The sequence below is a fragment of the Apium graveolens genome, chromosome 8 (assembly GCF_009905375.1).
Source record: "Apium graveolens cultivar Ventura chromosome 8, ASM990537v1, whole genome shotgun sequence".
NCBI classification, from domain to species: domain Eukaryota; kingdom Viridiplantae; phylum Streptophyta; class Magnoliopsida; order Apiales; family Apiaceae; genus Apium; species Apium graveolens.
The window spans coordinates 140,053,729-140,125,817 of NC_133654.1; the positions used below are offsets into that span (position 1 = coordinate 140,053,729).

A 72,089-nucleotide genomic window follows, 5' to 3' on the forward strand; every position below is an offset into this window, starting at 1 on the left:
TAAGCCTTGCCTCTTCTGCTCACATATTATAAGCATCTATCAATACTCAACTCATACGATTCTATTTGATATACACTTCTATCTACCCTTCGTTTTACCCAAATTTGATTAACGGATTGAAAGTTATGCCATAAACAAGTAAACACCGAACATATAGACCGACAGTTAAACAATAAGTCACAAATAATACGTAACATGTCAAACAATCAATGATATATCATTTATAAAGGAGTCTCGTGTCATAAACAGGCTTTCGGGTTTTTAATATGATTTTTAAAACATTTTTCGGAATTAAAACGGGTCGTTGGATTAATTTTAAAGCAATAACAACGATTCGGTTGGCCAAATCTGGCTTCAAAACAATTTTCTAATAATTATCGAGCCTTGAAAACAATTTAAAATAATATTTTAAAGCTCGAAACTATTTTCAAAATTTTTAAATCATTTTTAAATAATTAAATCTAATTAAATAATTAATTAAAATCAATTAATAATTAATTAAATCAATTAATCAATTAATTTTTGAATTAATTGACCAATTAATCAATTAATTATTAACTAAAATTAATTAACTAATTAATTAAGATTTATTTTTGAATTGATAATAATTTTGAAATTTAAAATAACAATTTTTGGAATTTTCAGAAATTAAAAATGAATTTTCATAATTAAAATAAATAGGAAATATGATTTTTAAACATTTTTAAAACAGGAATCCTATTTCTGCAATTTCCAGAAACTTCAGGGACTAAACTTCACCATCTTCAAAAGTATAGGGACTAAACTGCAATTTTGCAGTTCAGTCGCCGGAAAATTACGGGGATGGCCGGATAACACGTTCCCGGCATCCTCACACCACCATCTCCTCCAGATTACATCTTCTAAACACCAGGAATCTATTCATGCAATCAAAATACATCAACAACCTCTGAGTTGGCCGGAATTTGGCCGAGAAGTTCGCCGGTTTTCGGCGAGCCGACGTAAACTTCAAAACACAACTCCCTTCGATTCAGGGATCCTCCTTTAACGAGCTATATACCAATCGATTACAAATTTCATAAGGAACACAACCCACTATATTTCAACATCCAATAACCCCTGGAACAAAAAGCCCTAATTTTCAATTAAGAACATTCATACGGGTTATAAACCCTAATTTTAAAATTCGAAAATAAACTCAATTTTGAACATGTTATTGAACTACAAATCAGTCATATGACATATGAAAATCATCAGGAGAACAAGCTCTACAACATGCAAGCATCAAATCATTCAAACGATCATCCGAACAAAAATTCATATTTTTAATCAAAATAATTCGAAAATAAATAAAATTACAGAAAATAAACCTTTGATTCTGCAGTGATATGAAGCACAGATTCTGATAGTATATTTCAAGAGCTTTGATTTGAGTACTCGAGCTTCACCAACGGATTCCGGTAACACCTTGAAATTGAGGTTTGATTCTCGGTAGGTTTTATGAAATTAAGGTTTTTCTCTGGAAAATTCTATAATTACTGTTTGCAAATGATTTTCGGTACGAAATAATATACGGTAAGGGCTATTTATAATTACGGAAAATTAGTATCCCTTTGGATCATTCCGGATACAAAATGGTACGTTTATTTATAAAAACAGATCCAAATGGTACCGGTTTTCGGGATAATTATCCAAATCAGTACAATTTGTACTGCGGTCTTGGTCTCAGTGCCTGGTTACACGTATTACGAGGTGATAATTATAATAGTTTAATAAAAAGATCATGTTTATCAAAAATACGAGTTTTATTGATTTACCGAAATGAATAATGTATCGAAAATATTGTGCCGGGACCCGCACAGGACAAACCGTAAGCCGGATCGAAAAAGTCGAAACATGGAAAATGCACGGAATATTGTAATTAGGTTATGAATGAGTTCTCGGAAGAGTTTTGGGTTATAAAAACGTAAAAACGGGTGACGTCGTTTGGTTCCCTATTATATAAAATAGTTTATAAATACTCAGAAAATGATTTTATAAAATTCATATATTTCCTATAAAATCATAAATCAACATAAAATAAATAAGAAGATATGACAATTATCTATATTTTATTTTGGACATATAAAATTTAAAATACTCAATTGATATTATTTTTAAACATCCAAATACATATACCACTTAACACAGAATAAATATTGAACATGCATAATATTTATTTAATAGCAAAAATAATTACACGATATATCCCAGATATTACATCCTTCCCCCCTTAAAAGGATTCTGTTCTCAGAATCTCCTAAGAAAATAAATGAGGGTACTTTTCTCTCATGTCGCTTTCTAACTCCCAGATTGACTCTTCAACCTTTGGGTTTCTCCACAATACTCTTACTAACTTTAGCACTTTATTTCTTAACACTTTCTCTCTTTCTTGTAGAATCTCTATCGGACTCTTTATATATGATAAATCTGCTTGAAGTTCTACTGGCTCATATTCGATTACATGCCTGGAGTCTGGATTATACTTCTTAAGCATCGATACGTGAAAAACATTGTGAATGTGCTCCATGTGCGGAGGTAACGCCAACTCGTAAGCTACTTTGCCAACGCGCTTTAAAATCTCAAAAGGTCCGACATATCTTGGGCTCAGTTTTCCTTTCTTTCCAAATCATGTCAATCCTTTCCACGGCGATACTTTTAGTAATACCAGATTTCCTTCTTCGAATTCCATATCTTTCATTGATTGATCTGCATACTTCCTTTGACGGTCTTGTGCTGCTATCAATCTCTTCTGGATAACTTCAACAACTTCCTTCGTCTGTTACACCAATTCAGGTCTAAGTATTTTGCGTTCTCCTACTTCGTCCCAATATACAGGAGATCGACATTTGCGTCCATAAAGAGCTTCATAGGATGGCATCCCAATACTGGCATGATAACTGTTATTGTAAGCAAATTCTACCAAGGGTAAATGTTCATCCCAACTTCCTTTGAAATCAATGGCACAAACACGTAACATGTCTTCGATCGTCTGGATTGTCCTTTCGCTTTGGCCGTCCGTCTGTGGATGGTAAGTCGTACTCATATTCAGTCTCGTTCCCAAACATTCTTGAAAACTTTTCCAAAACCTCGAATTAAATCTTGGATCTCGATCGGATACGATAGACACAAGGACTCCATGACGAACTACGATTTCTTTCAGGTACATATGGACTAACTTGTCTAGTAAAAATCTTTCATTTACAGGCAGAAAATGAGCTGACTTGGTAAGTCTGTCCACTATAACCCAAATGGCATCATGATTGGCTTTCGTCCTTGGTAATCCGACTATGGAATCCATGGAAATATGCTCCCACTTCCACTCTGGAATCTCCAATGGTTGCAATAATCCACTTGGTCTCTGATGCTCTGCTTTAACTCTTTGACATGCATAACATCTACCAATCCATTCTGCAATTTCCCTCTTCATATCTGGCCACCAATAATTTTCCTTGAAATCTCTGTACATCTTGGTACTTCCTGGTTGGATTGAATACCTTGAATTATGAGCTTCCTATAAAATTTCATTCTTCAACTCTGTTACTGGTGGAATCCAAATTCTAGAAGAAAACCTAAGAATACATTGATCGTCCTTTTGCGTGCATAATTCCTCTCCTACCAAATGATTAATGTCCTGATCAATTATCTCTGCTTGACACTTTCTTATCTTTTCTAACAACTCCGGCTGGAAAGTCATACTATACACTTTTGTTTTATCAGGCTTGCAAACTCTAATCTCCAATTTTAATTTCTGAAATTCCTTGTATATCTCTTCGGGTACTGATAATATATTCAACTTTTCTTTCCGACTTAACGCGTCCGCCACAATGTTTGCTTTACCGGGATGATAGTTAATCGTGCAGTCATAATCCTTGATCAACTCTAACTATCTTCTTTGTCTCATGTTAAGCTCCTTCTGTGTGAATATGTACTTCAAGCTTTTATGATCCGTATAAATCTCGCACTTTTCTCCATATAGATAATATCTCCAAATCTTCAAAGCAAATATTATAGCTGCTAGTTCCAAATCATGAGTAGGATACTTTTGTTCGTGGGGTTTCAATTGCCTTGACGCATACACAATAACCTTATCGTGCTACATCAGAACACATTCGAGTCCTTTATGAGAAGCATCGCTATAGATTACAAAATTCCCTTGATCATCTGGAAGTGACAAAACAGGTGCCGTAATTAATCTTCGCTTCAATTCCTGAAAACATTCTTCACATTTATCGTTCCATATGAACTTTTCATTCTTCCGTGTAAGCTTCGTCAATGGTGTTGCAATCCTTGAGAAATTTTGAATAAATCGACGATAATATCTCGCTAATCCCAAGAAACTTCTTACCTCTGTTGGTGTTCTCGGTCTTTCCCAATATGTAATTGCTTCAATCTTCGCTGGGTCCACTTTGATCCCTTCATTACTGACTATGTGTCCTAAGAACTGAACTTCCTGTAACCAAAACTCACACTTTGAAAATTTAGCGTATAAATTTTTCTTTCTCAAAACCGACAAAGTTATCCTCAAATGTTCTGCATGATCCTCTTCTGTCTTTGAATAAATCACAATATCATCTATAAACACAATAACAAACTTGTCCAAGTATTTCTTGAAAATTCTGTTCATCCGGTCCATGAATGCTGCCGGGGCATTGGTCAATCCAAATGACATCACTAAGAATTCATAATGTCCATACCTTGTCCTAAAAGCTGTCTTTGGTATATCCTCTGGCTTAATCTTTAGTTGATGATATCCCGATCTCAAATCGATCTTAGAGAAGTACTTGGCTCCTTTCAATTGGTCAAACAAATCATCAATTATGGGTAACGGATACTTGTTCTTGATTGTAAGCTTGTTGAGCTCCCGATAGTCGATGCACAATCTCATGCTTCCATCCTTCTTCTTGACAAATAGTACCGGTGCACCCCACGGGGATACACTGAGTCTAATTACTCCTTTCTCTAACAATTCTTGCAATTGCTTTGCTAGTTCCTTCATCTTAACGGGCGTCATTCTATACAGAGCCTTGGATACTAGTTCCGTTCCAGGTGCTAAGTCGATTGCAAACTCAATTTCTCTGTCTGGAGGAAGTCCTGGTAACTCATCAGGAAACACGTCTGGAAATTTATTGACTACTGGAATATCTTCAAGTTTTGCTGGCTCCTGACTTCTATCAATCACATAAGCAACGAAATGCTCGCATCTTTGCCGTAGTAACTTTTTAGCTTGAATCATTGTTAAGAACTTCTTTGCTTTCTTTTGATCCTTAAACGTTACTATCCTCTCGTATGGCGTCTTTACTATTACCTTCTTATTTCGACAATCTATTTGGGCATCGTGCTTAGATAACCAATCAATTCCTAAACTCTCCTAGCTTAAATGGTATCAAATCTACACAAAACTTGTTACCAGAAATCTCAATCTCACAATTCCCACAAACTTGATTAACAGCTATACGTTCTTGATTTGCTAATTTCACAGTCATTATTTCATTTAAATACTCAACCGGACAATTTAATTTACTAACAAAATCTTGAGAAATAAATGATCGAGTTGCTCCCGAATCTATTAACACTTTGGCACATAAAGAATTCACATTAAGCGTACCTGCCACGACATCAGTATCCTGGATAGCATCTTTTACAGACATATCAAAAACTCTAGCCCTTGGAGTTTCATTCACTGGTGGGGTAGATCCCATAATTCTCAATGCATTACTGACTGGGGCTGGTGTCTTGCAATCCCTGATTATATGTCCTGGCTTCCAATACTTAAAGCATGTAAATCCAATAGCTGAAACCTTAACCATTGGATTCTAGATAGGTTGATCCTTGTTTGCTGGCTCTCTCGCTGGCTGATTGCGGCACTCCCTCGAATAGTGCCTTTTCTGATTACACTTGAAACAAACCACATTCAACTTATTACAGACTCCTCCATGTTTCTTCCCACATACCTGACAATTTGGAAAAGTTAACCTCAACTGATTCGGCTGATTCATATTGACCGGACGGTTGATTTGACCTCCGTCGCCTGTATTTTGCTTTTTGAAATTAAAATTCTCCCTGGATGAAACTTGCCCTTCTTAAAATTTGGAAACTTCCCTGGTAGTGACTGTCCTTCATTCCCTTCAAACTTCCTTTTCTTACTCTCCTTTTCCTTCTGTGATATCTTGCTCTCTGTTTCTACAATCATGGCTTTCTGTACAACTCCTGCATAGGTATCCAATTCGAAGATGGATACCTTCCCTCTGATCCATGGCTTCAGACCTTGTTAGAATCTCTTAGCCTTCTTCCTGCCAGTATCTATATACGACGGCACATACCTTGACAACTCTTCAAACTTACTTTCATAATCAGCTACCGACATATTTCCTTGCTTTAACTCTAAAAACTTCAGCTCCATCTGATCCTGAACAAACTGGTGAAAATATTTTTCTAAAAACAATTCCTTAAACCTTTCCCAAGTAATAACATCTGTACCTTCCAATATCTTCACAGTCTCCCACCAATAGGTGGCCTCAGTCTTCAAATAAAAACTTGCAAACTCCACCTTCTGTTCTTCCTTTACTTTAACTAAAGCAAACGACTTTTCTATTTCCTTTAACCAAACATCCACTTCAATCGGATCTAAGGAACCCTTGAATTCCGGTGGGTTTACCGCCTGAAAAGTTTTGAAAGTTACCTAGGGATTGGTCTGTCTTTGTTGTTGTTGAGTCAAGTGAACTATTTGTTGGGCCAAGATTTGGAGAATCTGGGCTATTGATGGGTCTATGGGTCCTGGGTTTGCATTCTGGTTAGTATCATCTTGCTTGTCATTGTTGTTGTTGGTTTTTTCATTCTGGATGTTGGTGCGGGTATTTCTTCTGGGAGGCATTTTCTGTAAAGAATTAAACAACTTATTTAGCTTTTAAATCAAATCCTTTACATAAAAGAAAAGTTTTGTAAAACAGAAATATCTCTTTTTAAAAATAGTTGTAATAGTTGAACTAAGTAAATTGCATGCTTCTTTACAGAATATAAACAGTTAAAGGAACAGGGTACATGGTATCACAGGCGTATAATTGGTGCAATAGATAAAGTAAAGTAAAACAGGTGCAGTAAAGTAAATGACAATGCTGAAAAGGAAAAGGTATTGATATATATATAGATCAAAAGTTTTAGGTAGTATAAGCGTAAAGACGCTTCGGAAGAAAAAGCAAAAGGGTACAACAAACCTACTCACTAGTCAGCAGATCTAGTCTATGAATACAACCTAAAAGTCTACTGATACATACTACACACTACTGTACATACTAAACAACCACAACAGCACTGATTAGCATCTCCATCTCTGTGCCTCTGGCTCATGGCAAGTCTGGACCTCCAATCTCCTCAAGCTCCTCCAGAACCCACTTAGCCCACTCCACAAGAAAATCAGGGATGATATCCTCATGAGTAGCCTCAGCAATCCTCACCGCAGCTGCTCTCCGAAACACCTGGAGTCTCTCTCTAAGTCACCTCTCACCACTCCCAACCTCTCTGGTACGCATGATATGTAATAACTCATGAATCTGACCCTGTAGGAATCGTTGCTCCATATGGAAAGCCTCAAACTGATGATATGGGACAGGATATGAAGAGAACTGGAAAGGTACACCTGTAACTGAGTGACCAGTAAGACCTGAATCAGCAGGTGGGGGTCCTCTGATAGGTGGTCTTATATCTGGGGGTGGAATAGCCTGCAGTGGTACGGGCTGCAACACAGGTGGAGGTAAAATAGCCAACACTGGTGGAACAACAGGACGTGGATCTGAAGATGGTCTTCCAACTGAGGGCTCTGAGTGATCAGCTGGTACGGAGATGAAAGAGTCGACCATCGCTGCTATTTGAAATCAGATCACAATATAAGAATCTCGAACCACAACGCGAATTATACTAATATCTATTATACCGTCTCACTCATCCTCTCGACGTTCTATCTTTCTATTTCCTTACTTTTAATCCTAACCCTCTACCCATTCCCGTCAACCTAGGCTTGTGTCAGTGACTTATAACCTGTAGCTCTGATACCAAACACGTGGCGCCCTCCAAACCCAGGTCAGAAGTTTGGGGTCCACACACACACACACACATCTTATTTATAACATGCTTATAACAATAATAAAGATAGTAATAATATGCAGTGCCCAACTTACCAACTACCATGGATCGCAACAGGTTAGAGTATGTACACAAGCCACACATACTTTATATTACAGATGTCCAAATCCCAACTATTCAAACTCAGAACTGAATATTAAACATTAATACAAACTTTTACAAACTTAAACTATCTCAAAAGCCATCAACTAGTTTAACTCGATCAACCGGGACCCCTAGCTCTCGCACTGGATTGGGGATCCTCGCTACCAACTGGTTCCTTCTTAACTGGAAAAGAACATAAACAATATCGCATAAATGAGCTAACTAGCTCAGCAAGTCACAATGACAAGACTGAGAATAATGATCATCAAGTGAAAAGGATTAAGGTATCAAGTGAACAATGATTAATGATTTAGAATTGGATATTATATTTTTATTTTAAAAACCAAGGTTAGGCTGATGATCAGTCACACACTAACCCCGAACAAAGCACACAGCTCTGCTCTAATTACTGGATCCAAGGCACACATTGGCCTAACTTGACCACCAATCTGGTCTGACCACGAATCTGGTCCATAATTTTATAAAACAATCAAATTCTAACATAATAACAGAATAATTAATGTAAAGCAATAAGCAAAATCATAAGCAACATTGGATGTTCAATAATGAGATGGTTTCAATCTTCACAAAGGAACAGTATGGCAATTTCAAAGAATGGCTGTTAGGTAATGAAAGAATTGGATAACAAAGGAATCAACGTTTCAAGGTTACAAGGATTTGGTCTTTTAAAGCATAAGGTACAATGGTTTGAGTATGTAAGCAATTTGATTCAGTGTTGGGCATTTAGTTTGTATGTATTTGTGGAGTAGTATTGTATATATGTGATTCATATTCGGGTATACAACAATCAATGGTTCAGAAAGAATAAGGTTTAGGGTTCAGTGTTTCAAAGCACATGCAATATGAAACAAGACCATAAATCAACTATAATATATCTCGAGAAAGTTCAGAACACTTGCTTGGCACTAGCTTGCTAAACTGCACTAATTTCCAATCACAACCATCTTACTCTTCGACTATCTGATTCCCTTTCCTAAGCCTTACCTCTTCTGCTCACATATTATAAGCATCTATCAATACTCAACTCATGCGATTCTATTTGATATACACTTCTATCTACCCTTCGGTTTACCCAAATCCGATTAACGGATTGAAAGTTATGTCATAAACAAGTAAACACCGAACATATAGACCGGCAGTTAAACAACAAGTCACATATAACACGTAACATGTCAAACAATCAATGATATATTATTTATAAAGGAGTCTCGGGTCATAAAAAGGCTTTCGGGCATTTAATATGATTTTAAAACATTTTTCGGAATTAAAACGGGTCGTTGGATTAATTTTAAAGCAATAACCAGGATTCAGTTGGCCAAATCTGGCTTCAAAACAATTTTCTAATAATTATCGAGCCTTGAAAAAAATAAAAATAATATTTTAGAGTTCGAAACTATTTTTCGGAATTTTTAAATCATTTTTAATAATTAAATCTAATTAAATAATTAATTAAAATCAATTAATAATTAATTAAATCAATTAATCAATTAATTTTTGAATTAATTGACCAATTAATCAATTAATTATTAACTAAAATTAATTAACTAATTAATTCAGATTTATTTTTGAATTAAAAATATTTTTTGGAATTTAAAATAATAATTTTTGGAATTTTCAGAAATTAAAAACGAATTTTTATAATTAAAATAAATAGGAAATATGATTTTTAAACATTTTTAAAACAGGAATCCTATTTCTGCAATTTCCAGAAACTTCAGGGACTAAACTTCACCATCTTTAAAAGTATAGGGACTAAACTGCAATTTTGTAGTTGTCGCCGGAAAATTACGGGGATTGCCGGAGAACATGTTCCCGGCATCCTCACACCACCATCTCCTCCAGATTACATCTTCTAAACACCAGGAATCTATTCATGCAATCAAAACACATCAACAACCCCTGAGTTGGCCGGAATTTGGCCGAGAAGTTCGCCGGTTTCCAGCGAGCCGACGTAAACTTCAAAACACAACTCCCTTCGATTCAGGGATCCTCTGTTAACGAGCTATATACCAATCGATTGCAAATTTCATAAGGAACACAACCCACTATATTTCAACAGCTAATAACCCTTGGAACAAAAAGCCCTAATTTTCAATTAAGAACATTCATACGGGTTATAAACCCTAATTTTAAAATTCAAAAATTAAACTCAATTTTGAACATGTTATTGAACTCCAAATCAGTCATATGACATATGAAAATCATCAGGAGAACAAGCTCTACAACATGCAAACATCAAATCATTCAAATACTCATTCGTACAAAAATTTATATTTTTTATCAAAATAATTCGAAAATAAACCTTTGATTCTGCAGTGATATGAAGCACAGATTCTGATAGTATATTTCAAGAGCTTTGATTTGAGTACTCGAGCTTCACCAACGGATTCCGGTAACAGCTTGAAATTGAGGTTTGATTCTCGGTTTTATGAAATTATGGTTTTTCTCTGGAAAATTCTATAATTACTGTTTGTAAATGATTTTCGGTACGAAATAAAATTTGGTAAAGGCTATTTATAATTGCGGAAAATTAGTATCCCTTTGGATCATTCCGGATACAAAATGGTACGTTTATTTATAAAAACATATCCAAACGGTACCGGTTTTCTGGATAATTATCCAAATCAATACAATTTGTATTGCGGTCTTGGTCTCAGCGCCTGGTTACACGTATTACGAGGTGATAATTATAATAGTTTAATAAAAAGATCCCGTTTATCAAAAATATGAGTTTTATTGATTTACCGAAACGAATAATGTATCAAAAATATTGCGCTGGAACCTGCACAGGACAAACCGTACGACGGATCGAAAAAGTCAAAACATGGAAAATGCTCGGAATATTGCAATTAGGTTATGAAGGAGTTCTCGGAAGAGTTTCGGGTTATAAAAACGTAAAATTGGGTGACGTCGGTTGGTTCCCTATTATATAAAATAGTTTATAAATACTCAGAAAAAGATTTTATAAAATCCATATATTTCCTATAAAATCATAAATCAACATAAAATAAATAAGAAGATATGACAATTATCTATATTTTATTTTGGACATATAAAAATTAAAATACTCAATTGATATTATTTTTAAACATCCAAATACATATACCACTTAACACAGAATAAATACTGAACATGCATAATATTTATTTATTAGCAAAAATAATTACACGATATATCCCAGATATTACCAGAACTTCCTTCGGAGTAGGCCAGACAGCCAGATCATCTCCCAGCTTCTTGTTCTCCGCCCTCATTTCCCGGACAGATGCCTCGGCACGATCCTGCTTCTCCCTTATTTCATCCAGGATCTTGTGGGCATCGGCCTCCTTTGCACTGGACTCCTTCAACTCCTTCAGCTCCTGGGAGAGGTTCTCCGCCTCAGTCTTGGCAACATCCCCGAAGTCAGCTTTCGCCTTCAGGTTCCGGACAATGCAAACCAAACCAGCAACCCGAGAGTTAGCCTGCAAAAAATTACATGTCAAAACTAGAAGTCACAGAGAAGAAAAATACAACTACAAACAACAATAAGGCAAACACTTACAGCAGTCATATCCTCCTGCAGCGAAACCAAAAAATCCTCGAGAGGCTCCTTCCGGTACTTCTTCCTCTTAGCAGTGGTGGTATAGTTCTCAAAGAGCTCTTTCCGACGAGTCTCCGGAGTGAAGCTGGCCAACAGTGCTTTGAGGGTTTTCGGGGTGTCCGGAGCCAGCTCGGTAGCAACTTTCTTAGAGGCCCGGTTGTCCGAACCCTCACCTTCCTGCTCCCCGGACCCCACAGGAGCATTCTTCCTCTTCCGGGGCACCTGGACCTTCTCCTTCTCCTTTTCCTTCACAACCTCATCCCGGGGCTCATTGATCACAATCTTAGTCCTCCCCGGACGAGTCGGCACAGTCTTTTTGGCCCCGGCACCACCTTCCTCTCCCTCACCAACCTTTTTCTTCCTGGTGTCCACGCTGGTCAAACCACCAATCCTCCTGCACTTGGAAGCTAAATCCTTCAGCTGAGCAGACATGTTGCTTGGATATGGGATTAACTTCGGAATACCTGAAATTACAACAGTACAAACATCAACCCCGGATAAAGATAAATAATAAATAGTAAATAGCAGAAAAAAGCTAAGGCCAAAGACTTACATCCGGCAGTATGCATATTTTCGTTGTTATTAAAAGAGTCTCGGGTCCACTATGCTCCGAGTGCCCCACAGAAGGCATACACCATCGTGAGAGCTGCTTTCCCGGGCCGCTGGACCGGAAATTTATCTGTTTTTAATTCAAACTTATGGAGCGGCATGAACTCCAAATCCCCACCCCGGATGAATATAAACTCCCGGTGCCAACCCTTGAGGGAAGTTAACATGCTAACCGGGAGGACCATTTTGTCTGAGGGATGGCCACAGTCCTCAATCCTAAACAAAAACTCAAATATTGGCCGACTGGTGGATCTCTTAATCTTGAAGAGATGGTGGAAAAGTCTGAAAATGAGGAGATAAACTTTAGCATGGCAGCAATCCAAAAACCAGCTAATCCACTTCATAAAATTCAGGGCTAATTGTGTGAAGGGAATCTCATACACATCCCAGCAGAGGGATTTTGTGAATTGATGTAGCCTTAGACGCATACCCCGGAGATGCTCTAAAGGTATCCCGACATAGTCCCCCGCCAGTCTGCGGTAAACCCTCTCATTCTCCTCGGGCCATCTCCACTCGTATTCATCCCCGAGATTAAATGCAAGCCTAAGGGCGCTATCCACCTTGGCGTCAGTATATTTCTCCCCAACCTCCTTATGTACAGGCCCGCATTTATACCGGGTCCCCGGGGCGTTAAAAAATAGCCTGTTCATGGCCGCCTCATCGTAGGGTTCCCTCTCATCTAATCCCTCCGGGCCCCGTATACCTCGAATAATTCTCTATAATAAAAACCCAAAGGTCTAGGGTCCCTCTTACATTGGACGAAATATTGATCTACATCCTCACAGGACCCATAATCATTAGCCAATGTGTCCCCGGAACCTAAAACTAAAGTCTGGGCCAATACTTGGACGTGTTGTTCAACTCGGGGGGGACATCTCAGAAGAACTACTGCTAGATGAAGAAGAGGAAGAAAGGTTTGACAACAATTCTCCTAAACCACCTGGTCTCTCCGGGTAACGAATCCTAAGGTTAGCGGTGTTCTTAAAATTCATATCTTGCATATACTATATACGCATATATACGTACCCCTCGGAGTCAATGCCGCACCTGAACCCAAACACAAAAATAAAACAAAAAATGAGACAAATTTAGAAACATTTTACGAATCAATCTAAGACCAAAAACAAGATCTACGCAAATATACATACAACTATTGCCAAAAACATGAGCCAAGAACAGACCCCGGGCTCAGCTAAATTTTACACTATGAGAAACCCATTTTAACACATAAAGATCTAGCAGAAACGACACTATCTACACAAAATGAACACCAAACGCAACTCAAAGCAATACAAAGACTCTCAATAATCCAAAACCAACACAAAAATTCCAAACCCAGTATAAATCGTTAATACAAACTAGTGACTTTCGAAACAACATCGCATAAAAATAATGGAATGCATGTCACGAAATGAGTAAGAATGAGAAAGGAGTACGAGGGAACGAAGAACTTACAAATGAGCAGGAGAAAGATAAAGGCTTCAACTCACAGAAAAGTTCTTAAAAAGCTTCAAATCCTCAGTTTCTCTCTCGACTTCGTTATTGCGTAAAAGAGAAAAGAAAGGAAGAAGAGGTGTATTTATAGGGGAGCAAAAGAAATAAGAGAGAGATGAACTATTTTTTGGTTGAAAAATTACATCCCCGCCATGTGGCACCCTCCAATTCGCTCCCAGAAAATAACTGCTCAGCAGTTATTACCACGCATGTCAAGTTGATTATGGCATGGGCGCGTCTTTATAGGAAAAAGGGGGAGATGAACATTTGTACACTCAAAAATATATACATATATACACGTATATTATCTGTGAGTTCGGCTGGAATCCCAACAGACTTCTGACAACCGGGATTTTCAGTATCCACTTTCCAGAGTCCGGTCAAATCAAATGTCAGCACATCCTTATCTACCAAACCTTACCCAAAATTCAAGTTTCAAACCAGAGGATTAACCAAGTCAACCCCGAAGTCTCATACACATATGACCCCGGGGTTAGGGGCAACAAATTAAAGAAAAACCCCAAAATTTTTCTTCTAAGTAGTTCAAGGAACTCCACCTTGGAATCAAATCAAAGGACTAACCAAGTCAACCCCGGAGTCTCATACATATATGACCCCGGGGTTAGGGGCAACAAATCAAAGAAAAACCCCAAAAAATTTCTTTTAAGTAATTCAAGGAACCCCACCTTGGAATCTTATCAAAGGACTAATCAAGTCAACCCCGGAGTGTCATACATATATGACCCCGGGGTTAGGGGGCAACACAAAGAAAACCCCCAAAAATTTTCCTTCTAAGTAGTTCAAGGAACCTCACCTTGGAATCAATCAAAGGACTAACCAAGTCAAACCCCGGAGTCTCATACATATATGACTCCGGGGTTAGGGGCAACAAATCAAAGAAAAACCCCAAAAAAAATTCTCCTAAGTAGTTCAAGGAACCCCACCTTGGAATCTTATCAGAGGACTAACCAAGTCAACCCCGGAGTCTCATACATATATGACCCCGGGGTTAGGGGGCAATAAATCAAAGAAAAATCCCAAAAAATTTCCTTCTAAGTAGTTCAAGGAACCCCACCTTGGAATCAAATCAAAGGACTAACCAAGTCAACCCCGAGTCTCATACATATATGACCCTGGGGTTACCCACTAACCCCAGGGTCATCAAAGAAAAATCACAAACTTTTTTCTAAAGCAGGTGAAGAATAACTAATCTACTCCCCCATCCGGGTAAACCCGCATAAGGGAGTGGGAGACAAATGATAACCCATAATAATATAGGCCCATTAATAAGACCCTAGGGCCCAATAAGAAGAGCTCAGGGCCCAATAAACAGGGCTCAAGGTCCGTTAAACAATAACCTTGGAAGACCCCAGAATACGTGGAAATATCTACACCACTCAGGTAGCCCGGATCCAGAATCTTCTAACGGTCCAGATCCAGTTGTACACCAATTCATCACAGACGTCCACGCGTCCAACAGTCCAGAACATTCCTACGGTCCAGATCAAAGGTATAAACCCCTAAATTATAATGGGAAGCCTATAAAAGACTGAACAAAAGATGTATAAGGGGTTACTTATCTCTGATATACAGACATATACACACACATCTATATACGCCACCCCCTCCGGTTCTGTGTTTTGCAGGTGTCCACCTTACATCAATACCGCAAACAGCCATTATTTCTGTTCAAATGGATCTTGAATCCGGGTAGAAGACAGAGGACCCCGGGTGATATCGGATTAATCGACCATCTTCACCATCAATTTTACACCCTTAACGTCCGGGGTACTATTCCCAATACGCAACAAATTGATGGTCTACATGACATGTACCCTGTTTCGCTACATTGGGGTTCAATGAAAAAGATGTTTTTATCTTTTTTGTGGTAAATTTGTGATTAAGAAAATTAGATTTTTGTAAATATGAAGTATAAAATTTTACCCACTGAGGAACACCAGAACTAACATAAATGTCACTGGTGTGGTGTAAAAAATACAAAATATTTATATGATTTAAGAATACAAAATTTTATCAGGGGTTTCTTTGAAAAAGGATCACCAATGACCCTGTAAGAGACCTCGCATAGTTAAGAGAGATTTATCAGTAAAATTTAAGGGAGGAAGAGAATTATGTGATGATTCGTGGTGTTCAGATTTAAATATAAGGGATGCAAAATGTTTTCTTGAAATCATGTATATCAAAACTCATTTGTTGTGAAGGTAGGAGTTGCAAACTATATTTAACTCATCATTCGCCTGTCTTGAAGTTTATGAGCCCGAGTTGATATCAAATTTTAGGCCCCCGCATTCATATATGTTGTACATCTAGCAAATTTATAAACAATTAACAAAGGCATTTCAGAAATCCAAACGCCTAGCCCCGGGTCTTGTCTGCCTATAAGTTACCCCCTTCCATCTGCGGTGTTGCACATTTCTAGTAGCCATTTGGATTTCAGTACCAATTGTTCTTCTGTCACTTAAATTCTTCCAAACATACAAGTGATTATACATGACTCAGTGTGGTGATTTGATGCTCATAGATGAAGATGAGCCTCTCACATACCAAGATGCTATGAACAGTCCAGACTCTAAGAGATGGCTTGAAGCCATGAAATCCAAGATAGATTCCATGTACGAAACCAAGTATGGACTTTGGTTGATCCACCTGAAGGGGTAAAACCCTTAGGGTGCAAATGGGTTTTTAAGAAGAAAAAGGGCATGGATGGAAATGTTCAGACCTATAAAGCTAGGCTGGTTGCAAAAGGTTTCAAACAAATTCATGGTATTGACTATGATGAAACTTTCTGACCAGTGGCTATGGTCAAGTCTATAAGGATTTTACTTGCCATTGCAGCATTCCATGATTATGAAATCTGGCAAATGGATGTCAAAACAGCCTTCCTTAATGGAAGCCTTGAAGAGGATATGTACATGACACAACCTGAGGGTTTTGTCGATCCAAGGAATGCTGGAAAGGTATGTAAATTGCGTCGATCCATTTATGGATTGAAGCAATCCTCTAGGAGGTGGAATATCCATTTTGATGAAATAGTCACAGAGTATGGCTTTGTTCAAAACAAAGATGAACCGTGTGTTTACAAGAAGGTTAGTGGGAGCTATGTGGCATTCATAGTACTATATGTTGATGATATACTACTAATGGGGAATGACATACCTTCTCTAAAGGCTGTTAAGACTTGGTTATGGAGCAATTTCTCCATTAAAGACTTAGGAGAGGCATCCTACATTTTAGGAATGAGGATCTATAGAGAAAGATCTAGAAGGATGATCGGTCTAAGTCAGAGCACATACATTGATAAGGTTTTGCATCGTTTTAGAATGCAAAATGCAAAAAGGGGATATGTCCCCGTGTCTCAAGGGATAACGATCTCTAAGGACCAGTGTCCGAAATCATTGGATGAGAAGGACCACATGAATAAAGTTCCATATGCTTCAGCAATTGGATCTATCATGTATGCAATGGTATGTACTCGCCCAGATATCTCGTATGCTTTGAGCATGACGAGCAGATACCAGTCTAATCCGGGTGAAGGTCACTGGACGGCAGTTAAGAATATTCTTAAGTACCTGAAAAGAACTAAAGATTCATTCTTGGTGTATGGAGGAGAAGAGAAACTCGTTGTAAAAGGTTACACCGATGCAAGTTTCCAAACAGACAGAGATGATACTGTATCACAGTCTGGTTTTGTGTTTTGTCTAAACGGAGGTGCTGTAAGCTGGAAGAGTTCAAAGCAAGAAACAGTAGCTGATTCTATAATGGAGGCTGAGTACATTGCAGCTTGTGAAGCAGCTAAGGAGGCCGTTTGGATTCGAAAGTTCATTTCTGATTTGGGAGTGGTTCCATCGATCGCAGATCTCATTGATCTATACTGCGATAATAATGGAGCCATTGCACAGGCTAAAGAACCTAGATCACACTCCCGGGCTAAACATATACTCAGGAGATTTCACCTTATTCGAGAGATTAATGAAAGGGGTGATATACACATATGTAAAGTGCACACAAATGATAACATTGCAGACCCACTGACCAAAGGCTTGTCGCAGCAGAAGCACGATGGTCACACTAGTTCCATGGGTATTAGATATATGGGTGATTGGCTCTAGTGCAAGTGGGAGATTGTTAGTGTAGGTGCCCTAGAGGCAATACATTATTCTTTTATCTTTATGTCAGTTGATCATTCAATAAATGTATTTATTATGACCTTAATTACTGCGATATTTTGTTAGCATAATAAATGTCCTTATAATCATGATACAAATTGTATAGTTTAAGTACATGACTTGAACTTGAGATTATATAATATATCATATTCTTAAAGGTCCCTAGTCGAGTATTATTATATAGGATAATAATAATACATAGATAGACTAGTATGTTGTTTGACAAGATAACCACATCTCATTGGTTATAAGTATGGGGATACTAAAGTCAATACATAGGTACATGTGAGAGTACATGGTACTGGACAGACCCACAGTGAGATTCTTCATGTTTAATAAAGTCATAAGAAAGACTCACAGTGATAATGGTGTAACGATCCTTTGACTTGAAATCATTATATTTCTATAAGAGGATTAATATACTTTGACTACATTAAAAGTTACTTTTGATCGGGTGATGATAAAAGTGGACATCGGGTATATCATGAGTCGTATGAGAAATATGAATGATAGATAAAGGATTTAACCCTCCTATAATTAGGAGAGATATTATTGGCCTCTTGATTGAGTGAGATTATAAAAGCATGGCCATGCTCAAATAATGATTTGTCTCGATAATCTACTCATGGATCAAGTAAACCCGGATTAAATGTTGAAGAGGATGACTAAATACATGCCTCGAGTTTAATCTATAATATGTATGGTTAAAGGGATTATATTACACGAAAAACATTAATCACGAAAGGTTTTATCTAATCACGATTTAATTATTGTTTAATTGGGTAACAAGGATGTATTACTAGATACCGCTCATTGTTTATAATTTTATTAGAGAATAAAATTATTGCCAATTAAATAATAGCCTATAGGGTCGCACAAATAGAGCACTTAATGGAATAGTTAATTTAAATTATGGATTTAAATTAATTGATGATTATTTGAATTTTATTATAATTAAGTAAGACTTAATTGAGATAATATGAATTCGAATTAAAAGGAATGTTTTTGCCCATAATAATTAAGTATGACTTAGTTATTAATTAAATAATAGAAATTCGTTTTTATTATTTAATCCAATACCTACTAGGGTTGGGCTTTGCTATTATGGGTCTTTTTAATCAGTAATTATAAATAGATAATGAGAGGTTAAAGAGGCTTGTATGTTTTTTAAGAAAACCCTAGCAGCAAAGAGAGGCAGAGGCAATTCAGATCGTCAAGAAGGAGGCTAGTACATCCATTCCGTAGTCAAGTTCGTGAGACGTTCTTGAAGGTGCTTGTGTACCATAGAGGTGTTTCTCCGAGAGGTAGACACAAAGCGTGATAGCTAGGATCTCCGTTGAGTTCATGAAAGTTAATCTCTTGAAAGGTATGATTCGTTATCTCCATAATCTGCCCATAATTATACATGGATCCTGTTTTTGGGTTTCGAAATTTTTGTTTTATTTACGTTTATCCGCTGCGTTTTATGCCTTCGGAACCCAACAAATCAAAGAAAAATCCCAAAAAATTTCCTTCTAAGTAGTTCAAGGAACCCCACCTTGGAATCAAATCAAAGGACTAACCAAGTCAACCCCGAGTCTCATACATATATGACCCTGGGATTAGTGGGCAACAAATCAAAGAAAAATCACAAACTTTTTTCTAAAACAGGTGAAGAATAACTAATCTACTCCCCCATCCGGGTAAACCCGCATAAGGGAGTAGGAGACAAATGATAACCCATAATAATATAGGCCCATTAATAAGACCCTAGGGCCCAATAAGAAGAGCTCAGGGCCCAATAAACAGGGCTCAAGGTCCGTCAAACAATAACCTTGGAAGACCCCAGAATACGTGGAAACATCTACACCACTCAGGTAGCCCGAATCCAGAATCTTCTAACGGTCCAGATCAAGTTGTACACCAATTCATCACAGATGTCCACGCGTCCTACAGTCCAGAACATTCCTACGATCCAGATCAAAGGTATAAACCCCTAAATTCTAATGGGAAACCTATAAAAGACTGAACAAAAGATGTATAAGGGGTTACTTATCTCTGATATACAGACATATACACACACATCTATATACGCCACCCCCTCCGGTTCTGTGTTTTGCAGGTACCCACCTTACATCTATACAGCAAACAGCCATTATTTCTATTCAAATGGAGCTTGAATCCGGGTAGAAGACAGAGGATCCCGGGTGATATCGGATTAATCGACCATCTTCACCATCAATTTTACACCCTTAACGTCCGGGGTACTATTCCCAATACGCAACAAATGGATGGTCTACATGACATGTACCCTGTTTCGCTACATTGGGGTTCAATGAAAAAGATGTTTTTATCTTTTTTGTGGTAAATTTGTGATTAAGAAAATTAGATTTTTGTAAATATGAAGTATAAAATTTTACCCACTGAGGAACACCAGAACTAACATAAATGTCACTGGTGTGGTGTACAAAATACAAAATATTTATATGATTTAAGAATACAAAATTTTATCAGGGGTTTCTTTGAAAAAGGATCACCAATGACCTCGCATAGTTAAGAGAGATTTATCAGTAAAATTCAAGGGAGGAAGAGAATTATGTGATGATTCGTGGTGTTCAGATTTAAATATAAGGGATGCAAAATGTTTTCTTGAAATCATGTCTATCAAAACTCATTTGTTGTGAAGGTAGGAGTTGCAAACTATATTTAACTCATCATCCGCCTGTCTTGAAGTTTATGAGCCCGAGTTGATATCAAATTTTAGGCCCCCGCATTCATATATGCTGTACATCTAGCAAATTTATAAACAATTAACAAAGGCATTTCAGAAATCCAAACGCCTAGCCCCGTGTCTTGTCCGCCTAAGTTACCCCCTTCCATCTGCGGTGTTGCACATTTCTGGCAGCCATTTGGATTTCAGTACCAATTGTTCTTCTGTCACTTAAATTCTTCCAAACATACATGTGATTATAGGACAATAGTAAAACCTAATTAACTTGAGCAGAAGGAATATAGTTGTTAGATACTGATATTCGACATAGTAGATTAGGATGTCACGTTCTATGTTTGGATTAACAGGTTAATCCTGTCCAAATTACAGTGGTAGAATTTTCTAGTAGAGCGCAAATCTCGCCAAAGAGAAATCTATATAACTACTCGTTTGGGCGTAGGAAACTCCTTAGTTTTTCAATCATTTGCATAGCAGCAGAGTCTTTTGCTTCTTTTGGACATGAATACACCCTATCATTGACCAACCACTCAAAGTCATCCCCTTTTACTGTCACATTAGCGATATAGCCACCTGAAAGAAAAGTTAAACAATAGGCGATGATAATTTATATTTGCTTAAGTTAAACAATAGGTGATGATACTTCATATTTGCTTTACACATTTTACCCACATCATATGCTGTCAATCAAATAATAAAATAAAAACTATAATTATCCAAATGGACAAAATCCACCAACAGTGTATGTCCAGGGAACTCTATTCAAGCGATAATAGGAATGTAGGAAAAGTAGGCAAGTGAATAAATAGTTTCCAAGTTAGTTCTTGTTCTATTATCATCTTTGTGATTGCAGAAAAGGGGTTATGTTGTAGTTTGTCAACCTATTGATAATTATTTTGAGTTCGTATATATATAAATATATATATATATATGTAATATTAGGGTGAGATGGCCAAGTCATTTAGTTGGGGAAAACTAAATACTCAGTTCGTATATATATGTAATATATGTTATCAGTCAAAAATTTCAAGTGAATCCTCATTGTCCAGACAGGAATACACTTTGGACTATGGAATAAAAGAGTACATTGATTTGCTAAGGAGCAGGAAGAATTATATTCAGGCCCTGGATAGTACGAGGGATGCCAATACTGTTTACATCAAGAATGGATTTAGTGAGATGGACCAAAGGGGTAAAGTTGCAGATACAGTTTCAGTAAAACATATAAATTAAATCCATGATGGGGGAATCTTAATTGCAGTCTACAATGAATTATGCAACAAATGATGTGTGGTTATCGCAGACACCAGTTTGTTGGCTTAAGACTGCTAGAGAGGCTGTTTATCAGAGAGAAAATGCCAATGGTTGCCACATCCGAAGAAAGAAAAATTCTAGAAGTCCAAGGCATTATCATATGTCAGTCTTCAAGTAACTACAGGATTCTCACAGCTTACTCAAAGTAATTAGAGGTCTAAGGTTCAAGCTTCACAGGAGGCATTTGTGTGAGTTTTTAAATTTCTCCAACAGAAAAAATTAGTTGAAAGAGTGGTCGACAGGTTCCAATTAGGCAATGAAGACAACTATCAAAATTTATTACCACTCTTTAAATATGGGGCCGATGATAATTGCTGATGGATGCGAGTGCCGACAAGTTTCTTCATTAGTTTGAGTTTAGACTTCAGAAAATCTGTTTTTTAATCCAGGAATGTATTAAATTAGCTATAGCTTGGCCAGTGCCAGTTCATTTAACCAGCTGCAGCTAGCACGTGAAGATGGAATGATCATTTTGTACCAGGTATCTGGCATACAGTGCAAATTACTACTTTCAGAAGTTAAAGCTTGTAATCTAGAAGGTTGTGCATTTCAGCTATCCAAGTTCATAAACCCATGTCACTGTACTAGTCAGGATTAAGGCTATTATAGAGGGCCAAATAGGGCAGTAACTACAAGATTGATGGTCAATCTGTAGGTTGAAGACTTCAAGTTATTCAATACATATAGAAAGTTATTCAAGTTAGTTTTACATATTGAATACATGTAGTCCACACTTGGACGTATATTAGTGAACATATAGTTCCCTACCTAAGCAAAATTTGCCCTTGGGAGACCCTGACAAATAATGTTTGGATAAGGTTTCCCTTTTTGAAGCATAAGATTAATAAATCAGTTTGCAAACTAGTACTAAGCTATTGCACGTAGAAATTATAGCTACCAGTACTAAGAAATTTCAGAGAAGTGCGTTAGGTACACATGCACTAGATATGTATAGAAATCTCACCATCACATGAAGATACTGAATATGTTGGTGAAGTCCATTTGTTGTCATGGCAAATGCGATCCAGGACCTGTAGAGATAGTATTAAGCAACCAAATGTGTAGGAAAGGTCATTGTTAGATGTAGAGTTAAGTGCTTCCTTAAGCAGAGAGGGAGAGAGAGTGAGAGATTAACATCCTTTACGATAAAAACAAAGATATAGAAAGACACTAGAAAGAGAAGAAACTGATACGACAAACCTTTTCATCATTTCATTCAAAGTTCCCGAGACTGACAAAACTAAAAAAAATCACCACAATATATCACTCCTGCTCTTCAGAAAATAATTTAAATCTTCGGTAAAAGAAACTCCAGACAACCAGAAATCCCTTGTTTTCAGACGTGTAAAGATGGTAATATATAATTATCCCAAAACGATGGTAATATATACTATCACATGTGCAGACAATTTCCAGAGGACTTCCCATTAACATGAAGGAAAAAGATAAACATATCAAATGCAAGGACTTGCCTGACAAAATATTTGATCAGGAATCAGAGCCTCAATTTTGCTCTTCCCTTTCACTTGTTCAGAGGAAACTTGATCTTTAGCATGCTGAAAAGTGCCATCTTGAACTGCTTTTCGTTTTACACATACATCAGGGCAACAATCTACAAAAATGTCTATCTTCAGGGGCAAGTAATCTTTTCCGTATATCACAAGTTCAAGGATATAATAGAAGAAAAAGATGCACTATCGGAAACCTACTATGTAGATTCACACACTGAAAAGGGTAAATTTATTAGCTGAAAAACAAAAAGCTCTACCGTACTAGGTATGTTAATTCTTAATCAGCATGCTGATAGAAAAGTCATTTGTTCTTATATTCTAAGTCTTTGCCTGGTGGTTCTTTTTGGAAGAGTATATTTGATTTTGCATCCCCTAACTTATTACAATTTGCATCAAGGTAAAACTACTTTTGACTATTTTCACAATGCATCCTGTAGCTTTACAAATCAGGTCCGATTGTGACTGATAGATTTTCTGTCCAACCGTCACCAATTAACAGCGAAAACAGTGGCCAATCTAGGAAGCACTGTTGCTTTTTGTTACCAATTAGGCACACCTCTACGTCTGAGAATCATGTAACACAATAGTCAAGATCTGCTGTCGGCAGTTTTAATTCATTTAGAAGAGGGAAACCATAATTATCTTAAAATTATAAAGCCAACGCCTCTTTACTCCAACAGCAACATACTGTCCGAGTACAGTAGCCTAATATGAAGAAGAAGCAGCTTAAGAGCTAACTAAAAACCCATGTAAGAGCCAAGGAGAGTGCTCCCACGAATCTAGTTTTATATTAGGAAACATACAGTTGACACGCAGAATATATTAGGGTTACGATGATGTTGACCCTGATCAAAATTTAACATGGACAAGTATATGCAGTTGTCTAAATAACAAGGAACCAAAATCTGATTACCAATACCAGATGAATCTGTAACTGGACAGCTTACGCAATATTTTATGGAACCCTACTTCTCCACTTCTAATATATAGAAAGTGTCCTTCTAAATTGTAGTTCAGAGCATAAATCAAAAAAATAGAATAAGTCAAGATATCGTACTGTCTGATATTGTCTGGATGTTTTTATCACATATAGCAATCTCATCTCCTAAATTCCGCAATTGATGAGTCTGCAAGAACAAATACACTACACGAATAAAAATCAATTGACATTTAAAGCCACCAAGGATATAAAAAATGTTTTTATCGAGTAAGATATATCTGCAAATGAACAGATAACAAATTATTATACATCGAACCATGTGGAGACACATGACAACTGAAAGACTATAAAAACAGCGGCACTACATCCCGATACAAATTAAGAACATCAATAGACTTTACATGGCACTCTCTTGGCACCCAAAAAAAACTAACCGAACTCTGGATATAATAGAACATAAGATTTTGATCCATACTTATTTAAGTGTATGCATATACCATATAATTTTGTGTAGCATACAAAAAAAAATAAAACAGAAAATACTTATTTTTAGTTGTAAAGATTGATATTTGATAAAAAAGAAAATAAATATATGAGAATCTTACCAAAAGTAGTAGTTATATATATTTACAGGAGATAAGGAATAACATATGTGGTTCAAGCATCACCAGAGCTTCTGGAGTTCATTATATCAACATAGTACAACAGTTTCTGTTGCCATATTTGATAGCGTCAAGATATCTATCTCAGTCGCAGAGCAGTAAACTTTAAAAATTTATCCCCATCCATTATTGTGACCAATTTTTTGGCTAAGAGGAAAGTTTGGGTTAACTTGCATGAGACCAGGCAGCAGCTGGCAGTTGATGTATTGAAGTCAAAAAGTGCCATTAGTTTACTCAAAATGTGGTAAGTCACCATATCATTACTTCTCTGTATAGATGAGCATCAGTGTTAAACCAATCTATCATGGTCAAACTGTGTCAAGGTCGAAAATAAGGGCACCAACAATTCTCATCAAGAGAAAGGCAAAAGAAAAAACACCTAATAAAAAAATAGACTGACAATCTAGGGAGGCAAAATAAGCAAAGCTTCTATCTTGTATTTCATTAAACCGTATCACAAGTCTGCCCTAAAAACATTCATGTTCTCCTACTTATAGAGCTGATTAAAGTAAATGATTAGATATAAATTAATTATAGGTACATGACTGGATATAAATATAACTAATAGATGCATAAGCTTCCAGCAAGAAGCCAAAATGAATCTATTGAATCTAGAATTCAGATGATGCATAAGAAAATTCTAGAAAAGTTAACTTTAAATCTTTAATTCAGATCATTCTGAAATATTGTTGTTCTGAACTTCATCAGATTCAAAGCTCAACAACATTTGGAACCTTAAAATTGGAAGTGTGCAGCCTCACTTTTGAGTGAGAGTATTTTACACAGAAATCAGTGTAAGCAAATACCTAAGAGGCGCTCTCTTTCTGTATGTTACTCAAAGTCGTGAGAATAAGGTAAAATGGAAAGATACCTTATTTTGACCCTTGAAATGTAGGAAATAAGACTTAATTTTTTTTTAATAAAAGACAATAATGCCTTCGAATAGGCAATGTACAGAAAAAAGATGCCGAATATATTGAAGTAATATCAGAATAGCAAGTTAGTCAGCCTATATTTAATCCAAATATGTAACTATACCAAACATACAGTTTGGTTTCCTATTCTAGGGAGAGACTGAATAAACACAAATAATATATTTTACAACCTCCGGCCCTCCCATAAGCTGGTGCATAGAGATGCGGATCTCTAGCTTGCAATTTAATTCATTCAAAATTTCCCTTGATAAACCTTTAACTTGTATACAACACAATTCATGAAAACAAATTAAGTACGGAGAAAAAAAGAGAAGAAAACTTATAGACAAAGGGAGAAGCTAAAATGCGATAAAACCCTAGGGACTAGGGTCGTGAACACGGAGGACAAAGGTTTTAAGAAACATATCCAGGCTTTCAATTCATGAAGGAACCAATTTAATTAAAATGCACTACAATCACAAACAATTGGTTCCCCTATTCCCAGCCCTCTTTTCCTAGTATATTAATAGTACTTTGGTGCTCTGACTAAAATATAACCATCCTCGAACTTGTATAGCAGAAATACATTTCCTCCAAATGATGCTTTGATTAATTATAGATACTGTATAGTATACACTACATAAAGTTATGCCTATGAGCTATGGTAGACAGCATGTGTTCTTAATTTGTATCATGTACTTAAACTGAAGTTTTGAATAAATATATTACAAGACATTTGGGAATCAGCATTTATATATTTGATACAGAGACATTAAACTCAAAAAATAATTGATTTGAAGAAAATGAATAGGTAGGAACACAAATCACGTTATAAAGACTTAAAGCCAAGATAGTGATACCAGTATGTCCCTTTTGCTGAGAAAACCCCTAAAAGCAGCCACGGACAACTCCTCTTTATCAGCCACAGACAACTCCTCCTTATAAGCCACGGACGGAGCCTTCTTCTTTGCAGAACATGTAGTTTGAACCTTTTCGGGAGAGTTTGTATTCATCTGGAAGAGGATCACTTCACCATCTCCTACAGACATTTTGTCTTGTTTCACTGAAATACTGCTGCAGCTCTTGTTCGCAGTACGCAAGCTATCAACTTTAAACTCGCGAACAGGGTTCTTCACAACACCCAGCTTGTCTCTTTTGAAATCCGGAATTTTCCTTTTAACCTCAAGGTCAGCTGCAACTATCTGTATTCAAGTAAGGTGCTAAATTAGGTACATGAAAGTATAGAAATCATTACTTAAAACTAGGTACATCCTATGGGGTTTGAACAGTGTTTAAGAAATCCTTGCTCCCAGATCGAAATATGTAGTTACAGCAAAGAAAATTAAGATGTTAAATTATATATGTAACAACTCAGTATAATTAACTTTTTGCATTGTGATGTAGCAAAGAAAATTGGTACCCCTCAGTCTTGTAATTTCCAAGGTACATGATAACTAGTTCTAGAACGGCCTATGTGAACTAATACATTGTAACTACTACAAATTATATCCTTTGCAACCATATTGGAAGATACGAATAGACAGTGTCTTCTTAATTTATATAGTTACTAGCATAGTTTCCCCAAGTTAAATCCACCCAAAGGCAAGAGAAATTGATGCGGAGCACGACATTTTTATATTCATATGTGTTTATTATCAATTGAGGACAACTATTTTCCAAGAAAAGGTGAATGATCCAGAAGCACTAGCTCTACTTGTTCTTGGGAAGACGAACATGGCTTTGGACTGATCTGCAATGAAATTCATTGCCATTCGTGAGAACTGGTTGGACAATATTACAAGACCAATAGTCAGCTTAATTACCAACATGGGCTCGGATTGGGCTGATTAATAATATATTCATTAAGTAGATTTTTGGTTACAAGTTTTTAGCTTTCACTTGAAAGAGTTTTTATTGTTTTAAGCACGAATTTGGTTTTTACGTAATTTTCTATTCATAGTAGGTATTTATGTAATTTCCTCTTTAAATTGGGTTTTTGATGGGTTTTCAAGTGGACTCCAATATTAGCTAACTACCTGATTTTTTATCTGATTGGGATTCCTAATTGGCTTAGGTTATTTGCCTAGCATATATATACCCCTATATTGTAATCTTTTGAAATAAGAATTTCCTGAGAATAAATCGTGAGATTATACTTGCAAAACCTGTGAACGTTGGCGGTAAATTTCTTTCTATTTTCTTATCCAGATTTCGTTTAGTTTGTGGGTGAAATTCTTTAAGCAATTAAATCAAATCGATCCTTTGGTTTTGTTTCTTGGTGATCAAATTCTTTACAGAAGCAAGCTAGAGTTATATTTTCCGCAGCAACTCTTATCTACATAGAAAATATATATCAGAAAGCCTAATTACCCATGAAAAATCCTTCTGAAATTCACCTGGGACTGACACGGGTACTCGAAGGTAAAATGAAGAGTCCGAGTAACATAGGTCCCAGGCAATATTAGCCAAAAGGTTTTATTCATACTTGGTGTGTATTTGAACATTTAACTTTTTATAAAGAAACTTCAAGGCTTCAAGTGTACATTTAGGTAAACGTGAAGGTCCAAAGTGTTTAAGAAGTTATTACACATTCTAATATGTTACAACTGCTGCCTAAGTCCAGCTTGATATGTGTTTTCTTACGATGTACACTATATTTCTACCACTAGATAGAGCTTAATGATAATACCTCCCGAATATTTTTAAAAATGTCTACTTAACTCGAAATTGACATCAAAATGCATTGTCTCCCACTATTTCTATGTTAAATGATTTCTTGCATTAAAACAGTGAGACAAATGAAAGTGTGTGATAATAGAATTCATTTGGAAGGAGCGAGCTGTTTTTCTCTGCCATTATCTGAATCTGAAGTTGGATTCACCCCAAAGGGCTTCCAAACATAGCAATAACATTCTATAGCGATATAGGAATTACTTATCCCATCCATCAACCGAAAAAAGGACCTGCATTACACTAACTAGGAGCGCACTTCCCGACAGCAGGGTTGCTCAATTTCAAATGTAATTATTTTCTTAACCAGTGCACCATAACAAATTGGGGGATTGCTGTTATAAAAAATAACTACTACTCCCTCCGCCCACCCATTTTTTAACAATTTTCTTTTTGGGATGTCCCACCCAATCCTTTACATTTATTTCTGTTTCTAACATCTACTTTGGTGTTGCTCTAACTCAGGTGAATTTATAATATGATCTAGGTTTTCGGGAACGGTATTGGATCCGTGCATAATTTATTTTAGCACTGCTTTGTTTTGATAACTTAATCTTAATCTTATGTCTTTTCTTCTTTATGTTGTAGCTCATACATAGTGATTGCAACTAAGGCACCGCTCATAATCTATTACTAATTATATTCTGTGTAATAAGAGTAAGAGTGATAACATAAAATATAAAAGTACTACTAAAAGTCGAGGGTTCAATACTCGTTAACAACTTCTTTAAATTTTATACTAGGTTGAAACCCATGTATCTATAAATATTTTTATGATTTTAGCAGACTTTATTAATGTTTTAATATTTTTAAGCACTATGAACTTTCAAAAAAAATTTAACAAACTTTCAATATTGTACCACCCATGTAGCACATCTAGCACAGAAATTTCAGATTATCAAGTGTCCAACATGCAGAATGGTAATAAAATTAAAAAATGAAACAAAAATGTACTATAAATATATATTAAATCCTCTAACCTTGTCCTTGACACTCAAGGTTGAAACAGTAACATTTCTCCTTGTCGAAGTTCGCTTTCTGTACTGCTGATAAACCTTTGCAGTTGTGCAATCATTCTTCGCTTTGTCCTCTTTAGGGGTTGAAACTGCATCAGTTTCCTCATTATCCACAGTGTGCATTCTACTTGCAAAACAGGTCGGACCAGCCATGTCAGTTCCATCTTCCTTAACTGGAGATAAAATAGTTGCATCACTTGTTTCATTTGTATTGGAACTGGAGGTGCTCATCATCACCCCCAAGTCGTTTAAACAACCGGAAGACACTTCGCTGCAGAAGTCGATAGTGCAGATACCAAAATGTTAAATAACAGTATGCAAAGTTGCGATTTTAGGAGCACATATCTTATATGTCAGATTTAACGCAAGAGTTTCGTTGCATACATAATTAAGCAAGTTTCATTGCAGACATAAATAAGATATTAACAAGTTTCATTGCATACATTAGCAGAAAGCCACAAGTTCAAGATGGTGTAACTGTGACCTCTATTCATCGGGGCTGACTTAATTAACAAGATAATACTAAGATAATATTCTAATAGCAACATGAGATATAATAATGAACAAATTGCTTAAAACTTTATATTTAACGATTTTCATTATAAAACAAGAGTTGAGCATTATATAATACAAGTACAACTATGGAATAAATTATTCAACTGAAGGTCCTAAAAACACTAAATAAACTTTTAAATAATAAAAACCCATGCCTATTTATGAAAATACTGTAGTGTTATGGATCCGCTACATAAACCTATAGATAGAATCTATGCTTTGCATTAGAATACCTTTTAGTATCCATGTTTAGATAATATTTCTGTTCCACAAACATATTCTCGTGTGTACAGTGTACTGACTTTCAAAAATTCATAAGTCAGAGTTGCATTAATTGCTTTAAATAAAATTCATAAGCCATAATTATCCACTACGAAGAGACCCTTTTTGGAAGAAAGAATCTTATATGTCCAATCGTAGGCGTCGTACTCCACACGAACTTCTGCGCACGCTTGTCAGAGCTCTAACTCATCTAGAAATTCGGTCATCTCCATGATAGGCTTGGAATTTTGTTGTGAAAAACCACATACAATAGATATTGAGCATACGATGTACTTATACAGAACAGAGTATTCTTTTATTATAAATTACATAATTTTTAAAAAAATAGAGTATTTATCTACTTAACAGAAATAAAATTTTAAAAACATATGAAAATATAATCATGCCAGATGAATTAATACTTTTACGTATTTCATAAGAAAAGATATTATGTTTGTAGAATAATGTGTAAATTAGTTCCAAGTATAAATTAGTCATAAGATTCTAATTTTAAGGTGGTTCTATGTGGAACATGACCTTGTGTATCTTATGCATAATTTAATTTATAGCCCGATAACGACTCGTCAACAAGCTGGACCTCCTTCAACTAGACATGAGAAACCATGCTTGGTTATCCCCAAGTTTCTACCTTGAATTACACCTCCAATGAGTGTGAACCGCCGCCTCTTAGCTTTTTTTGAGATCTTGGTTTAGCTTTTTTTGAGATCATGGTATAAACCATCTTGGTAAAATGGAGTGAGATGGCGGATGACGGAAAAGATAATTGCTTTTGATGGTGTTTTTTAAGATTTCACTACATATCCCCTTCGTGGACACCAAATGTTCACGTTTTTTCATTAATTACTAGGTTTCAAAATTAATTTTATAGTGGTCATGTTTTATAGGTACCTACTATAACATCCAAGCCAATAACCGAAACCCACAACCGAATGCGTACCAGACCGAATAATTCATCACAGGCCAGTCCAAGTCCAAAAGAGTTAGCAATATGGTATGGAGTTGTAAACTTATCGTTATAAAGGACTCGGATACTCTTATTCTAATTGACGTGGTGAGTTACAAACAAGGTGGGTCAAGAAACAAAATAACGAATAACGAAACAAAATAACGAAACCCGGGCATTGCCACTGCACTTCCGACCATCCGGGTCGGGCAGAGCACTAATACCATTTACAACATCAAAGCCCACAATGAAATGCATACCGAACTCAACAACCCACCAGTGGTCAGTCCAAAGAGCTAGCAATTCGGTATAAAATAGTTGTAAACTTGTATTTTATAAAGGACCCGAATACACTTATTCTAATAAATGTGGGTGTTAGAGCTATTTTATTTCCGGCAATCAAGTCAACGTAGTTCTAATAGGTTTGTGATTCATCTCCGATTCATTGAAACCAAGTCACATATTAATGTCAATGTTTCCTTTTAGGATTGAATTGTTATCAACTTCAGATTTCAAAAACAAAACTGCCACAAGCAATCATGAATGTACACGATTGTGTCATCATGTATCGCTGACTATCATCGTATAGGCCTATAATGAGTTAAATGAGGTTCTATCGAGTATCTATGTGGTCCTATATAATGAGGTAAATGAGAAGATAACGAGTTAGACCTCTAGAAATATTGTTAAGTATGTCAACAAATGTCAATGATTAATGCAATAATTAATCTACCTTGTATTATTTTCATCAAATGCCAATGATTAATCAATTTTTATCGACATCCATACACTATATCAGGAGTAAAATTCACAGTACTCTTAGATTTAATTAATTGATCTACCTCCTAGTAATTACATATAACATGTCAATTATTGGTGGTTTTACACTCCTTTAAAGATTTCTGCTTTATATACTTGTGTTAATAACCTTCATGTTTGTCATTTTATCAACTGCAATGACTTGTGGCTGCAATCTTAACAATTGTGAAACCTTTAAAGCAAAAATTAAGGAGATAATTAACCAGATCATAAAACTTGTTAACATAAACATGCAAAGAATTACATACAGCAAATACTAGAAAGCAGAGGAGAGTTATATTATAAATTTTACCTGGAAAGATAGTTTGACAAAATCTTTGCATAAGGAAGCAAATGATAACTCTGAGTCACTGAAGTCGGTGTCCATTCTCCAATAAACATAAGCCAATTGGCCAATGGACCTTGCAAGCTACCATAACAATAAATCTTATATCAGACAGTCATTACTAGTTCATATAAATGTTTTAGAGACATACTAACAGAGCACAGAAATTCTTTTCTTAAAATAAGAAAGGCACAAAAACTAGTCCTAAGAAATAAAATTAAACAAACATTAAGAATTTGGAAAATATTGTTTAAATTACACTTTAGCACGCAAAACAAATGGTTGGGTACTTCATATTTATTAGAATATCATAAATACTAAGCAAAAGAACCACATAACCAAACTTGGGTTCGTCACACACAAACAATAAGTGCTTACAATAAGAAATGAATCACTCTTCTTATATAGAATTAATTATCATAAATGCAACATTATTAGAAACTATAAAGAGAAGCTAGTAACCTCCTTGACTATATCTCTAAAATATAAATTAAAACTAAATTTTAATGTCAATGCCAGGGTATATGGTGAAGAATTCAAATCCAAAATCCATTCTGAAGTTCAAACATTGAAGCAACCATGATGACCAACGGTATTTGTTCCTCTCATGGATGGATGTGTTAGCTTCCAAAATGTGCTAGTGTCGGCTGCACAGCTTGAGGTAATCAGTATAGGTTACAGCGATTGTTGTCCGTTGAGGTATGTGATAAGTTGTCAATTTGACCACTTCCGGCTCGGCTTGAATTTGAGTTTGGATTCAAGTATTTTATGTGGTTTTACTCCTTTGTGTAGTGTTTCAGGATAACGATTAATTTCTTGAAAATTCTCATTTTTAAGTAATTAACAGCCAAAAACGGAGATTTTTGAAGAAGGATGAATGATCAATTTAATGAGTACATCGACCACAAGTTTACAACCCTGATGAGATATCTCATCCTACTAGGGCTGCCTAAGGATTTAATATGGCTTCTTGCATGTGCTTATGCTATCGTGACACACACGAAACTTCTTTTTCTTCTTCTTGAAGAAGAAGAAGAAGAAGAAGCTGAGTGGAGCGGAGTAAAAAATTGTTCAAGTGAAAAAGTCTAGGGGCGACCAGGCTAACTAACGAGTAGTTTTCTAGAGGAGCTAAGGTGCTATACAGCGCCACGAGGCACGATTTTGCGCCTGACCCAGAATTAAAATTAATAGTTAAATTATTTTAAAAGTTAATTTTTATTCTGTTTCGACTAATTTCTTATTTCGGACTTGTTTTGGCCCATTGTCTTTGCTACTTCAAAATATAAACTTCATAATAGAATTTTTGTAGAGAGCTTTTGGCCATACATTTAGTTATTTAGTTTTTAATTTAAATATTGTTTTTCATTGTCTCTTGTTTAATCTCTTGTTTTGCATGTTTACTGGTTATAATTGTTGCAACTCTATAATGATTTTTTCCCTCTATGAGAGGCTGAATTCATTATGGAGTCTCTGATAAATCTTAATCATGTAGCTTGATCCATATTTTTATATGATGTTTGTTAAGATCTAGTTTTTCATACCTAGGAAGATTTTCTTTAACTTATATATAAAATTAATCACTTTATACTGAATTAGGTTAATAACTACAAACGGAAGTTGAGTTATTAATTTAAGAACCAACTAACCTAACATTTGTTTTAGAAGAAGCAGAAGTTATCTAATTACATGTGTAGTCGTTAAAAGATTTGTGCTTCAACTTGATTTCATCACCACCACCACTTTGTATTGCACTCCTGCTAAATATTTTGCTTTACGAGGGAGAGAAGAAAAAACCACAAAAAGAAAAATCAAGATCCACCACCAGAATATATAACAGATCACACAATGTCATACCAAATAACAGATGTCACCAACCTAGTATATGAAACTACTATTTGCCTTCCAATAAAAACATAGATAAATGTGCTCAGTGCTCAACCAAACCTTTCAACGACTTCTTTCACAGGAACCCAATACGTTATGTTGAGTTTCTCTGGGAATTTTACTGCAGACTTCACTATATAGAAGCGTGCAGCAGTCTTTTCCTTGCTTACAGAGTAAACAACATGGCTCTCCAAGAACCGAAGTTCAGTCTTCTTCAAACCTGTACCAGGTGTGAGGCACTTAAAAAGTATAAATTAAACGGTATAATACATCCTTAAAAAAACATATATAATATAATATTCTGTTTTATTATATTAATAACTGAAATATTTAAAAACTGGATGTATTGCAGCCTGAGTAAGCATCGTATATACATAATTACATATATATTTATTATGCAAACAAACTGATGGTCCAGGGAAATTTCAATTGAGGTGAAGCTTTATAAAACTGTAATAGTTGTTCTCTAATACTGAGCCTTTAGTTAAAGAAACTTTGTTGATGCAAGAGGCACAACACAATTAACTGTCAAAGTAATTCTTGTTTTGCAAAGGCTAATCCTGTTAATATAGGTTCTCAGCACCATATAATCCACAGAATTCAAATAAAAGCGAAACCCAACAAAAATACGAGAATGCAAACGAAAAAATTGATTTAATTATATATATAACATATGATTTTGCAAGTTCAACTGGAATTAAATGTAATGTGAAGGTAGAATGTTGTTCGACAGACACGGAGAAAGACAAAACCACCCCTATGCTGAATTAGTGAGTGCAAGCTGAAATTTCGAAGACTTGATGCCAGTAGATTATGGCAACCTACTACCCAACAGATAAGACTGTAAAAACATATATGATATTCTGTATCACCAACCCTATAGTGAAGAAGATAATTTGCTTCATCAGATATTAAGACAACTTCAATAAAGAAAAATTTAAATGGAATATAGAGAAGACGTCTTTCCGTCAATTTGGGTTACCTTAAAATTGTTACTTGTTAGTTAATTCTAATTTTGTAACTTAACCAGAAAAAATAATACTAATTGTCATCAACTTAGAATGCAAAATAACAAAACTGACACATTCTTTAGCGCCAAAGGTTGAATGTAAAAGTGTATGTTAACCACAACATTGGAGGTTCAGGCTCTCCTATAGGCAAATGATGAGAGTTCAAGTGCATGTTAATATTATTATATTCGAATTTGTTCACAAATGACTCTCTCCATATTTCAAGTGTTACCACTCTCTCTAGTACATCACTTTCCATCTTCCTATTCAGTGTCACCTTCTTTATATTTATCTCAAAATATTCTTACTAACTTCTTTCCAGTGATCAGGTTGTTGCTATTTTACCAGAGGTCTGTTCCCTTTGTTGTTGGCCTGCTTCCTTTTGGGATTGTGGCTGACCCCTATCTTTCTTGGTCCAATAACCTAATTTTCTACTTCTCATAATATTACGATTATAAGTTACCTTCAACTTATACGCAAGAGGACCAAAAAAGTACTTAACTTCAAGTAATAAAATAGTTTAAGATAGAACAAATATGCCCTAAGATAATCTTAAAAGTATTGGACTTGTTAAATATGCTTTAGAAACTTTGGGACATTAAAACCTGTAAAATTCTTTACAGCGGAAACAGCACGTTGCACATATCCAGCTTCAGTAGTATTTTGATCCTCCTCCATACCTTCTTTGCTGATTCTTCTTCTTTTCTTTTTAGCAACTGTACCTTCTAAACTGAATTTACAACTGTCAATACTTTGCTCCAAAAATGACCAGACCCCTCGGGTTACAGAACCAAAGATATATAGACAATTTTCTTTACTGGGATCTACTAACATAACCACGATTTTGGAAATCGGCCACTCCTCCTTAATGGGCATATCTTCTGGAACATCATCCAGAGTCAAACATACTTTACATGCATCCATAATGGCCTTCTCGGTTAATGAAAGTTGATCCTCCGGAACGTCCAAGGACTTGTAATCAGATCGATGCATGCCTTTCATATATGGGACCAACTCAGGTTGTAGAGTCGCTGCTAGCTTGCAAAATGACTCAAATCCAAGAAACTCCAGTTCTGGATGTCTTTTCCTCTGGTAGTAGTTGTAAAGTACCACCACAGCGTGTACCTAAACATATCATTATTTATACCAAGTTAGTCCAAAAGAAATCAGAAAATGATATAAAAAGTAACTCTGCAGCCTATACGAACATGATCAGTTAACTATGACATAAATTGCTGTATAATGCACATCAAGTGATAAATAGTTTGTTAAAATGTGCCAATATTATTTAATATTACACCATCCCTTCTTCATAGTGAAAAGAAGAATCTAACGAGTAAACTAAAATCTCTCTAATAAGTAAGAGTCAACTTCAGGGGTCTAGATGCATATTAAAAGATCTCTATAATTATTATCATATTTTTAACCCTTTAAAAAATATAAATAAAGATATAATGATATAGAGAGCATGAACATGATTTTAACTGCTTATTAAGTGGGGAGGAGCAGAATACCAAGTATACAAGTTATTGACAGTTTTAACATTTTAAGAATTTCCATGACCACCAATAATGACATAGTCAAGGTCATACTAGTTTTCAGCTATTGACAATAAATAATCCATGTAAATAGGTATAATGCTGCAAAGTAATACATCACAGTTGGCACCATCATTTTTAAAAAACCAAAATACCAAACTAATTAATTAATAAAAGATACATTCAATTTTTCATGAGAGAAGCATTTTAAAGACCGGTGTCAAATTTCTCAAATTGTGTTAGCTCATAGTAACAGGAGTTCAGTGGGCATCTGAGTGTGATAGGCATTATTCAAAAGTTAATCATGGTCAAGTCATAGGATTACCATTAAAGTGTCAAGTAGGTAGCCTTTACTACTTCTAGCTTTTGTTTAGTATATAGAAATTTGTAGTTGTTCTCATTAAGTTGAAAGTAGGATGCTTAACTGAAATAGATTTGCTAACGGACACTTTCACCAATACTCTCTATCTCGCTAGCTTGCCGTGATGAGGATCAAGAATTGAATATGTTAATTTGGATTTGGTTATGTGTGCTCGTGGTGATGTTCAATTGGAGAGGATGCAAACATGGGTTATGCAGTTTACTTGGACAACAAGGAATAAAGGAGCAATGCATGAAGTTGGACAAGTAGCTGATTATTATATAATTATTAATTCGAATTTTGCTTGTAAGTTTTTACCTTTCACTTGAAAGGGTTTTTCTTGTTTTAAGCACTTAGGATTTTATTTTCCTATTTGGATTTGGTTTTTGTCTTTTTTCTATTCGGATTTGGTTTTTAAATTTGTTTCCTGGAAGGATTCAGATATTGGCTAATTCAAACTGATATTAAATTTCTCTCGGAATCCTATTGGGTTTGGGTTATTGTCTAAGCCTATAAATACCCTTCTAATGTAATCTTTTAAGAGAGACAATGGATGATATAAAACTTTTGTTTTGAGATAAACTATGAGTAGTTTTTCTTCCCTCTAAACTTCAATTACTGGATTGTTTTGAAGGTTAGATTCGATTACTTAGTTTCTGGATTGATCTAAGCAATTTGAGATTCAAAGTTCACGTTTCTGGATTGATCGTGTTCTTTTGAAATATCCTCTTCAAAGTTCACGTTTCTGAATTGATCGTGTTCTTTTGAAATATCCTCTTCTTCTCTTATCACTTTTCTTCTTCTTCTATCTTTATTTGAAGAGAATATTTCAAAAAACACGATCAATCCAGAAACGTGAACTTTGAATCTCAAATTGCTTAGATCAATCCGGAAACTAAGTAATTCGAATCTAACATTCAAAACAATCCAGTAATTGAAGTTTAGAGGGAAGAAAAACTACTCATAGTTTATCTCAAAACAAAAGTTTTATATCATCCATTGTCTCTCTTAAAAGATTACATTAGAAGGGTATTTATAGGCTTAGACAATAACCCAAACCCAATAAGATTCCGAGAGAAATTCAATATCAGCTTGAATTAGCCAATATCTGAATCCTTCCAGGAAACAAATTTAAAACCAAATCCGAATAGAAAAAAGACAAAAACCAAATCCAAATAGGAAAATAAAATCCTAAGTGCTTAAAACAAGAAAAACTCTTTCAAGTGAAAGGTAAAAACTTGCAAGCAAAATTCGAATTAATAATTATATAATAATCAGCTACTTGTCCAACTTCATGCATCGCTCCTTTATTCCTTGTTGTCCAAGTAAGCTGCATAACCCATGTTTGCATCCTCTCCAATTGAACATCACCACGAGCACACATAACCAAATCCAAATTAACATATTCATTCCTTGATCCTCATCATTCTCCTCTCCTTTGAAGAAAACTCGCCCTCAAGTTTTAAAGTATTTAAGAATAAGCACACAACGAGGTAATTTCTCGTAGAACTTGAAAGCTTTGAATTGCAATTCCATGACCAGTATCTTAGGAAGTAAACTAGAAAGAATAAGATAGTTTGTTGAGATAGGTGCATTCAACAAGTTCTCTACCCCTAGAAAATCAATGTGTTCCACGATGATGATGTTGTTTTCCTTGTACACAACCTCTTTAGTTTGGAACATATCCTCGAGTACCTTTTTCTCTTCAACCATTTCACGACACACAAGTTTAAGAGATGTATCTATTTGATTTTCTTCAACAACCAAGAATTTATCATCAAGTGACTGTCTTTCTTCATGCTTCTCTATCATAGCTTCTTTTGTAACTGGTTCATCATTTTCATCTAAACTTGATGTAGTCGCCACATGTAACACATGGTAATCAACAACAATATCCGCGACATTCTCCACACTGACAAAGTCTTCTTCTTTAGTTTCTTCTGAAAGAGTAAACTCGTGAAGGGAAGACTTCAATTTCTCGTCGTGTTGAAAAGATTCAAATTCCAAAGCAAGATTGCATACATCATTAAACGAGATATATGGACTTGATTTAACCTTTCGATAAATAGGCAAATTCAATCCACGAATAAATCTTCCAATTTTAATTGTTTCCGTCTCCTCCAAGTCACAAATAAGGCGCAATCTATAAAATTCAGAAGTATACTCAGAAACACTCATAGTACCTTGAGAGAGGGATGTCAATCTTCATTATACATTCGAATTTATAATGCAAAGGAATATATTTTGCATGAAGTTTCTTCTTCAAAGATGTCCAAGTCATAATCTTTTCTTTTCCAGATCTAACTCTTTTTGTGTTTAGATTATCAAACCACAAGCCTGCTTTCTTTGTAAGTTTAAGCGCTGCACTCTTGAATATTCTCATCTCAGTCCAACCTGTATAAGCAGAAATCTTGTCGACTTGTGTAACCCATTCAACAAAATCATCTATGCTACCCAAACCTGTAAAATAACCAAGCTCTATACCAGGATCATAGACTTCATCACTATCTTTCACCTTAATTAAAATTTTATCTCATGCATCAAACCTCGATTCCGTTTAATTAGCAAGCTTTTGAGTACGTTTATCAATCTCATTCAATTTTCCAAGTAATTTTCTGAACAATTCATCCGTAGCCATAAGAAAAATCTAAAAGAAAAAAATTGGTGAACAGTACCAGTGAACAGTGACGATGAACAGTACCCCAGTGAACAGTGACGATGAACAGTACCCCTGTGAACAGTACACGGCACAGTGACAATGAACAGTAATTTTATGAACAGTAACCCCGGGAACAGTACTCGTGAACAGTAACTCGTAAATAGTAATTTTTTTTTTTAAACCTAGATCTCCCAAAAATTAAGAAATTGGAGAAAAAATCTTGGCTCTTGATACCAAATTGATGTGGATCTCTCCACAAATAAAGAAAAAAGAAGAAGAAAAGGGATAAGAGAAGAAGAGGATATTTCAAAAGAACACGATCAATCCAGAAACGTGAACTTTGAAGAGGATATTTCAAAAGAACACGATCAATCCAGAACCGTGAACTTTGAATCTCAAATTGCTTAGATCAATCTAGAAACTAAGTAATTCGAATCTAACCTTCAAAACAATCCAGTAATTGAAGTTTAGAGGGAAGAAAAACTACGCATACTTTATCTCAAAACAAAAGTTTTATATCATCCATTGTCTCTCTTAAAAGATTACATTAGAAGGGTATTTATAGGCTTAGACAATAACCCAAACCCAATAGGATTCCGAGAGAAATTCAATATCAGCTTGAATTAGCCAATATCTGAATCCTTCCAGGAAACAAATTTAAAAACCAAATCCGAATAGAAAAAAGACAAAACCAAATCCAAATAGGAAAATAAAATCCTAAGTGCTTAAAATAAGAAAAACCCTTTCAAGTGAAAGGTAAAAACTTACAAGCAAAATTCGAATTAATAATTATATAATAATCAGCTACTTGTCCCACTTCATGCATCGCTCCTTTATTCCTTGTTGTCCAAGTAAGCTGCATAACCCATGTTTGCATCCTCTCCAATTGAACATCACCACGAGCACACATAACCAAATTCAAATTAACATATTCATTCCTAGATCCTCATCATGCCGCTCTAATTTAAGTTCACTGGTTTCTACCCCGAAATCTTCATCTGCACTCTTTTCTTTTTCGCATCATCCAAGTGTAAGTGAGAAGATATAATTTACTGAAGAAGGCTTTTATAAGCACATTAAATTCATTAAACATGATAAGTTCTTTCCCCGAACTACTATGACAATTCTAGATCACAAATAACGTGTATTCACATTCAAATTCTGAATTCTAACTCCTTTTTTCCAATACATGTGATTATTATAAGTATGAAAATTAGACATAAATGTCACATGCAGACATTAATACAAAATAATTAATTATAATTATAAAAAATGATCATCCACAAACACTGTATGTATTCAACAAAAAAGCTTCATCACTGGGTGAATGTACTAAACAAGGAAAACAGTAAACACCTGTTTGGCAATTAACTGCTGAAGGTCAACCGAAGGATCTAAAGAAGGCTTCAGGGGCAACGATGTATTAACTATCATCTCCATAAACGCTGAGACAGATCCTTTTGTTGTAATCACCTCTGATTTTGATTCTGGGCTCAACTGCATTTCCATTTGACCTCTGAAATCAGGTGGGTAGTTAGATAATAACATTTTTTGTCATTTGCATGGTTTATGATAACTATGAGAACATGGGGAAGTAAAAAGAGAACTAATGTACTAAAAGCAATTAACATCGCAGCATTACACAGTATCCAGATAGTATCCAGATGGTAACTAGTATCAATTAGGATATCGCATATTATCTTCCACAAACATTTTCTCCTTACTTGGACAAAGGCAAGAAATGGACCAAAATGTTACTTTGGGGTGTAAAATGGTCCAAAATATCACTTCCGAAAATTATGGCCCAAATTGTCAATTCACCACGTTACATCGTGTATCATTTGGAAAGCCATCCAAAACGCTACACGATGTAGCGTTTTGTTTATTTATTTTTTTTTACTTTTTAAAGTGGCGACGTGACTTCATGTCACGTTTTGTGTTTTTTTGTTTATTTTTTTTTTCTTATTTTAAGCTTATTTTGATATATTGTTTAGGGCCCGGAAACATCACTAAATGTTACGTTTTCGATATTTCTTTTTATTTAATATTTTTAAAATTTATAAATGATACCATAATTTAACAATTTTTAACATTTAGGGTTCACCAATCCCCTTTTAGGTTTTAGAAATATTAAAAAAGAAATTAATAAATGTTACACCGATTTAAAGTTTGGGGTTTAGGGCCTTTAAACACCGATTTAGGGTTTAGGGCGCCCTAAACCCTAATTTAAGCTAGGGTTTCTAGAAACCCAAAATGTAAATTTCAAATTTAAAAGTGTAACTTAATTTAATAATTTTTAACATTTTAGGGTTCACCAATCCCCTTTGGGATTTTAGAAACAATTTAAATATTTTTTGGTATTTTAGAAATTAACAATTTTTTTACGTTTTCGATATAGTTTTATTTAATATTTTTAAAATTTAAGAGTATACCACAATTTAACAAATTTTAACATCTTAGGGTTCACCAATCTCCTTTTGAATTTTAAAAATTTAAAAAAAAATTAATAAATGTTACACCGATTTAGGAAGGACCTAACCATAGAGCCTAAACCTTAGGAATCAAAATTTTAAATTTTAAATTAAACAATTTTAAAATTTAAGGGTGTAACTTAATTTAATAATTTTTAACATTTTAGAGTTCACCAATTTCTTTTTGGGTTTTAAAAACAATCTAAAATATATTTTACGATTGTAGGGTTTAGCAATTTTTTATTTGGGTTTAAAAAAAATTAAAAAAAAAGAGATGTGTAAAACCCTAGATGAAGTAGTGTTTTAGGGTTAAAACGCTACATGATGTAGTGTTTTGGGTGCCAAAAACACAACACCATGTCACGTTTTGCTTTAAAAAAAATAAGAGAAATGGGAATCACAGTTTATAGTCTTGCATTTTGTTAGTTAGAGAATTTTAAAAAAAAACTGCAAATAGCGTTACCCAAACGCTGAACGAAATGCAGTTATTAAGTGACATTTAGGTCCATAAATTTCAAAAGTGACATTTTGGACAATTTTTTAACCCAAAATGACATTTAGGACCACCACCCGACTAAGGCTCATACATTTTTATTTTATTTTTTGATAATTAAGGTTTATATGTTTAACAGTTCCAGAACACAAAACTATGTCAAAAATAAATTTGTAGTGTGGGTCTAATAAAACACATAAGAAAGAAAGTTTGTGACAGAAAGACAATCCTTTTGTTAGAAATAACTTCAGTAAAAAAAACTAATATCCAGACTTGAGTAACAACAATAAAACAACAGACGCACAATTAGTATAAAACACAGATGATGATGATGATGATTACAACCAAAAGTTTGGACTGCAGCAAATCATGAATTGACACCAGTGAACGCTATTGGAGCAGTTAATTTTAAGTATCAATATAGTCTATAAATTGTGAGTAGCAAAATAAAGTTTGAAACATAATTGAAGCCCAATTAAAAGCCACATTTTAAACAAAACGCAACAAATTCCCTGAAAAGCAGCACAATATCAAGAAGCAGATACAAAGTCTAAAGCTAACGCAGAAGCGACACACAAATTTTATTAAAAAAAATTGGGGGGGGGGCAGAATACATAACGCAAAAGCAGTAGAGATACAGATAAAATATGTAACAGGGAGCATCACTTGAAGCAAAAATCACAGGTGATGAACATGCAAATTAAGAAAAGCAGATGTATAAAAAAATTGAAATAACCTGGTAATGTTAATGACGCACGCACGCACGCACACAGGCCTGGTTGAGTTTGAGATTTTGTTGGAATTGGTGCCCACAAGCCCTAAACAACGTCGACACTCTGATGCTGAGGGGGCCTGAGATAAACATTTATACGTGTAAGATAAATGGGTGTGGCCCCCTTTTCATTCCTCGCAAAGGGGACTAAAATTGCCTCAACATCTTTTATATTTATACCATAAGTGTGGAAGACTTTAGAGTATTCTACACTCTAAAACTTTGATTTTTTTTCTTTTTTGGATAAATCTAAACCTTTGATTTAAATTTTTTATTTTATAACTCACATTTCGTACTATACGGTTCATATAATTTATATTGAATTAGCCTATGAACAGAGCTCAGTTGTGAGCTTGTAATATACAGTGTATATTATATACATATAAAATATAATTTTTCAGTTCTCTCTTTTTCGTCTTCCTTTATATATATATATATATGTTGGACCTTGGATTACAGTAGAGGAGCCCATAATAAATTATATTATAATATCTTGTATTCGGCCCAAGAAGCCCACTTTATAATGAATAGCCGATTTTGGGCCCTTATAAATCAAAAGGCATAACCTCACTTAAAGGGGTTGGCAAATTAAAATAAAGAAGTGATCTCTTAAATATAATAGTCTAAATATAATAATGTTCTAGGCACATCATTTGGCGCTAGAAGGAGTTTTATTTTACAGATCCAACCGGAATATGATTATGGAGAAGTTTGATCCGGGAACGGCCGGAGCAACCCTGGTGAAGGAGTTGAAGGCAGAAATCGTCGTCGACCCCTCGACCCTCAGTGGTTAAGAACCACCCAAACAATCAATGTTGAAACCGAAGTGTTTATTCCCTCCTCAAGACGGTCCTTCTCATGATCAACCGGCGAACGTAAAGAATGCAGATCAACGAGATAAGAAGAGAAAGTATAGGTCAGACCAACGTTTCAAATTCCAGACGTCCAAGGGCAAGAAGGTCCTGTCAAGCGACATGCGGCTTCATCTTGAAAAGAAAGAAAGATTGAAAGCTCTAGACAAAGATGAACCTGAGGAACCACCATCATGAGATGAAGAACTGGAACTGTTAGAGCGTGAGACTCGAATGCTCCAAGCCAAGCTCGAAAGGAAGCGTGAAATTCATCGCCTCCGCCGAGAACTCCAGCTAACGTCAATCGAGAATCGAGAATATGAGGAAGAGCTCTATGATGAGGAGGATGACCCCGAATACGAATATGAACTGTCGGCTGAATCAACATATTCACAGCCCCACGAGCGTCGAAAGCGCACAGTATCGTCTGCCGATGCTTCTCAGCGAACCGAATCCACAGATTCCATCCCACATGAGGAGTTCGCCAAGATGCAGGAAGAAATTGTCCAGATGCGCACCATAATGAGAAATCAGTCGGGATTTGAAACCGTCTCCGAGAGTCCCCTGTCATTGGTCCTCAAAAAAGCACGCATCGATAGGACACTGAAGACTCCTGCCCTCGACCATTTCGATGGATCGTCCGACCCGTTAGCGTTTCTCAACACTTTCGACGGTCGAATGGCATTTTTTGGGCATTCGAAAATCGCTCGCTGTCAGTTTTTCTCCACATGCCTTCAAGGCACAGCCCTGCGGTGGTATAGTAATCTCCCCCCTCGATCAATCGACTCATGGACAACATTAAAGAGTAAGTTCCAAGCTCGTTTCTCGAGTAACTACAAAGGCATCAAGGTCACAACCTCTTTAATGACAATGCATCAACGCTCTAGCGAAAGCCTCTGTAGCTTTTTAACCCGATTCAGGGAAGAGATCGCTGAGATACCAGATTTAATTGAGCAAATGGCTATCAATTTCTTAACGGCAGGTATCGATAAATCAAGACATGGGCTACTCCTAGAAGAAATTTTTGAAAAAAGGCCAAAAACCCTACAAGCGGCGTTCCAGATTATCGAACATCGTATGATGCTACAAGAAGCAGTTAGTTGCATCCAGTCGCCCCGTCGCTCCTCAAGGTACGAACGCCGTCGAAGCTATAGCCCGCGATCTCCCGCGCGTGAGAGACGCCATGAGCGTCGGCGATCACCGCCATCGCGTATAGAGGACCACCCTCCGAGGGACAGGAGAGAAAGGGACTGACAACCCCGTGCTCGGCCAGAAAAAGAGTTTACTAAATTGAACACAGAAAAGACAACAATCCTAGCGGTTCTAAAGACAGAACCAGGTTACAGACCTCCGAGGCCCATGAAGGTCGGTAGGCCCCCCAGTTCCAGATATTGCGACTATCATGAAGATACCGGCCACACAACAGAACAATGCTTCCAACTCAGCAACCTCATAGAGGGAAAAATCCGCCGAGGACAACTAGTACATTACGTACATCAAGAGGATAATCCCAGACGTCATCATCGGGAAGAAGATGATCGAGTCATTGACGTCATATTCGGAGGGGGGGGGGTAGCTTCCGGAGGACTCTCTCACAACTCCAGAAAAATATACGCCCGGGAAGTTTTTAACGTCAATCCATCGACAGTTAAATGCCCACGCGCGAACCCGACAACCGTCATTTCCTTTTCCGACGATGATTATCTCCCGGGACTCATCAAAGGTCATCAGGATGCTCTTGTCATCACAACCCGAGTGGGGAACAACACCGTGAAAAAAATGCTGGTCGACAATGGAAGTTCGGTTGATGTTCTCTACCATCACGCGTTCTCGCGAATGGATATCGGCGATCGATGACTTGAAAATTCTCGAACTCCGTTGTACAGTTTTACAGGAAATGAAGTTCATGTAGTTGGAACCATTGATATGCCAGTACTCTTCGGCTCACCGCCTTGCCAGATCTGGAAGGTCGTAAAATTTTATGTGATCAGTGCCTCTTCCAGCTTTAATGCCATCTTAGGCCGTACTACAATCACAGCCTTAAGAGTAATAACTTCAATCTCTCATTTGAAGATGAAATTCCCCACCGACTTTGGCATTGGAGGAATGATTGGAGATCAAGCGACTGCGGGGCAATGCTACTTAACAACAGTTTCCCCACGAAAAAACGGGGAAAGCGATCTAGAAATTAATCAAGTGCTCGATATTGACCCCCGAAACTCAATTGACACCACAGTCCAGAATTCTTGCTTCCCCACAGAAGAAACTGAAGAGGTCGAGGTAGTCGTCGGAGATCCAACAAAGATAACCAGAGTGGGAAAGAAGCTCCCCGAAAGTTTGAAGCAAGAGATCATTAGCCTGATCAGAGAATTCACTGACATCTTCGCCTGGGATTCGAAAGATATGCCGGGAATTTCCGAGATAGTCGCACGACACTCACTTCACATCAATAAAAACATCGCACCAGTACGACAAAAACGTCAAATATTCTCCGACGAAAAGAAGGCGGTTATCGATCAAGAGATTGACCGACTACTCGAGGCCAAATTCATTGAGCCCGTTCAATTCCCCACATGGGTCTCGAACGTCATTTTGGTTAAGAAAAATAATGGAAAATGGCGCATGTGCGTCGATTACTCGGATGTCAACAGAGCTTGCCCCAAAGATTTTTACCCTCTCCCAAACATCGACCAACTAATCGATGCAATGGCAGGAAATGAACTTCTTTCCTTTATGGACGCCTTTTCAGGGTACAATCAGATAAAAATGAACTCTAATGATTGGGAACAAATACATTTATCACACATAGAGGCGTATTCAAATATCGAGATGCTCGACTCCCAATAAACGTTATAGTCATGTTGACTCCACCACCCGCCGTGGTATTCTCAGTGACATCATCTCCCCCAATATTTTCCTCTTCTATCTACGACGGTTCCTCTTGTGAGGGTTCACGTCGGCAACCTCAGGATCCAGAACAACCTTCTCGACATCATCCACCACTTTGTTACCATGCTCGTCTAGAAGCTCAATTAAAACAGAATGCCCAACTGTAGATGGCCCACCTCTCGAAGATCCGGCCTGCGATCCCTCGATACCCTTCCTCGAGGCACGTTCAAGCAACAACATCATGGCTTTATCCATTTCTTTCCTTATCCCGCTATTCAAAATCTTCTGTAAAGAATCACCAGGCACTGAAAACAAAAAAGGGAGAGAGAGAGAGAGAGTCAGAATACTTGTTAAATAAAAAAAAGGGGAGAGAGAGAAGAGAGAGGGAGAAGAAAAGAAGAAAAGGGGAGGTCAAACCCCTTACAATCATGCATCTCTAAAAAACTCAAGTCTGCTAATTGCAAATGGGTATACACCGATACCAACCCCTGAAATCCATTCAATTGACTATCGTTGCATTTCTTTAAATTATTCAGATAGTCGATCGTCAATTGACTCACTTTACCACAAGGCTTCACCAATTCTAAATCAGGCCCCCCAAAATATAACCACCTCGAATGATACCCAGAATTTGAAGATCGAACGCTAACAATTTTAACTCTCTTGTAAGGACAATCGAAGTAGACTTGACCGTCATGATAACGGACCGCATATATCGAGAAGAAAAGCTTAAAAGACGGTATCAGACCCTTATCACAATACAGGGCTACAAACCCACTCAACTGCGCTATAGAGTTCGGTGTTAACTGACTTACCCCACAATCAATCACCTCGAACATCGCCAAGAAAAAGGGATGCATAGGCAACTGAAGGCCGAAATGAAACATAATCATCGGTATCCCATGCATCCCATATTCTGGCATCATCAAGACTCTCTCATCAGTCGTCGGTACCTGATACCGATACCCATTTGACAGATGCACATACTGCTTCAACTTGTCCACCGACGGATTCTTGGTGATATAATGGCTTAAATAATTCAAACTGGATTTCCTCTAAACTCACTCATACCCAATCACAAAACTTTCCTCTACTATTCGATTCCTACTCTCTAGAGTTCTGGGACTCAAAAGGGGTGAGGGCAACGGTCCTACAGGTATACCCTTCAAGAACTCATCATGATCAAGAAAATCAAAGGAACCACACTGCTCTAAGTCGGGAATCTCTAAATGATTAAGGTTGAGAGAAGACTCTTGATCCCCTTCATCTAAGGGCCTCTTACTAGGATTGCGGCTAGTCGCAGCAGGCAACGATGATGAACTCGACTATCCATAGATTCAAGAACAGTACAATAATAGTCTACCACTATAAGACAAATGCAAGACACAAAGAAATATAACAAGGAAGAAAGGATGAGGAAAGGAAACTTACAGAGAAAAAGAACTCAACTCGCATGCAGTGAAATTCCGGGAGCCGTTGCTGTTTTTGTTAAGAAACACGGGTAGCCGAAGAGACACTCCCAATCAATGTCAACAAAAACAAAACAAAAAAGAGCAGTTACATACAAAAATAAATAAATATATATATATATATACTCCCAAGAATAGTGAAAAATACACATATAATAAAGATAAAAATTCGTTCCCAAAATTAAATTTATTTGTTTATCCACTTATTTTTACCCTTATCACCAATTTTTTCTTCCATCTATTGTCACCTACTAATTAATTTTGCAGGAATTCAAAAGACAACCAGGAGCAAATCTAAAGATATTGCTCAGAAATCGGGAGGGGGACAAATGTTGGACCTTGGACTAGAGGAGAGGAGCCCATAATAAATTAGATTATAATATCTTGTATTCGGCCCAAGAAGCCCACTTTGTAATGAATAGCCCATTTTGGGCCCCTATAAATAGAAAGGCATAACCTCACTTAAAGGGGTTGGCAAATTAAAATAAAGAAGTGATCTCTTAAATATAATAGTCTAAATATAATAATATTCTAGGCACATCAATATATATATATATATATTACGTATCAGCACAATAAACTATATCCTGTCAAAATTAGTTGATTATCATTAAATCTCCGCGGTTGAGTTATTGTTAAAATATAGATCTGGTCGAACCTTCATCTAACACCTTAAGATTTTAGATGAGCTGGTTACTCAACACGGTATCAGGGCCAGGTTGACGGGAGGACTAAGATTCAATTTTAGGCCACCCCGAAACTGGACGCCCGTGATCCACTCTTTGACCCGAAAATGGGCTCTCGAGCGACGGTGAGTGTTAGAATATAAATCCGGTTGGGGCTTGCTCTAATATCTTAATATTTTTGATGAGCTGGTATATATGAAAACTTCTTGGGAGCCTTCCACAATTTTGAATTGGTTGCTTTCTTTTTCAACAACCATTATCTTTTATTCGTTCTTCTTTCAAGTTTCAAACATGATAACATCAAACACTATATCATGGTTGATGGCAATGAGACAGAAAAAAACTGTATCGAGACAAAGATAGGATGTGATGTTTCCTCCCCATATTACCTTCACCCCTCTGACAATCCCGGCATGTTAATCTGTCCTATCATCCTCAAAGGTGTAAACTATGATGAATGGTCAAGAGCTATTTGAAATAATTTTCGAGCTAAAAACAATATTGGATTCTCAGATGGAACCATTACTGAACCAGATGCAAAATCTACTGATCACATCCAATGGGTAATTGTGAATTCTATGCTAGCAGCATGTGTTTTTAACACAATCGATCAAGTCCTTCGAACTTCTTTTTCTTTTTTTGATACAGTAAAAATTGTTGGAAAAACGTAAATGGGCTTACTTTGATTTTTCTACCTCACGACCAGGTGTATATGTGTGTACGTGTGCTGTGAATAATATGAACAGGTGATGGTAATACAAAACACAAACAAGCTTTATATATATAATAGCTACAGCTTTTTAATACATGCAGAGAGAGCTTCGGCTCTTTCTTTTCCTCCGCTTTTTTCTATCTGGTGTATGTCTATTACATGCACAATAACAGCCTTTTATAGGCTTCAAGTTTTCATCCTTACATCACTGCATACCTCATATTTTTTATCCTTATACATATTAATAACCTTCCCTGTTTTAAGGCTTGATTCTTGATATTTGGTGGCCAGCTTTCTTTATTTGCTTTGGTCAATAGACTCCAGTATTAAGGTGCATGATTTTCTTTGTGCATGGTTTTGTGTTTTTGACTTCTCTCTGCGCCTACCATATTTTCTGGATGCTAGTCAATGTCTTCATACAATGTTCAACATGCTACTGCCAACCTAAATGCCTACCGCTTATTTTAATATATGCATACACCTATTTGTAGTTATAACAGCCACCTTAATTATTTGAGGGTTTGAATTCTAACACTCCCCCTCAAACCCGACTCTGCATTCCGAGCTTCACTTTCATTTTTCCAAACATGCCTGGCTTCAACGGCTTTGTAAAAATATCTGCCAAATTTTCTTCAGTCCTGCAATGCACCAATTCCACCATTTTGTCGTTCACCTGTTCTCGAATAAAATGATATTTTATGTTGATGTGCTTGCTTCGACTGTGGGAAACTGGATTTTTCGTGAGAGAAATAGCAGATTTATTATCCACATAAATAGTAACCGGATCATCCTTGGCAAGATTTAACTCACCCAATATGTAGCCTAGCCACATAGCTTGACATACGCATGCTGCTGCTGCCATATACTCCGCCTCACATGTTGACAGAGCCACTGTCTGTTGCTTTTTTGATGACCATGAAAATATTGCTGAACCGATATGAAAAACATATCCCGAAGTGCTTTCCCCGTCATCCAAGTCACCGCCATAATCACTGTCTGAGTAGCCAACTAATTTTGAATTTTGAGAATGCATGTAAAACAGACCATGATCAAGTGTACCTTTTATGTACCTCAAAATTCTTTTAGCTGCCATGAAATGATCTTGCTTCGGCTTCTCCATGTACCTACTAACCAGTCCAACTGCGTACATAATATCTGGACGAGTGAAAGTTAGGTACCTCAGACTTCCAACCAAACTTTTGAACAATGTCGGATTTACCGACTCCCTTGTTGAATCAATTCTGAGCTTTATACTTGCTTCAGCTGGTGTGCTCACTGGCTTGCATTCTTCCATTCTGAATTTCTTTAAAATCTGTTCTGCATATTTTTTCTGTGACATAAAAATCCCGTCTTTGCTTTGCTTTACCTCGACTCCAAGAAAGTACGACATTTGACCAATATCTGTCATCTCAAATTCGTTAGTCATAACTTTCTTAAAATCATCAAACATACCAGGGTTATTTCCAGTAAAAATCATGTCATCCACGTATAAGCACACGATCATAATATCTCCCCCTGAATTTGTTTTCGTGTAAAGTGCATGCTCATAGGGACTCTTCACAAAACCATTTTTCTGGAAATATTCATCAACCCTTGTGTTCCATGCTCTCGGAGCTTGCTTTAAACCATACAAGGCTTTCTTCAATTTGTAGACTTTGTTATTCTGGCCTTTCTGAACATATCCTGGTGGTTGCTCGATATAGACTTCTTCTTCAAGATAGCCATTCAGAAATGCAGACTTGACATCCATCTGATAAATCTTCCACTGATTCTGAGCTGCAATTGCTGTAAGCAGTCTTATGGTATCAACTCTTGCAACTGGAGCAAATACCTCGTCATAGTCAATTCCATATCTCTACTTGTAGCCTTTAGCCACTAGCCTCGCCTTGTATTTTTCCACTTCACCATCCTGATTTGTCTTTGTCTTGTAGACCCACTTGACACCAATTGCTTTGTGTCCTTCTGGAAGATCTGTGAGCTCCCAAGTGTCATTCTTCTTGATTGCACCAATTTCTTCATCCATGGCTTTATTCCATTTGCTTTCTTCAGAAGCTTCCTCAAATGTAACTGGATCACACTCAGCCATTAAGCAAAACAATGAATAATCAAAGGTAGTTTGTACCGGACTTGTTGCTTCATATATATTATCCAAACTCCGCATTTTCCTTGGCGCTCCCCCTGAACTGCTGCTTCCTCCAGTCGATGGTGTCGATGCAGGAGTTTATTGATTTGGACTTTGGGGAGGAGTTGGATCATCGTCTTCATCATCCTCAATGTTGGAATCATTACCGTCATCATCATCATCATTAAAGAACAGACCTGCAACTTTTCTTTCTTCGTCACTCTATTTCCAGTAGTCTGATTCATCGAACTCAACATCTCGAGAAATGATTAATTTCTTCGTGAGGGGATTGTAGAGTCTGTACGCCTTGCTTCTTTTGTCATATCTGGTAAAGATGCACTTCTTGCCTTTATCATCCAGCTTCTTCCTTTTCTGATCTGGAACATGTGCATATGCAATGCACCCAAAAATTCTGAGATGTCCAACAGATGGTTTGCTACCACTCCATGCTTCATTTGGAGTTTTGTTTCTGACACTTTTAGTTGGACAACGATTCAACAAATAAACTGCACATAGAACGGCTTCAGCCCAGAAAGTTCTCGGCATATGCTTTGCTTTGACCATGCTCCTTGCCATGTCAAGAATAGTGCGATTCTTTCTTTCTGCAACGCCATTTTGTTGAGGAGTATATGCCGCTGTCAACTGATGATTGATTCCATGTGCTCTGCAGAAGCTTTTAAATAAATTTGAAGTATACTCGCCTCCTCTGTCTGATCGGAGTACCTTCAAATAATGACCACTTTGTTTTTCTGCCAAAGCTTTGAACTCCTTGAATTTATCAAGAGCCTCCGCTTTTTCTTTGAGGATATACACCCAACTTTTTCTGCTAAAATCATCAATAAATGTTAGGTAATACCTATTACCTCCAAGTGATGGAATATCAAATGGACCAGCAATATCTGTATGGACAATCTCCAATGGCCTTCTGGCTCTCCATGATTTTCCAATGGGAAAACTTTGTCTGTGTTGCTTCCCCTTAACACATGCTTCACACAAATTTTCTGGTTCATTGATTTCTGGCAAGTCGTCCACCATCTTTGTCTTTGACAATAATTTTAAACCAGAAAAACCAAGATGACCATATCTTAAATGCCATAACTATGAGTCATTTTTAATGACCGTCTTCAAACACCTCTGCATCTTCGTCTGTATATCAAGTGTAAACAAACGATTCTTTGACATCTCCACATCTGTAATTAATTCTTGATCCCGATTCCTGATGACGAGAGAATTATCCTGCATCTGTATATAATGTCCTTTCTCCACAAGTTGGCCAAGACTGATGATGTTACTTTTCAAAGCAGGTATATGGTAAACATCATTAATAAACTTTTTCTCACCATTCTTCAATACAATCGTAATTGTACCTTTACCTTTGACTGAAATCTTCGATGAATCACCAAACGTAACTTCTCCGCTGATGGTCTCGTCTATCTCCGTAAATAAATCTTTATGGCCCGTCATGTGGTTGCTTGCACCAGAGTCAAGATACCAAACATTTTTCTTGCTCTCCTCGTCGCCTTTATAAGTGAGGAACATAGCAGTGCCAATATCTTTGTCTTCTTTTACTGCTGCAAAATGACTTCTTTCTTCCACTTTCGGTGATCTATATTCATAACTGAAATGGCCAAATTTATTACAATTATAGCACTAAAATTGAGACTTATCACCTCGTTGAAATCCTCCTCGTCCTCGTCCTCTAAAATTCTGACCACGGCCAGATGGACGATAACCTTCAGTGTTCTGGCTTCTATTGAAGGACTGTCTTCCACGTCCTCTTCCACCACGGTAGCCACCTCTAAAGCCACCTCTTCCACGACCAGAACTGCTACTGCTTGAACTTTCACCAATGGACACCTTACTTTGCAACGCCTTTTCTAAATGGCTTGTATCATCATACTGGTTCATCCGCTGCTCATGCGCTTGAAGTGAACCAACTAGCTCATCAATGGAAATTGTGGACAAATCTTTTGACTCCTCGATAGAAGTAACCACGTAATCAAATTTTCTCATCAACGAACGGAGTAATTTTTCCATGACCCGAACATCATCGAGACTTTCTCCATTTCTCTTCATCTCATTTGTCACTGTTTTTAAACGAGTAACATATTCACCAATATTTTTTGAGGCCTTCATTTTAATATTTTCGAACTCGCCACGAAGAACTTGGAGCCGCACCTTTTTTACTTTTTCCACGCCTTGGAATGATTTCTGCAAAATCTCCCACGCATCTTTTGCTATTTTTGCTTCTGAAATTTTTTCAAAGGTAGATTCATCAACACCTTGAAAAATTGTGTACAACGCCTTTGTGTCCTTTTTACGGGACTCCTTTAACGCCGTCTTCTCGGCATTTGGAAGTGCTGCTTCAGCCGTTGCATCTGCGGGCTCGTTAAACCCACTTTCGACAATATCCCACATAGGAACCGAGTAACACCTTCATTTGGATACTCCAATTCCCATAATTTGTCGCCGTCAACTTCGGAATGTTGGGTTGCACCATATTCGCCATTTTCTTGAACGGAACGCTGGCTCTGATACCACTTGTTGGAAAAACGTAAATGGGCTTACTTTGATTTTTCTACCTCACGACCAGGTGTATATGTGTGTACGTGTGCTGTGAATAATATGAACAGTTGATGGTAATACAAAACACAAACAAGCTTTATATATATAATAGCTACAGTTTTTTAATACATGCAGAGAGAGCTTCGGCTCTTTCTTTTCCTCCGCTTTTTTCTATCTGGTGTATGTCTATTACATGCACAATAACAGCCTTTTATAGGCTTCAAGTTTTCATCCTTACATCACTGCATACCTCATATTTTTTATCCTTATACATATTAATAACCTTCCCTGTTTTAAGGCTTGATTCTTGATATTTGGTGGCCAGCTTTCTTTGTTTGCTTTGGTCAATAGACTCCAGTATTAAGGTGCATGATTTTCTTTGTGCATGATTTTGTGTTTTTGACTTCTCTCTGCGCCGACCATATTTTCTGGATGCTAGTCAATGTCTTCATACAATGTTCAACATATTTTCTGGATGCTAGTCAATGTCTTCATACAATGTTCAACATGCTACTGCCAACCTAAATGCCTACCGCTTATTTTAATATATGCATACACCTATTTGTAGTTATAACAGCCACCTTAATTATTTGAGGGTTTGAATTCTAACAAAAATTCTGTGGGATGAATTGAAGGAACACTTCTCTGTAGGAAACGGTCCTCGCCTACATGAACTTAAAACCCAACTTGTTAATTATAAGCAACAAGGACAAAATATTGTTACATATTATGGTCGTCTTAAGCAACTCTGGAATGAAGTAGAAAGTTTTTCCACAGTCCCGACTTGTACGTGTGGGGATGCAAAATAATTTGTGAAGAAAAAAGAAGCTGAAAATTACATCAATTTCGAATTAGCCTGGATGCTAGTGATAATGGCAATGTCGTATCCACCATTATCATGATGGGTCCCCTTCCATCTGTAAATACAGCCTTCACAAAGATTGTGACTTGAGAACATCATCTTAATATTTCCAAAGCACAAGTTGGACGTAATGAAGTTGTGGGTTTTGCAGCTAAAAAAAATGGTGGAAAGGGACGTGTTGCATCATCGTCTAGAATGGGTGATAAAAACATCGGTGCGTGCTTTCATTGTGGTAGAACTGGACATGAACAAGATGGATGCTTCGAACTTATTGGTTATCCAAAGTGGTGGAGGCAACAGATCGTGTGCAAGGAAGAGGTAGCCGTGTCTCTATTAGACGCGGAGGCAGTTTTGGCGCAGGACGTGGGTGTGGGGTTGCTGCTAATGCCACTACTCGCACCACTGCTAGATCAACAAATAGCCAATAATCAATGAATGAGTCAGATCATGCAGCGCTTCCTGATTTTTTAGATGAGTAGTGGAATCACTTGCTCAATTTAATAAATAATAAATCCTCAATTGAGAAGCGTCTGGTGAATATATTTTTATCACTGGTTTATCGACACAGGAGCTTCAAATCATATGAGTGGAAATGCTAATTTATTTTCGCACTTAATCGATGCTCCGCAATCATATATTGGTCTTCCTAATGAAAAACAAGTGGTTGTTACAAAGACAAGGACCATTGATTTGGGAGGAAACTGATATTGCATAATGTTCTATTTGTTCCTGATTTAACTTGTAATATAATATCAGTTGAACAACTAGTTGAAAATAAGTCATACAATGTCACATTTACTAACAAGCTTTGTGTTATCCAGGACCCAACTACGAGGATCTTGATTGGAGCGGGTGAGCAATGAGACGGGGTTTACTAGTTCAGGTTAGGACCACGAGCTCATGCATACAAGACAACTAGTTCTGGTTTGTGGCATCAAAGGTGTTATTCCTAACAATCTAACAAAGAATAACAGGGGGTTGAATGTAATTCTGACTACTTTTTCAATTTTAAGAACAGTTCTACTGTAAATATATAACTGTGTTTGATTTGGCTATGGTGCGGAATGAAAATATTGATGAAATCAAAACACAAAGTAATCAAATACAAGTATTTAAAAACATTCTGGTGGATTGAACTTTTCCACCAGAGATATATATTAATTCGAGAACTCTGCGATGCAATGTTTGCACACAGCTGCTTACAAGTTGAACTTACAAAGAACAGAGAAATTCTTTATAGATGTAGCTTTATCTATTTCTCTGGTAATTTATTACTAACTTGAATACTTTTCAACTTGCTACCCTTGATTTATATATCACCAAGTTACATGATAAAAAGACCAACAAATAAGACAAAATGTCTCTAGTCTAATATCATGCTACTTAATTTCTCCATCTAGCATCTTTGAATAACTTCAGTTTAGCATGGAAATGGAAATGCTTCTTTGTTCTCTAAAACCTGTAAACAGGTTGCCACATTCCATTTGCATACAATCAACGCATGTGACTGTCAAGTCACTATCAACTGTTCTTTTGAATTTATTCATATGTTGAACATCCGTTGAGGATCTGGTTGAACATCCGTTGAGACTTTAGTTGATTATCCGTTGAAGCCTTGTAGAACATCCGTTGAGACTATCTTCATAACAACTCCATTTCACTTATACAAGATTACAAGGCATCTAATATTTATAATTGGCCGACCTATCTTGAATATCAATCTAGTAGTCAACATGACTTAAAACATTCTACAACATCTAGTTCTTTAAGGCATTACAGTATGCAGGAATGTGCTACTAATCTTATTGTAATATAAGCTACCCTTTCAACGGATTTTAAAGTGATCATCCGTTAAAGGCTACAAAATTCACTGAATTAAATCTACTCAGTGTTTTGTTCAACATATCATCAAGTGCACAACATATTTCTAACAATCTCCCCCAATTTATGTCTACTGGAATTGTAGCCATAAATTAAGAGAAACTTGATGATAACAAAACATCCTATGAATACAGACTGATTTCTAGTAGATAAAATTAAAAAGTGCTGCAATTTTTATTGACAAACACAGTGAGGAAGGATTGTAGAAATTCTCACAGGTCATTTTCAAGGAGCTCCTCTAGACTGAGCAAATTTAGCTTATTTCCTTGACTGTCTGAACTTCTTTCCCAATTTCACATTATTTTCTTCAATCTGGTATTGGGGTTGCCAATAGAATTCAAATTCATCCTCATTTGACTGATCCAGCTTTTCTTACATCTCCTTGAGAGTTTCATTGCTAGAAATTTTTAGTTGATCTTCCAATCTGAAGAATCTCCTTGAGAGTTTCATTGCTAGAAATTCATCCTCAAATGCACTCTACTTCATGTGTATGAAATTGTTAGGACTTTTGGAAGTGCATTTGGATTTCTTCTGCTGTTCATTATCTCCTCAATTTTGTTTAGTACCATTTTCTTGGCAACAATGTTAAATCCAAAGCTCTTTTTAATTGAGGAGAAAATCTTCACCAAGACAGAATAGCCTTCATTGAGAATTCTGTGAAGGGGCCAAGTTATCTCTTTTTCACCCTTGTACCTGAAGACTAATATTTCTAGGAGATGTTTGTAGGCATCAATAGCTCAAACATCTTCTAGCTCATCCAAATAAATATTAATGTCTGAGAATTCTTTGATGTCACAAATGAAGAGTTGATCTCCCTTGTTGACAGTTGGTTTGGGTTTGGTCAATGATTTGGATTGAAGTTTGACAATTTTGACTTTCTTGAATGTTCTTTTCTTTGTCTTTCTTGGTTTGGTTTGGATTGGAATGTTTAGATCAGAAAGAGGCAGGCTATCCCAATCTATAGGTTCATCCTTGCGAATTATGGGTTCACCATGGAAATTCCTGTCAGGATCAACTTTTAATTCAGCCTCCTCCAAAGTGGGTGTGGGTGGTTGACTTGATATGGTAGATTGCGTTGGCATGTATTCTTCCTTATCATCATTAAAATCCAGCTTCCTCTTGGATGGGAGCTTATATCTAAATTTCCTAGTCTGCTTTGGTTTTTCTTGCTTTCCTTCAATCAGATTCTCGGATGTCACAGTAGGCATTACAGAATCTGTGGTTGCAGGCTTCTTAGCTTGGTTCTTGGCATCTAAAGTAGCTTGCTTTTATTGTTGTTTGAGCCTCACATTTTCTTCTTTCTTAGCATCTGTAAAATATGGATGTCCAGCCACCACACAGATCATTTTCCCATTCCTGTAGATTTTAGCAGTTCTTTTCTTTAGTACTGAGTCTCTGGGATCCTTGACGAAATCAATAGACCTTCCTAGTAGCTTCTTTTCATCTGGCTTAGGGATTTCATACATTAGGTCCAATGGATTTTTGTCTGAATTCTTTGGATAATTTCTCTTGGGTTTAGAAATCACATTGGCCTTTAGAGATTTAATGGATGAGTATTGACCTCTTTCCATGTTCCCTAAGCTCATATCATTTGCTGAAATTGGTGTCAATTGAGAGAAATGAGAGAAGACTTTGTCTTGCTTCTCAATTGGACCAACTTTCTTCTTGATGTTTTCATCAAGCTTCTTCCAATTTATATTTATTTCCAACTCAGCTGCTGCTACATCAAGCTTCTTCCATTTGTCACTTGACTCCAACTTAGCTGCTTCTATCTTGATCAGATCAATGTTATCAAGAGCTGGTGGTTTAGAGAAAGCAATTGTTGGAATAATTACCTTGCTAACTTGTATGTTGAGCACTTTCTCCCCCTCACTGGTTGACTCTCATGACTAACTGGAATGATAGAGTCTTTCTCCCCCTTTTTGTTAACATTAAGTTGAGTGGAGGTTGAGGTTTGTGCAGCCACCACCTGTTGTAGCAGACTTGTTTGAGTTTCCTTATTTTCAAGCATTTTGGTCATTGATTTCTCCACCTTTGTCAGTCTTGAGTCCATGGCCTCAACTTTTCTGTTCAAATCAGCTTTTTTTCTTAGCTTTTGAGCTATTTTTGTCATTGTTATGCCTGGAAGCCTAGCATCCAACCTTGCAACAAAGTCCTTTTTAATTTCACCAATTTCATTCTTTATGGTGTCCACATCTTGACTTTATTTGAGAGCTTGAATTTTGTGCAATTGTAGAGATTCTAGGTGAGCTTTAAGTAAACTTTTGGTGTTGGCACTAGTAGATGCTTGAATTGTTGTTTGGGTGTCATGAATAAGCTTGAATAGTGTGGATTGGAGATGTGTGCAAGGGCATTCCTTGTGCATCATCCATGATGGAGATTCTGCATATCCCCCTATGCTCATGCCTTATATTTCATCATCCTCACCATCATCCCCAAATGATTTTTCAGCATATTTAAAATCATCACCAGCTGTGGAGGGCATGACAGTTATTGCATCATTGGCCCTTTGCAAGGAAGCAATTGTCTGCACCAAATTTAGAATTCTCTCAACAACCACATTGTCCTGTTCATTTATAACTTGATAAGCTGAAACAGGGTGAGTAAATGCCTCAGCTTCATAAGAAACAGAGTCTAAAACAGCTTGATAATCTTGCTGAAATAGCTGTTTCTTTTCAGCCTCGTTGATATCCTTTAACTCACTAACAATGGGCTCTTCCCATTCTTCAGTACCTACTTTTCTCTCATTTTCTCTATTTTCTTTCATCAAGGGCTCCCCTTGGCTTCCAACCCTCACACCCGCACCTTCACCTACTAAGGTGGAACTCCACTCACTCACTGTTGCCATGTTAGAAGAAATAGCTTGCATAGATTCACTATTTTCCTCTCTTTTTTCCTGAGAGAAACTCAGCCTCTCACTCTGCTCACTCCCTTCCCTCAATCCTAAGAGTGATTGTACAACTACTAAATCATCTGCACTTGTAACAATGGTTGAGATTTCAAGTGGTGCAGAGACAGTCAATGGATGAGAGACATCCGTCGAAGTAGAAGTTGAAGGGTTCAATGGATAGTTGCTGTTAAGCACATCTGTTGAGATACAATCATTGGTCAACGGATGAACAACATCTGTTAAGATAGTAGAAATGACAGAGTTTGGAGTTGAAACTACTGTAGAATCTGTGGTCACTAGTTTGAGATTTTACACAGTTTTCTCAGTGGAATCAGAAAGAAATGGCAAGTGAGCCAACAAATCATCCAAAAGATGATGCTCACTTGCTTGAGATTTTGGCTTCTCCAATAGAGTTAAAGATGGAGAATCAGAAATTGATGTGTGAATCATGTCCACATCCAAAGAGATGGTGGGTGAGTTTTGTGTGTGAGGTGCTTCTTTAGATTTTGGATATGACTCCATATCTATTGGAGCCACATCAACCTAACTTTGAGAAGGTGCATGAACTGAGTCTTTGATAGCAGTAGGCTCAGTCTGTGCACCCTGTGTATCACCAAGTATTTTAGATTTCTTCTTTCTTGGTTAGGTTGGGTTATACACACCTCTCCCTCCTTCTCCCTAAGGTTTCTTTTATGTTCACCATGTCCCTCACCTAACTTACTTCCCTTCACACTCCCCTCCTTGGTTTTAGTAGATTTTGAAACTGGTTCCTTTTGAGAGGAACTAGAGTGGGGTCTATGAGACTTGGGTTTGGAAATTCTTGTTTTAGTGGCTTGGGTAGGCACCTGTTTGGTCACTGTCACAGATGTCATAGCTATAATTATCTGTAAAGAAACTGGTGGTAGAAAGTAGTAGGGACAGAAGTGTTTACCTCACTTACCTGAGGCTGCTCCATAATTGGCATGTAAATGAGGGGAACATCCTCATGGTGATTGGCCCTGTTAAGATCAGCAATAATCCTTCTCTCTTGTACCCAACAATCTAACTTGTTGGTCGGGTTCTCAATGATAAGATCTTCGGAAACAAAATTAGCTAGTAACATAAAGAATCTAGCATAATATATGTTTTTATACCTTTTCTTAATGTCTCCTCGCTTATACCCTAATTCATATAGGACATACTCACTAAAGTTATGGTATTTGTCACTAAGCAACATATAAAGCATGTTAACAAGTGAGTAAGTTATAGCATCGAAATTGCTAACTTTACCAGAAAATACCTCGATAAAGGAATCACATAGAAAACTTCATTCTTTCCTAAAGCCTAGTCTCCTAATCCACCTATCTTGGTGGCAGTAAGAGCATAGCCCATAGAAATAAGCATGTTACTCACATCAGTGTCCGTGTGTGGAGAAAAAGTGTTATTTTCAGGAATTTAAAGCATTTTTCAATAGTATCACAGTTAATACAGTGTTCCTTACCTTTGAGAGTGAAGGTAATGGTTTTATCCTTGGAGTTGAACACAGCAGTAGACCAAATCTCCTCAACAACTTCACAGTAGATGATTGGAGACTCGAGCATGGCATAACTCAGTTTACAGTTTAGAATGAAGTCCATCATTTTATGATAGTCTTCAGATGCAGGAATCTGCTTGTTCACCAAAGCAACGAAGTTGTTCTTTTCATATACATTCCCGGTTTGAGACATGATTTTGACTACTGGTGCCATTGCTGTGATTAAGAGTAATTGCAGAAAAGAGGTTTTTGATTTGGAGACGAGAGAGTTAGAACTTGCTTGAGAAAGATAAAAGTAAAAATTAAAATGAATTTGGCTTTTATACTTTCTCAGAAATAAACCGTCAAAAGTTAAAAAGGTAAAATAAAGTAACCAATCAAATTATCCCAAAATAGCCATTTAAAAATAAAATAAACTGTTAAAATTCTAATAATTATCCATCAAAATATACTTACAAGTTGTAAGTAAATTCGACGAATAATGCCTAGAATTAAGGGCTAGGATTGAGAGCTATTCAACGGATAACGATTAGACAGTTATTCACCTCGATAAAAGTACCCAGAACAATATTTAATATTTTAATTAATGATAAGAATCAACGAATATTCATTTTCAATTGATAATGAACATCCGTCGAGATGTAAATTCTGACTTAGCTAAAATTTACATCTTTTGACAAGAAATATCAGATATTATTCTGGCTGCAATTCAAATTGCTTAGACATCAAAAGAGATTAAAAGTAATTAAGCATAAATAATTCACTTACCAACCTGGTAAAGGTGGATTCATCAAGTGGCTTGGTAAAGATGTCTTCAAGTTGCTTCTCACTTGGAACAAAATGAAGTTCCACAGTACCATTCATGACATGTTCTCTAATGAAGTGGTACTTGATGTCAATGTGCTTGGTCCTTGAATGATGTACTAGATTTTCAGTAATTATAATGACACTTGTGTTGTAACAGAAAATAGGAATCTTATTCACCTGTAGACCATAGTCCAACAATTGATTTTTCATCCATAAAATCCGTGCACAACAACTACCAGTAGCAATATATTCAGCCTCAGCTTTAGAAGTAGAGACTGAATTTTGCTTTTTACTGAACCAGGATACTAGCTTATTTCCTAGAAATTGAGATGTTCCTATTGTACTTTTTCTATCAATTTTACAACCTGCATAATCTGTATCTGAATAACTAGTCAGATCAAAACCAGAATCTCTAGGATACCAAATGCCAAGTTTTGGAGTTCCTTTGAGATATCTGAAAATTCTTTTAATAGCTAATAAATGAGATTCTCTAGGATCAGCTTGAAATCTAACACAAAGACAAGTTGCAAACATTATATCTGGCCTACTGGCTGTTAAATATAAAAGTGAGCCAACCATGCCTCTATAACTTGAAATATCCACAGACTTTTCAGTAGTGTTTAATTCAAGTTTAGTTGCAGTGGCCATGGGAGTTTTTGCAGATATGCAATCCATTAAGTCAAACTTCTTCAAAAGATCATAAATATATTTAGTTTGACTAATGAATATTCCATCACTAACTTGCTTAACTTGTAAACCAAGAAAGTAATTTAGTTCTCCCATCATGCTCATTTCATATTTACTTTGTATCAATTTGGTAAACTTTTTGCAAAGTTTTCATCCGTGAAGCCAAACATGATATCATCTACATAAAATTAAACATGTATACTAGAGCCATTAACATTTCTATAGAATAAGGTTTTATCAACAGTACCTCTTGTGAAATGATTTTCTAAGAGAAACTTTGACAAAGTGTCATACCAGGCTCTAGGTGCTTGCTTCAGTCCATAAAGTGCCTTTAAAAGATAGTAGACATATTCTGGAAAATTTGGATCTTCAAAACCAGAAGGCTGACTAACATAGACTTCCTCCTCCAAATCTCCATTTAGAAAGGAACTCTTGACATCCATTTGATAGACCTTGAAATTGGCATGGGCTGCATATGCTAAAAAAATTCTGATGGGTTCAAGTCTTGCAACAGGAGCAAAAGTTTCATCAAAATCTATTCCTTCTTGTTGACAATAGCCCTTAACAACCAATCTAGCTTTGTTCCTGATTACTATACCATTCTCATCCATCTTATTTCTGAATACCCACTTGGTGTCAATAAGATTATTTCCTTTAGGCTTTGGTACCAGCTTCCAAACTTTATTCCTTTCAAATTGGTTTAGCTCCTCTTGCATAGCTAAAACCCAATCAGGATCCAACATAGCTTCTTCTACCTCTTTAGGTTCTTCCTGAGATAGAAAGCTGCTATACACACATTTTTCTTGAGTTGCTTCCCTTGTTTGCACTCTTGAAGATGCATCATCAATAATTAGTTCAAAAGGGTGATCTCTATTCCATTTTCTCTATTGTGATAGATTAGCTCTAGATGAAGAGGCCTCATAGTTGTCTTGATGTGTGACTGAGTTTTGATTAGAAAAAACTCCCCCTGAGTTTGTGGATCTTTGACTTGAAGATGGGGTTATTTCTTCTTGTGATCTATATTGGCTTTCAACTCCTATTGATGGTTCAACGAATGTTGATCTTTGCCTTTCGACGGATGATGCAAATTGTCTTTCAACGGATGATGCACTTGGTCTTTTGACGGATGTTAATTATGTGCTTCATTAGTTATAGATTTTTCTGCATTATCTTAGATATTGGTTCTTGATCACTTTCATCATCACTATCATCACAGATCATCTCAACATTGTCAAATTTGAGGCTTTCATGGAAATCTCCATCTTGCAGTTCTTCAATCTCTTCATCATCAAACACAACATGTACATATTCCATAACAATGTTGGTTCTGAGATTGTAGACTCTGTATGCTTTTTCAACTGCATATCCAACTAAAATTGCCTCAGCAGCTTTGGCATGAAACTTTCCATGTTGATCAGTTTGGTTCTTTAAGATATAGCATTTACAGCCAAAGATATGAATGAAGTTTAATGTTGGCTTCCTATACTTGAAAAATTGGTAGGGTGTCATGCATTTTGCTTGATTAACCAAAGAGATATAATGAGTGTAGCATGCAGTATTTACAGCTTCTACCCAAAAGTATATTGGCAACTTTGATTCTTTTAGCATTGTTCTTGCAGCTTCAATAAGAGATTTGTTCTTCGTTTCTACCACTCCATTTTGTTGTGGGGTCCTTGCTGCTGAAAATTCATGCATGATCCCATTCTCTTTACAAAATAATCTCATCACAAAATTTTTAAACTCATATCCATTGTTGCTCCTGATTCTCCTTACTTTGAGATCATGATGATTGTTGACTTTCCTTATCTGATTGATGATGATTTCACTAGCCTCATATTTGGATTTGAGAAAATATGTCCAAGAGAACTTTGAGAAATCATCCACAATTACTAGGCAATATCTTTTCCTTAAGATGGACAATATATTGACTGGTCCAAATAAATCCATGTGCAGTAGTTGTAAAGGTTCTTCAATTGTTAAATTAAGCTTCTTTTTGAATGATGCCTTGATCTGTTTTCCTTTTTGATAGGCATCACACAATCCATCCTTTGAGAATTCCACTTGTGGAATGCCTCTTACCAAATCTTTCCAGACTAGCTCATTCATAGTCTTGAAGTTAAGGTAGGACAACTTCTTGTGCCATAACCAACTTTCATCTTGACTTGCCTTGCTAAATAGACAAGTAACAGATTCTGTATTTGATGAGTTAAAGTCAGCTAGATACACATTTCCTTTTCTCACTCCAGTGAAAACAACTTTGTTGCTTTTCTTGTTGGTTACAACACATGATTCAGAATTAAATGATACTGAGTTGCCTTTATCACAAACCTAGCTGATACTCAACAAATTATGCTTGAGTCCATCAACTAGGGCAACTTCCTCAATAATGACATTATCCTTTGAAATCAAGCCATATCCCACAGTATAACCCTTGCTGTCATCTCCAAAAGTAATACTTGGGCCAGCTCTCTCCTTGAACTCAGTGAGCAGGGTAGAATCTCCAGTCATGTGCCTTGAGCACCCATTATCCAAATACCAAAGATTCTTTCTTTTTCCCTGCACACAACAAAATCAAATCAAGTTAATTTTGGTACCCAAGTTTCCTTGGGTCCTGTTTTGTTAGCCTTTTTCTTAGGTTTCTTGGGCTCGTCCTCGTTTAACTTAGGCATTTGAAGTTCATCCTTAGTTAATTGAGTGGAACCCTTAAAACCATTCATCATTGCAGAATTATCATGCACAGGCTGGTTAACATTGAAAGGCATATTCTGTGCAAACATGTTATTCCAGTATGACATGTAGGGGTGTGCATGGTGCGGTTTGGTGCGGTTTTTAGAATTAACCATAGCCAAACCAATACATGTGGTTCGATTCTGTTAATTGCTATTAATCGCCACCAAACCGTTTAAAACGGTTTTTTGGTTTCGGTTAACCTTTCATTGATTTTGGTTTTTATTCAGTTTTTTTTACCTTTTTTATTTGTACGATTTTTTTGTTGATAATGTGTTTGATAAAGAATAACATCAAATATTACATTAATCACCAAAGATTTGTTACTTTAGAATTCGTTAATAAAAATTGATATATTTCATAAAGTTATTTTTTGAATGTATAATTCATATTATCTTAAACAATAAATACGAAATATGATAAAAATATATATTCATAACAATGAAAAAAAGTGTATATATCAAAATATATGTTAAATTTGATTATATACATATTAAAAAAAATTTAATTTAAGAGTATTTACATATTGATCTTAATTAAATTATGGTGTTATATTACACAATTTATCACACTAATGTTAAGTAAATATTTATTTGACAAAATATTAGAACCTGGTTATAAGAATCTATAGATTTATATATAATAATATTATATATATATATATATATATATAATATAGTGGTGCGGTTTATTTCGGTTCGGTTTTGATTGAAAACCGAAACCGAAACCGCACCGCTAATTCGGTTTTTGTCGGTTCGGTTTTTTCAGTTTTTTTAGCGGTTTGGTTTTTTTTGGTGTGGTTTATCGGTTTTTTCGGTTTCGGTTTTTTCTGCTCACCCCTAATGGCATGCTAAATGGCATTTGTGGCATACTAAATGCGGTATAGTAAGGATTTTGCGTAAATGGCATATTAGCAAACTGTGCATTCAAATTATGTGCAGGCATAACATTCACAGACATTGTAGGCATGCTAGGAAATGAATAAGGTGCAGACATAGGAGCAGGCATAGAAAGTTTGCAATTAACGGACAAATGATTAACGATACCAGACTTCACACAGATTTTTCTAGGTGCATATTTATCAGGTTTGTAGTTGTTATGTTTGTTAATTCCAACTTTCCCATTTCTATTATTTTTCCTTTTTGATTCTGTTTTAATTTCATTTTTCTCCAATCTGTCATTCAATTGCTTGATTGACAGATGCCCTACATTGACTCTCTTGTCCTTTTTCACTTGACTTGTTTCTCATGGAACAAAGTTTTTAGAAACTGATCCATATTTCTCATTTAATTTAGCTAGCTTGGCTTTGCTAACTGGCTTACTTTTATTCAACGGATGTGGTTCCTTGTCTTTCGACGGATAATTGTTTTGATCATTCGATGGATAAAATTCATCATCGGTTGAATCCACATCCGTTAAAAGTCCTTCAATCAAATTGGAATCAAGTTTCTCCTTACTCTTTTTCCAGGCTACATCATAGAAGGATTCTATACCTTGAACTTTGGTAATTTGAGCATGGACATCTCTAGATGATCTTCATGCCTTAATTACCTCATGTTCTTGTTCAAGTTGCTTTCTTAAAATCTCCTCTTTCTTTAAGGATTCAGTTAGTTCCTCTTTGGCAGTCTTGCACTCTATCTTCATTTTCTCAAACTCAATAAATTGAGTTTCCAACACATTGTTTCTTTCACTTAAAAACAAACCGTTCTCTTTAATTTTAGTGTTTTCTTTAGTGAGAGATTTGAGAGTAACTCGTAGATGATATAATTCAGTAGACATGTCATTTATAGCATCATTACACTCAGCTTTAGACAAATGTGTTAGATTAGTAGTGATTACCTGATTACTTGAAGAACTAACCTTTGCTTCATCTGATTTGGCCATTAGGGCTAGATTGACATACCTTGTATCATCATCCTCTTCTAGCCAATCTGCAGCCCAGTCATTTTTCTATGTGATGAAAGCCCTTTCCTTTTGTTTGAGCAACTCAAAATATTTCTGCTTATAATCCACACGCTCAAACTTCTTTTTGCCAGAATCAGACTTTCTGCATTCACTAGCAAAATGACCTGCCAAGCCACACATGAAATACTTGAATTTAGACTTGTCAACCATGTTTCTGTTTGACTTGGATGGTCCAAAATTCTTCTTGAATTTGAGCTTGGCAAACCTCCTAGATAGAAAAGCCAGATGCTCATCTATGTCATCCATGTCATCTTGACTAAGATGTTCTTCATGTTCAACTACTAGCCCTTTTTCCTTGCCTTCACAAACTCTAGGGTTTGGTACAGATTCAACAACTTCAATCTTTATATCCTTTTCCTTTTCTTGCTCAGCAACCAATGCAAGGGATCCTCCTTTCTTTCTTCCTTTCTCCAGCTTCTCATCTTGCTCTATTTCAAGCTCATAGGTCTTTAGAATCTCATACAATCTGTCCAAAGTAAATTTCTTGTAATCTTGAGAATTTCTTAATGAGACTGTCATAGGTTTCGATTCCTTTGGTAGAGATCTAAGGAATTTTAGGTTTGAGTCTTTTGTCTGATAGACTCTTCCATGAAACTTTATAGCATTTAGTAGTTTTTGAAATCTACTAAATATGTCAGTGAGTGACTCACTTTCTTCACAATGAAAATGCTCATATTGCTAAATCAAGAGTTATATTTTGTTTTCCCTTACCTGCTCAGTTCCATCACATATGACTTGAATTGTACCCCAGACATCATTAGCAGTTTTGCAGTTTATGATGTTGTCAAACATGTCACCATCAACACCATTAAACAGAATATTCATGGCCTTCTTATCTTGTGAATTTGCTCAATATCTGGATCAAACCATTCTACTCTAGTCTTTAGGATGGATGGCTCATTTCCTGTAGCAGTTCTCATATGAACATGTGGACCTTTCTCAATATAGTCCACATATCCTTCATCTTGAGATAGGAGATGTAGGTGCATCTTCACCTTCCAATGGTGATAGTTGTCTTTGTCCAGAAAAGGAATTTTTACTCCAACATCTTTTCTGTTCATCTTGTTAGTTGTTGTGATCTTTAAACTCTTTGTTCTTCAAGAGCTTACTCTGATACCAATTGTTATTCCCTAACACTCTAACAACGAATTATAGACGTGGGGGGGGGGGGTTGAATGTAATTCTGGCTACTTTTTCAATTTTAAGAATAGTTATACTGTAAATATATAACTGTGTTTGATTTGGCTATGGTGCGGAATGAAAATATAGATGAAATCAAAACACAAAGTAATCAAATACAAGCATTTAAAAACTTTCTGGTGGATTGAACTTTTCCACCAGATATATGATAAAAAGCCAAATAAATAAGTAAAAATGTCTCTAGTCTAATTTCATGCTGCTTCATTTCTCCATCCAGCATCTTTGAATAACTTCAGTTTAGCATGAAAATGGAAATGCTTATTTGTTCTCTAAAACCTGTAAATAGGCTGTCACATTCCATTTGCATGCAATTAACACATGTGATTGTCAAGTCACTATCAACTGCACTTTTGAATTTGTTCATCTGTTGAACATCCATTGAGGATCTGGTTGAACATCCGTTGAGACTTTAGTTGATTATCCATTGAAGCCTTGTAGAACATCCGTTGAGACTATCTTCATAGCAGTTAACTCCATTTTACTTATACAAGATTACAAGGCATCTAATATTTACAATTGGCCGAGTGATCTTGAATATCAATCTAGTAGTCAACATGACTTAAAACATTCTAAAACATCTAGTTCTTTAAGGCATTATAGTATGCAGGAATGTGCTACTAATCTTATTGTAACATAAGCTACCCTTTCAACAGATGTTAAAGTGATCATCCGTTGAAGGCTACAAAATTCACTGAATTAAATCTACTAAGTGTTTTTTTCAACATATCATCAAGTGCACAACATATTTCTAACAAAAGGTTGGGGCACCCATCAAATAAAGTAGTGTCTTCTTTACCGACCACTCTGAGAGATAGTGAAAATTAAGCAACTAGTGCTACTAATGATTTTTGTGAAATTTGTATACGTGCCAAGCAAACAAGGGATGTTTTTTTGTTGAGTAATAATAAAGCTTCTGCTTCATTTGGTTTGATTTATTGTGACATATGGGAGCCGTATTCGATTTCTACTAGTTCAGGGGCTCATTATTTTTAAACCGTTGTTAATGATTACTCCAGAGCTGTCTTGGTGTATCTTATATATAAAAAATAAGGTAGCGTACTTAATTAAATATTTTTACATCATGGTAAAGACAATAAAAATTATGAGAAGAAATAATGGAACTGAATTTACTTCTTTGACCAGATTTTATGTGAATAACAGAATTTTGCACGAAGCCCCGTATGTTGACACCCCCCAACAAAATGGGCGTGTTGGAAGAAAATACCTTCATATTCTGAATGTTTCTCGTGCGCTTCGATTTCAAGAAAAAATGTTTCTCGTGCGCTTCGATTTCAAGAAAACCTACCTATTTCCTTCTGGGGTGAGTGTATTAGGACTGCAACATATTTAACAAATCGTAATCATACCCCACTACTTGATGGGAGAACTCTCTACGACATGTTATTTGGCGGGACTCCATCATACAATATTTTAAGAGTTTTTGGTTGTTTATGTTTTGCAAAAAATCGGCCTAGAATAAAACATAAGTTTTGTTCTTGAACTCGAAAATGTATATTTGTTGGGTATCCTTACGGAAAAAGGGGTGGAGGTTGTATGATTTAAAAAATAATATTTTTTTATTTTCCGTGATGTAATTTTTTTGCGAGGATAAGTTTTCATATACTGAGCAATTTGAAAATGTTGATGATGATGTGTGGTTAGACGACTATTTGAAGCAGTCGTCTACTTCTCTTAATAATGTAATATCTGATGACAATGGGGAAATATTGAGGGGAAGTAGTGGAGTCAATGATATAATTGAGCCTACACATACGGGTTTTAAATGAGTCAAACCACACCCAAACGGAAGCAGTTGGAACAACTTGTGGTTCAGCCTAATTTACAACAGTTGAAGGGAGCCCATAGAGGATAGGGGGTTTTGAGGCTGAAATAGGCCAAGGTCATCAGTTGAAGAAACCGTCTAGTAGGCTGCAAGGGTATATTACTAGCATTATTCGTCATATAAACCATGTCACTTACTCAGCTCCACTTGACTCATCAAGGTTCTCAAGTACTCCTTTTTCCATTGCTTGTTATGTAAATTGTGATATGTTTTCTATGAAACACAAATATTTCTAAGCATCCAATACTGTAGGGTATGAACCCACACCATTTTCCGATGCAATAAAAGACCCAGGATAACGTCAGAAAATGCGAGAAGAAATAGATGCACTTGAAAAAAATGGGACATGGACCATTGAGGATCTTCCACCTAGAAAGAAAGC

General features: G+C 36.3%; 2 protein-coding genes across 2 annotated transcripts; both read right to left on the reverse strand.

Annotated features, from left to right (window-relative positions):
- Positions 1-21,078: 21,078 nt before the first annotated feature.
- LOC141677583 (uncharacterized) lies at positions 21,079-44,218 on the reverse strand. The gene is made up of 11 exons (XM_074483583.1): positions 44,003-44,218; positions 41,659-41,818; positions 36,350-36,869; positions 34,795-34,954; positions 32,818-32,934; positions 29,891-30,197; positions 27,041-27,382; positions 24,722-24,791; positions 23,626-23,765; positions 23,118-23,184; positions 21,079-21,412 (listed from the first exon to the last, which is right to left on the reverse strand). Exons 2-11 carry the CDS (start codon positions 41,809-41,811, stop codon positions 21,264-21,266), a joined length of 2,025 nt encoding a protein of 674 aa, XP_074339684.1. The 5' UTR covers positions 41,812-41,818; positions 44,003-44,218; the 3' UTR covers positions 21,079-21,263.
- Positions 44,219-53,865: 9,647 nt separating this feature from the next.
- Positions 53,866-55,185, reverse strand: LOC141680030 (uncharacterized). The gene is made up of 2 exons (XM_074486363.1): positions 54,431-55,185; positions 53,866-54,385 (listed from the first exon to the last, which is right to left on the reverse strand). Exons 1-2 carry the CDS (start codon positions 55,183-55,185, stop codon positions 53,866-53,868), a joined length of 1,275 nt encoding a protein of 424 aa, XP_074342464.1.
- Positions 55,186-72,089: the final 16,904 nt, after the last annotated feature.

Excerpts from the sequence above, each read along its gene's own strand:
- LOC141677583 (XM_074483583.1), bottom strand. The coding sequence starts at position 41,811 with ATGGAAATGCAGTTGAGCCCAGAATCAAAATCAGAGGTGATTACAACA. Across the intron at positions 32,935-34,794 it reads GTGAAAGAAGTCGTTGAAAG|CTTGCAAGGTCCATTGGCCA; the intron begins GTTTGGTTGAGC and ends TTGTTATGGTAG. Across the intron at positions 23,185-23,625 it reads CTGATCAAATATTTTGTCAG|GTCCTGGATCGCATTTGCCA; the intron begins GCAAGTCCTTGC and ends CTATCTCTACAG.
- LOC141680030 (XM_074486363.1), bottom strand. The coding sequence starts at position 55,185 with ATGTGGGATATTGTCGAAAGTGGGTTTAACGAGCCCGCAGATGCAACG. Across the intron at positions 54,386-54,430 it reads GGATTTCAACGAGGTGATAA|TTATGAATATAGATCACCGA; the intron begins GTCTCAATTTTA and ends TGGCCATTTCAG.